The sequence below is a fragment of the Sander lucioperca genome, chromosome 8, assembly GCF_008315115.2.
Source record: "Sander lucioperca isolate FBNREF2018 chromosome 8, SLUC_FBN_1.2, whole genome shotgun sequence".
Taxonomy (NCBI): Eukaryota; Metazoa; Chordata; class Actinopteri; order Perciformes; family Percidae; genus Sander; species Sander lucioperca.
The window spans coordinates 33,183,860-33,236,085 of NC_050180.1; the positions used below are offsets into that span (position 1 = coordinate 33,183,860).

Sequence of the window (52,226 nt, forward strand, 5' to 3'; positions counted from 1 at the left end):
AAAACAAATCACACTTTACCACTATTAACCCTGTTCCTGAATGAACAATAATAACAGCATTAAACACAATATCATCCGACCGTAATAGCTCGATATTTAGCCTACTACTACACAATTATTACAAAAATAAAAAAGGGCCATTTGTGTTTTTACCCACATTATTATTATTATTATTATTATTATTATTATTATTATTATTATTATTATTATTATTATTGCATCCTGCTTTGACTGAAGCAAACGTTTTTTTTCTTCTTCTATATTTCTGCGTTTTCCAGTGTTCCGCTAAATTAAGCGCTCGCGCTGGTTACAATCACCTGTAATTGAAAACGAAAGCAACTAACGCACAACGAACAACAGACGTGTGACACAAAACAGGCTTATTAAACAAAAGCCTGAGCAAAAATAGATACAGATTTATTTATTTATTTTATTTTTTTGCAGAACACCTTTTTCACATTCTCGTGGTTGTCGTGGCTGTTGTGGTTTGCCTGATTGCAGCGGATCATATAGAGAAGTAAAAGCAATACTGTTATGATTATGTATTGTGTATTACCAGTGCATTGAATGTTGTAAGTTACAAATGACCGAAAAAATAATAATAAACTAAAAAACTAAACTAACTAAAAACCAAAAAGTAAAGTTGTATTTCTATCAGTTAATACGCGGATTTAAAGGGCCATTTGAGTGTGTGTGTGTGTGTGTGTGTGTGTGTGTGTGTGTGTGTGTGTGTGTGTGTGTGTGTGTGTGTGTGTGTGTGTGTGTGTGTGTGTGTGTGTGTGTCCCAGCAGTGAATATGGGACTACTCTGCCTCTAATATCCCTCTAAAGAGTAACTGATGGGCCAAAGCGCTCCAAATGGCTTGTTTTTAAAAGCTGTATCTCGTTTCCGTCGAGGATTAATTTGTCTTTACGCCACTTTCAACCCTTTTCTCCAAATTGCTTCCATGCAGAGGTCACCACTCAGAGTCCATTATTGCTCCTTCGCACCATTTTTCACCCCAAGAAACTTCGAGAGGCTCCAGAGACTGCAGTGGTGTAGTCTACGTGATACGCAGGTACACGCAGCATACCCACTAAGAAAGCTCCAGGATTTCCATATACCCACTTAAAAATGCGCAATGACACGTAACGACATACTTTCTATTATAATTTGGATATATTTTGAATTGTCATCTGTGTTCTTTTTCTTTGCATAGGCTAAATAAAGGTATTTCCAACGTAAATTGGTGCATTAAAGTGTATCCGAATGCAGAAAATGAAGTTGTTGACGCTTAAAACTTCCCTGGGGGAGGACACCCAGACGCCCACTATGATATGCCCCCCCTACCCCAAAGGCAGATTCTGGCCATATATATATATATATATATATATATATATATATATATATATATATATATATATATATATATATATATATATTAGACTACACCACTGAGAGACTGCACACTAATGTAGAGCCAATAGATGTCTGTCATTTCTACAGTTCATTACCACATATACATAAAGTAGAGTATAGGCCTAAATAGTAGCTACTATAGTCTAATTTTAATTCCTTTACCATTGTCCCATTCTCTGCTCTATGTTCTTTGTTTATGTGTGGTTTTATGTTAAGTTTGCACCACAGAGTAGCACTTTTCATTCCGTTGTATGTACTTACAATGACAATAAAGTCCATAAAATAGTTAACGAAAGAGTATTTGTCATAAAGCCTATATCTCAAATGAATTACTTTTTTCTTTTTAAATTTACCCACTTTTTATGTTTTATGTTAATATAAAGAGGTTGTATATTTACGTGTGCCTCTATGTGTTTATGTAGGCTATGTGTGTTATGTTGTGTTCATAACAAACAACAGGATTATTACAAACAATAATTATTATGTCAATTGTTTTGTGAATAAGTATTTATGGGGTATCATTTAAATTATTCGAAGTATAGATAGAAAGAATGGATGGACTGCTAATTGAAAAGTGTCAAAAATATGTTATATATTTAGGACTTTGTATCTATCAAGTAGAAAAAAAATAGTTGTGTGTGTGCAAATATTGATTTGACATTTTCAAAATATGACTTTTTTTTTCTCCACCACCAAGTCTTAACTTCTTAAGTTTTGACTAATGGCTTTGAATTTTTTTTTTTTTTTAATGATTCACTACAGGTCAGTTTGAAGCCATTTCTAATAAATGAATAAGAGTGAGGTTGAGGATGAGGCTGTTAATCAACAACTTATAATGCATTTATTGGTGGATTAAGAGCATTTTATACTGAATCTATACCACACAGACAGGTAAAACCCCAAATGTGTTCTTATTGGCTGCTTAATTGATCCATAGGCGTAATTTACATGGGGGATGGGGGTGGTTATAACCCCCCCCCCACACACACACACACCCTACCCCCTCCCCCCATAATCAAAACTGGCCAGTGCAACCCCCCCTAAAAAAAACTATTAGAATTTCCTTTAAATGAATAAAGACATGTGCACCATAACTGGATGCAGAAAAGGCATAATTTGTTGCAGGAAAATTTACCAGAAAGCAGGAAATTAAGTGTTTTATATGCTCAAAATTTTCAATTTTGCTCAAAAGTAGAGATCTCCCCTCCCCCCACATGTTGAACCCAAAATTCCTCCCTTTGAATTGATCTATTAATCATTTATTAATTATTAATAAAGCCACGTTACAACGCATAGACCTTTTATAAAAGGTGCCTTGTTAGAAAGTGGTCAACAACAGAACATTAGGCTACTGAATTGAAAAAAACATTTATTTTCCTTTTAGATGCACAAATGTGAAGAAGGTCAAGCCAGCAGTATAACAGGCTGAGCCCTAAAAGTCTGAAACAATCTGCAGAAGTTTGATTTTTACGAGCAAATGTGCAAATTGTAGGCCTATGTGTCTATCAGAGACAGCATGCAGCTCTAATGTCCTTATGCCTATATATCTCAGCTTCTCAATGTCTGGGGGCCCTTTGAGCTCCGATACGCACCACAGAGGATTGTTTTCCTTTTGGGTAAAAGCCGTGGCCCTCGCTGGCGGGCCCCCGCAGCCTCTTTTTCCCTCCCAATAAGTTCTTACCTGAAATCAAATCCGCCTGCTTAACGAGGACGGGAGCTGGGAGTTTGGAGAGAGAGAGAGGCGGGTTGTGAGCGTCAGCATTCTGCACTATGTCATTGGGCACAAGTATTTGACAGTTGGAATTATCTGTAAATACTTCATTAAACTGTGTATGAGTTCCCCCGCTTTGTGCCTCATGGTCCACTTCTGGTAAGCTTTACAAATGATAACATAAACACGTTGAAAAAAAGAAATTCAATTCTCATTTGAAAAGAATTGTAGAGGGAGACGAAAAAGGGGAGGGGTGGGGGTTGGATTGGGGCCCACGAGCAACAAAGCAGCGGAGGTCTCTGTAATGAGGTTTTGGGAAAGTGTGTTCAGTGTTGAGGGTTTACTTGACCGTGCCAGAGGGATTGTCTTCCACATGGACACCACGCCAGAAGCAGAGCTGTCCAGACTTTCACTTCCAACTAACTCTGTTGTATCAGAATCTGAGTTTCTCAAAGCACCTCAGAGAAATGGTGTCAGCTCATCGAAGAGGTGAGCCTGACTCAAATTGGATTGCAGCTCGGTCCTTTAATATTCAGCCCCAATGAAATAAAATAAAACTCTCTCTCTCTCTTTGCAAGTCAAACTGTTTATACCGTGACATTTCTCCTTGATGGATACTCGTTTCTCTTCTCAAAATACAGCCTCCGAACCAGCGGTGGAAGGTATTCAGATCCTTTACTTAATTAAAAGTACTACCACACTGCAGAAACACTCTGTTACAAGTAAAAGTCCTGCATTGAAAATGTGACTTGAGTAAAAGTATGTAAGTATCATCAGGAAAATGTATTTAAGTATTCAAAGTAAATGTACTCATTGCAGAAAAACATCCTCACATAACAGTTCTGTCAATCAACTAAGTGTTTAATGGTCTAATCATTTCAGCTGGACTTGTAGGTCTGTATATTGTTGGGTAGTTTAATTTATAATAAAACATTTTATAAACTACATGTGTTTTGTGTGCAAAGATCTCAATTTGTAAAGTAACTAAAGCTGTCAGATGAATGTATCGGAGTAAAAAGTATAATATTTCTCTCTGAAATGTAGCGGAGTAGAAGTAGGAAGTGGCATGAAAAGAAATGACTCAAGTACAAGTACCTCAAATTTGTACTTAAGTATTACTTGAGTAAATGTACTGCAGCGGGCTAACAGACAGGATAGTCTTCAGACCGGCGCACACAAAGCGTGCCAGTAAAATAAAACGCTTTCTGGCTCTAACATCATTTATAAACTATACACTCACACACACACACACACACACACACACACACACACACACACACACACACACACACACACACACACACACACACACAGCAGAAAGTCAGTCCAAATTCAACTCCGTTCCACTTCTCGTCGTCACTTTGCTCTGAGGCTGATACAATCGCCCTGGCAAACACATGCACTCCCCGTGTCAAGCTGTCTGTCCTAATAACCCGACAGCCACACTCTCATACCTGAGAGCCTCTTGTCAGGAGCAGGCCGATGTTTAGAGGAAACGGAAACTGATACGGTTTAAATAGTGTCGGCTCTGGCAGAGGAGGGAGGAGGGGTGGAAAAACTGTCAATATTAAAGAGGAGAGAACTTTGAAAAAAGAAAAAAAAGGGAGGAAAGAGATTTTGAATATGTCGGCCGGGAGGTCACAGGAAAAACTGTAGATGCTGAAGCAAGAAAACACAAATGATTCAAGAGCTCACATGATTGGGTCTGAGGACCAGGACAACACACCCCCCGCCCCCCCAAAAACACACAAACACACACACTCAAAAAAACAGATCCTACCATGAAGCATGCTGGTCCCTGAGTCTTAATGGAAACGTGCGGTCTAGAGTCGACGTCGGCGTCACAAATCCCCCAAACAACCCCCGTCTAAGACTCTTAACCGCTGGAACACAAGACGAGCAAACGGCCTTGTGGGTAAACAAGGGTGCTCTCCAGGGTAGGCGGGGTCAAAGCATTTTCAAATGTCAATCATTTACAGTCAGACACCAATGAGGAAGCTTTTGTCTCCCAAAGTAAATCCCTTTGATTTTTCTAAAAGGAGTCAATGATTGAAAACATGCATTGAGGGACACCCATACTGGCCCATGGAGTATTTAGTGTGTCTGATGTGTGTCTCTGTGTGTGTGTGTGTGTGTGTGTGTGTGTGTGTGTGTGTGTGTGTGTGTGTGTAGGCTGGTTCCTGAGTGGCTGTCAGAGTGATAATGATCTGGCCGGCTGTGTGGAGGGTGCGGGGTCAGAGGTGACCTCACCACTGTGATCTTGTGTTTGTTATTGCTATGTTGCCCTTGGACGGGTTAACATAGCACACACTGAATCAGCTGGTCTGTGCACTTCCTCTGACTCACACACACACACACACACACACATGCTCAGTCACTGGGCCTGTGAGAGGCGTCTGAGGGTCACTTCCACATGTGTTGATGGGCCCTGAGTGAACTAATCTAAACTGATGAAATGTTATCCCACTGCAGGGAGGACAGGAGCCCAAATAGCCTCACTACTGCTCTCTTTATCCCCTAATGTTCAGGGGACCAACCACGGAGAAATGTAGATGTGTATGTTACGGACGGCTCAAGGCTTTAGAATTTTAAAAAGTGTTGGTTGCAAGCATTTCATTTGTGATGTTCTTTAATATTTCATGCAAAGTTCCTTTGGAAAGAACATTTTTAAATCAAGTTACCTCAACTTAAGCTCATGTTCCCAGCATGAAATGGTTAATGGGACACGGAATGGTTACCATTGGCTTTCAATTTCATTCGAGTTATTCTGTAAAAACATTTTTTTTTTTTTTTGTTGAATTGTGTCATTTTACTTTCACATTACAGTAATTCCTTTAACTTTAGAAAAATGTCTGATGTCTGATGTCCCTGCACAATTATACCAAATAAAAAAGAAAAAGGTATTATATATTCATTTATTTTTAAAGTGCTCATATTATGCTCATTTTCAGGTTCATAATTGTATCTCATCTCACTTCTGTTCTATCTTTGTTGGGAGTCGCACATGCTCAGTAGCTAGGTAAGGACTACTAGCCAGTCAGAAGCAGAGTATGAGGGCGTGCCCTGACAGTAACTAGGTAAGGACTACTAGCCAGTCAGAAGCAGAGTATGAGGGCGTGCCCTGACAGTAGCTAGGTAAGGACTACTAGCCAGTCAGAAGCAGAGTATGAGGGCGTGCCCTGACAGTAGCTAGGTAAGGACTACTAGCCAGTCAGAAGCAGAGTATGAGGGCGTGCCATGCTAGCAGCTAGGCGAGCATTATAACGTGTGTTCCAAAGTGACCACGTTTGTCTCTGAAGTAAAGGCTGGACTACAATAGAGCTGTTTGGAGCAGTTTGTCAACAGTGTTTTTTGTTGGAGATGGTAAGTCCCTTTGGGGGGGACTTTGGGCTTTTCCACTTTGTAAACCTATAACATGCACAAAAAAGATATATAACACAATAAAGGAAAGGGGAAAAGCCAAAAAGCATAATATGAGCACTTTAAATTTGGAGATCTTCACTGGAATGAAACATAAGTTTTCTGTGGGTTTGAATGCTTGACCGCACAACTGGAATTTGTAACAATGGAGCGACCAGTGGAAGAGCTTTAAAAAGTTAATAAACATTTCCTCCTTACTCATCGTCAAGTTTTTCTTTTGTTTTCCGGATGTCACTGATCTTATGGATCTGTTAAAGGTATGACATTTTTTTATTTGTTACAAGAAACTGGTTTTATTCTGTCATAAACACACCTCTTACATGTTTTATCACATACAGAACACAGTGGCTTTCAGACATTGTGAATGTGAAATGTGCTCAACAGTATTTAACCAGACTTCAGTAAATGTCTTATTTACTGTCAACATACCGAGCTGTATTAGATTCTGTCTTCGATGTGGACGTCCTTAAATCACAGCTACAGATCTCACAGGATTTCATTGATTTAATGGACAGGCCGTTGCCTCCAGATACCTTTGTGGAGCAGCCTCCATACAAATATAATAGCAGCCACATAATAGAGCTGCAGAGGCCATCGTGCTGACTGTAGCTGAGCCAGCAGAGGTATGCTAATGGAGTCAGAGGATAGTTCTGTGTGCGTCACAGGTCTCCTCTGAGTATGGTGGTCGGATGCCCACCCACCTCCTTAATTTTCATACTTCAAACACTCAACAAAGACCCACTAATACAGAACATATTGGGGGATGGACGGCCAGAGCATGTAAGACAGACAAAGTGTGAGTGAGGGAGGGGAAGAAAGAAGAGGAGGGTATCCACTTAAATCAGCCATTATTTATAGTCCAGGGAGGTTTAAAATCAACATGTTCAGCAACCGGGGTCAGGCCTTATGGCTTTATAACCGCTGTTCAAATAATCACCACATAGATACAGATATGTATCACTCCTCCTTAGCTGCTGCCTTTCTCTTCTTCACACCTTCCATCTCAGCCCTGTAAAATCTTAGAGGTTTATGTCCCATTTTAGTAACAGTGCCCGTTCAAAACGTGCCTGTTAGGAGCCGTTTTTTTGGCCTCCTGTATTGCTGCTTGCCACTTTCTCCAGAACCATTGTACCCTGAAATAACTTACAGAAGGACCCCAAAGCACTTAATATGCAACCCCCACTGTATTCTACTGACTTACTGTGCACTTCTAGGTGTTTGGTGTTTTAAGCCCTTAACGTCGTCTTCCAGGCAGCGCTGCATGAAAGGCACTAGGGTTAGGCACATAGACAGTGAAAGAAATGGACACAGCGACGCCATAGAATTCGACGGAGACCACTGAAGTCTATTAGAAGCACTTTTCCGGTGATGGCTGAGAATTACTGCACAGCCTCAAACTGAGCTTGACGACGTAGATGTGACGTGAGAAACCTGTCTGAAGTCTTCTGGTAGCTGTGCCAAGAGAAATCTCAATCATTCCCAATCTTGCAGAAACGGAGAGCGTGAGTAGGAGCTGTCCATGAGTGTAGGAGCAGGAGCAAAACGTTGCTGAAATATGCTTTCATGGACTCTCTATGGGCTTCTCCCTTGACTGTATGCCTCCACGTCCCCCCGATTGCCTGCGCGCTTCTCCTGACTATACGGTAATTCCTCTACTGTGCGACAGAAAGTCACGTGGTTATGGCACAATCGCCTATTTTTACAAAAATGGCTGCTACAGGGCCATAAGGTGAGATACAAGGTAATGGAGCCTTTTATACATTGTCATGTTTCTTTAGAAATAAACAACGGACAAATAGAGTCTTTAAACGCTTCAGATGTTAAGTTATTCGCTGTCAAAGTGACGCCAAAATGAATGGCAGTCAATGGGATGCTAGCTGAAGGTGATGGTTTGTTAGCCTCAGAGTCTCCCCATAGGAGGTATGCTTTCCAGATGCTTGCTTACCTTCTTGGTTAGGCAAGGGTTAGGGTTAGGGTTAGGGTTAGGGTTAGGGTTAAGGTTAGGTGTCTTGAAGTCGACAGTGGGGGCTTAAAACACCATCAAGCCCACTTCTATCAGAGGAAAAAATTGTACTACTACATTTACCTGACAAAGAAATGTTACTGATTACCTTGCTTATTCAGATTTTACTCACAAAATATCACAATTGAAATAAAAAAGGTATTCATTTTGAAATAGGTGTAGGCTATTTATCACCGGTAGCCCTGAAACTCCGCCCCCGCATCTACAGAGAAGTCGCTGTTTTTTAAACTTTTCCTCAATCTTCATTGTGCAGTCGCTTAGTTTAAAGGTGCTGTAGGTAGGATTGTGAAGATCCAGGACTTAGCCAAAAAATTGGAACATCGACAACTTCTCAGTCCCTCCCCCCCCCTTTCTGCTAAAGCCCAAAATGGTATCCTAAGCCCCTCCCCCCACAAGGGTGAATGAATGAGCAGTGATTGACACGCAGTTAGACACCCCGGCCCTGATTGGTGCATCTGAACAGGGAGCTGTGGATTTTTGCAAATCTCACTACAGGCTGTAGGTGGTGCCAGAGGAGCTGGATTTTTTTTTTTAAATTACCTGCTTCATGTAGTTCTACTGGAACATAGGGTCAGTTTCAGCAAATATGACAGAAGGTTAGTTTTACCTACTGCACCTTTAATTAACAGTTCATTACTGTAATATCCAACGCTGTACAAACTGCTCCAGAATTTCTACTGAAAGGTGACAGTAGATGTGTGCACGTGTGAGGTTATAAATAAATAAATTAAATGTCTGCATTTTCTCGTACACACGTGCATATGCAGATACTCGTGTGTGTGTGTGTGTGTGTGTGTGTGTGTGTGTGTGTGTGGTGATTTGGGAAAGCTGTGAAATACAAACTAATGGGAATCCTAAGCAAGGGGGACATGACGGATGGAGCAGCTTGGAGGTAACAGAAGCATTAGTGTGTATGGAGAGTAGTCTGGTTTGGCACATGGGGTGTGGGTGTGTGTATGTGTGTGTGAGGGGGAGTGGGGGGTGTGGGGGGGGGGGGAGGGGTAATAGAGGAACGTGAATGACAACGCAGATGAGGGGAATGGTGGGATGGAATCAGCAAAGGTCTGACATTGCCAGAAACCTGCCATGTGTCATTGATTAACCGGGTAGCGCTGCAATGATTTAGTTGACAAAGCATCACATTAGTGCAGTGGATCCAAGTCTGTGTGTGTGTGTGTGTGTGTGTGTGTGTGTGTCCGTGTGCGTGTAAATTAACGATCCAGGGAAAAGCCAGATACTTGTTGACATTAAACCAAGGTGCCAAAGTTATATCATGACATTGTTTTATTTCTCATGGTGCTATTTTTCTTTTATTACCAACAGATTATTGAGTGCGACTGCAATACTTTCTCGGGCAAAATGATTTATGCAGCAAGAGAATAAATATTAAAACAAAAACAACAATTGTTTGGCCATTGTTACAGGAATGATGGCAACTATAATAGAAGTCTGAACCAATTCATTTGATTTGTGCCACAAATGAAATGCAAAACCTTTTTACCCAGTTTTAGTGTCAGGAAAACAAACACTAAAAAAGCTTCACTTTCTGACCGATCGACACGCCTTTTTGGAATTATACAATGCGGTTGGAACTGGTTTTAATAGACCTTAAGTTCCCGGAGCATACTCCACTCGTAAAGGAGCGTAAAACCATTCACAACCGGGGGGGAAGCACCAACAATGAGGATTTACTGTAAGCTGGCAGCAGAGTAGGGCTGCAACTAACTATTCTTTTCATAGTTGATTAATCTGTCGATTATTTTCTCGATTAATCGATTAGTTGTTGGTCTATAAAATGTCAAAAAATGATCAAGATGTCGTCCTCAAATGTCTTGTTCTGGCCACAACTCAAAGATATTCAGTGTACTGTCACAGAGGAGAGAAGAAACTAGAAAATATTCACATTTAAGAAGCTGACATCAGAGAATATTTCACTTTTTTCATAAAAAATGACTCAAACGGATTAGTCAATTATCAAAATAGTTGGCGATTTATTTAATAGTTCACAACTAATCGATTAATCGATGCATCTCTACAGCAGAGATCGCAATGGCTCTGGATCAAATATTCGGGTTCAGCTGAAAAAAAGGTGCTGTATTAAAACTACATCTACAACTGCAACTTACAGTATGTCTGCATGTGTGTGTGTGTGTGTGTGTGTGTGTGTGTGTGTGTGTGTGTGTGTGTGTGTGTGTGTGTGTGTGTGTGTGTGTTTGAGAGGTGAAAGGGCCAGGTAGACTAGACAAGAGGAGTGGATAAGTGAGGGACAGGAGCAGCCGACACTTTTCTTAAACCGAAGCTGGATCTGTTTTATCTCAGCGTGAGGAGAGAAAGAGGGAGCAAGGTCTTTGCGGGGACAAGGCCAGGCTTCGCAGTGTATGGCTGTTGCTGAGGTTGCTGTAGGTCTGGGGGTCTGTCTGTTTGTCTGTGAGCTGTCTGTGGAAGGCCTGCTCCTGGGGCTAACTGATTAGGCTATAATTTGAGGGGTGTCTTGAGGGAGCAGCCCCCTTTTTTTCGCCCACCGCCACCACCCATGGGAGGCTGGAGTAGGTGCAACAGGACCCCGAGACGTATCAACACACACACACACACACACACACACACACACACACACACACACATGCATGCTTATGAAATGATGGATAAGCAGACGTGGGGATTGAGAACAGGAAGTGATGATTTAAACAGAGCGCCAGAGACGCCAGCAACAGAGCTCTACTTACCTACCCTTCCTCCCTCTCTCACACTGAAAGTATAAATATATATGTATGCACACTGGAAGAAGCAGGTAAGCTTTAAATTATGTTTCACGTTCACGTCACCAAGTCATTTCATTTAGAGCGGCTTTAATCAATATCTCATTGGCTCAACAATGGATCGCATGACTACCTGTATGTGAAAAGTATTTCTAGCAGTGATGGACCTACAGAGAATTATCCCCTAAGCTCTACAGAGCTTTTTTTTGTTTTGGTTTATTCTGGTTTTCAGCCTCAGTAGGAAGCTGTTAAAAAAAGTCGTAGTATGTTATGTCGAAAGTGATTACAAAGGCAATGTATTGTATGTCGAAAGAATTTATAAAAAAGTCAATGTATGGTATGTCAAAAAAAGTGATAAAAAGGTAATGTATAGTATGTTGAAAAAAGTCATAGTATAGTATGTTGAAAAGTCATAGTAAAGTATGTTAAAAAGTCATAGTATAGTATGTTGTAAAAAGTCATAACAAAGTCACAGTATAGTATGTCGGAAAAAAGTGATAAAAAAAAGTCATAGTATAGCATGTTTAAAAAGGGATTGGTATAGTATGGTCGCAGTCAGGACTTCAGATCGAACCAGCGGTCAGAGTCTGCAGAAGTTATTTGCAGCCGTTCTAACCATTGAGCCACCCTGCAACCCACTAAAATAAAGTGGAAAAAAGTCATAAAAAATCATAGTATAGCATGTTGAAAAAAGGCATTGTAAGGTGAAGAAAGGCTTACTATAGTATGGTCCAAGACCGGTATGGGGATCGAGCCAGGGGTCAGAGTCTGCAGTGCTTATTTGCAGCAATTCTAACCATTGAGCCACTCCACTACCAAATAACATAGGTTGAAAACAGTCTTCTTTTAAAAAGTCACATAAAAGTCATAGTATAATATGTTGAAAAAAGTCATAATATAGTATGTCATAAAAAGTCATAAAAAGTCATACTTGTGGCCAATTAGCTCAGTTGGTAGAGCGTGCGCACATGTGCAGAGATTTATTCCTCGACACAGAAGGTCAAGGGTTTGAATCTGACCTGTGGCAGGTTTTCTTGCATGTCTTCCCCCCTTCTCTCCCCTTTCATATCATAGCTTTCCTCTCTAATAAAGGCAGAAATGCCCAAAAGAAAAAGTCATAGTATAATATGTCAAAAAAAAGCAATGAAAAAGACACAGTATAGTATGTTGTAAAAAGTCATAGAATGTTGAAAAATGGCTTTGAATGGCATGGTCCAAGTTTGAAATGGGAATTCAACCAGGGATCAGAGCCTACAGAATTTATTTGCAGCAGTGCTAACCATTGAGCCACCATGCCACCTGCTAAAATTAAGTCAAAAACAGTCATAATATAGTATGTCATAAAAAGTAAAAAAAAATTCATAGTATAGTATGTTGAAAAAAGTCATCAAAAATTCATAGTATCGTATATTGAAAAAAAGTCATCAAAAAGTCATAGTATAGTACGTCAAAAAAAGTAATAGAAAGTCATAGTATAGTATGTTGAAAAAAGTCTTAAAAAGGTCATAGTATAGTATGTTGAAAAAAGTCTTAAAAAAGTCATAGTATAGTATGTTGAAAAATTCATAAAAAAAAGTCATAGTATAGTATGTCATTAAAAGTCATAAAAAAGTCATAGTATAGTATGTTGAAAAATTCATTAAAAAGTCATAGTATAGTACGTTGAAAAAGTCATAGTATAGTATGTTGAAAAATTCATAAAAAAGTCATAGTATAGTATGTCATTAAAAGTCATTAAAAAGTCATAGTATAGTATGTTGAAAAATTCATTAAAAAGTCATAGTTTTGTATGGTCCACGTCTGGAGTGGGGATCAAGCCAGGGGTCAGAGGTTGCAGAAGTTAATTGCAGCAATGCTAACCATCAATCCACCATACCACCCACTAAAATTGAGTCGAACAGTCATAGGATAGTATGTTGTAAAAAGTAATCAAAAAGTCCTAGTATAGTGTGTCGAAAAAAGTAATAAAAAAGTCCTAGTATAGTAAGTTGAAAAAAAATAATAAAAAAGTCATAGTATAGTACGTTGAAAAAAGTCATAGCTTTGTATGGTCTAAGTCTGGAGTGGGGCTTGAACCAGGGGTCAGAGGATGCTGACATTATTTGCAGCAATGCTAACCATTGAGCCAACGCACCACCTGCTAAAATTGAGTACGTTGAAAAAAGTAATAAAAAAGTCATAGTATAGTATGTTAAAAAAAATCATAATATAGTATGTCGTAAAAAGTAATAAAAAAGTCATAGTATAGAATGTTGAAAAAAATGAATAAAAAAGTCATGGTATAGTGACTTTTTTATTAATTTTTCAACATACTACATATAGTATGTTAAAAAAAATCATAATATAGTACGTCGAAAAAAGTAATAAAAAAGTCATAATATAGTATGTCGTAAAATTCATAGTATATCATATATCATAAAAACCTTGTGGCCAGGGTTGCTTCAGTGGTATAGCAGGTGCACATATACTGAGAGGAGGGTTTATGCCTCGACGCAGAGGTCCAGGGTTCCAGTCCGACCTGTGACGATTTTCTGCATGTCTTTCCCCCCCTCTCTCCCCTTTCTCACCTAACTGTCCTATCAATTAAAGGCAGAAAAGCCCAAAAAATAATCTTTAAAAAAAAAAAAAAGTCATAGTATATTGAAAAAAGTTGTAGTTTTGTATGGGTCAAGTGTGGAGTGTGGATCAAACCAGTTGTCAGAGGGTGCAGAAGTTATTAGCAGTAATGCTAACCATTGATCCACCGTAGAACACACTAAATTTGAGTTGAAACAGTCATAGGATAGTGTGTCATTAAAAGTCATGACATCAGATAAAATATTTTTTTCAAATGCAGGACTTTCACTTGTAGTGGATTATTTTCACAGTGTTGTATCAGTACTTTTACGTTATGTAAAGTATCCGAGTTCTTCCACGTCTGGCTGCTGATTTATCTCCTTTCTTTGGCTCCACTCTCACACAATTTATCATGACTTTTCCTGTGACTTTTATTCTTATTCTTTAATGGATGCATTGAAATGTAGCGAAGTACAATATAGTCCTCTGTGATAACACTTAAGTGATAAGTACTTAAGTAAAAGCCAATTTTAGTATACAAAAAGTACAACTTTGATACAGTAACAAGAGTAAACTTCCAACTACAATGTTTTACAGACAGGCATTTCTATTATTTGGTCCACCCTATTTATATAATTGAGGGCTGAATAAATAAGAGAAACACACCTCTGTATCAACAGCAGCACATCGTCTAAAATCATCATCAACCAGGCCAGTTATTTCATGGATCCAGGATACTATGTATCCTGATAAAGTTCCCTTGACCTTTGGAATTAAAATAGCCCCACATCATCACATCCCCTTCACCATACCTAGAGATTGGCATGGTTGTATTTCAGTTAGCCTAATAGCTGGTTCGATTTGCATTGAGAGATGATTTTATGCAAAGTACCCCATGCCAATCTCTAGGTATGGTGAAGGGGATGTGATGATGTGGGGCTATTTTAATTCCAAAGGCCAAGGGAACTTTATCAGGATGCATAGTATCCTGGATCCATGAAACAACTGGCCTTTAAAAATAAAAATCTGCCTGCCTCTATGGGAATTTAACATAGGGGTGTACTCACTTTTGTTGCCAGCGGTTTAGACATTAATGGCTGTGTGTTGAGTTATTTTGAGGGGACAGCACATTTACACTGTTATACGAGCTGTACACTTAATACTTTACATTGTAGCAAAGTGTAATTTCTTCAGTGTTGTCCCATTAAAAGATATAATGAAATATTTACTAAAATGTGAGGGGTGTACTCACTTTTGTGAGATACTGTAATATATAGAGGTTTACTCCTCGACGCAGCGGCAGCAGGTTCGACTCCGACCTGCGACCCTTTGCTGCATTTCATTCCTCTCTCATGTCTTCATCTGTCTTATGGAAATAAAGGCCTAAAATGCCCAAAAAAAAATCTTAAAAGAAAGAATTCTGCGTCAGACTTACTGTGGCCCTGATTGTAATCCGTGAAGGATTTGTCACAAGAATGTTGTATCAGTTAAAGCTAGGTGTACCTAATAAACTGGCATTTAAGTATATTTCTCTACATACGTACATAATTAACAAATGAAGGAAATAAAGACAACAATCCACTTTAGTCCGGTCTCCATGAACCCTTCACATTTTAACCAATACAGAAAACATAATAGCTGTAATTAAGGCAGCATATGATATTTATTGCTGCCGGTTTTAAGCAAAGAAGCTGATATTTATCTGGTAATTACAGGTACTAAAGCTCAGCCCTGCTTTGTTTCTCCATGTTGTTTGGCCATTGCCATGACGCCATGTGGCTCGCCACTGTCAACAAGCAGCCTGCAATCTCCCATTAGATCAGATGCTATTAGGGCAGAGAGGAGTCACTGAGCAAACAGTGTCCGTGCCTTTAAAACCGGGTTATCTAATCTAGTCAACAGGGATGAGCTGGACTTTGGATTTTACAGACAGACAGGGCAGTTTGTCCACAAGTATTGTTTGGCACGGGAATAAAACGCCACTCAAGATCAGTGGAGTCTTCATTGGTCGATCCTCATTGAGCTTTATGAGTGGGGATCAGATAAGAGTTTGTGGAGAGACTTTGTTGAGGGTTAGATAACGTCTGGTGCTGATGATTGGAGATGGTGCTGTGGTCCCTCGCAAGCAACTGCATTAGGTGTGCTTCAGTGGAAGGCTGTTTTAAAGTCTGTGCTTTATAGCATTAACCAACCGGCTGCTTTGTTAGTAGACAACGAGGGATGGTAGATGTTAGGAAAATTAAACAACTCTTCTTGTTTCTGTTCAAATTAAACTGTTTGCGTGATAGAAAGCCCAAATACTGCTGACGTTCTCACGAGAAAAATCCTGGGAGCCACTTCCTGACCTTGTGGGAGACAACATCGCCTTTTGTATTTTGACTGTTTATACTCATAATACAAGCTGCTGTTGAAATTCTAGTCAGTCATTTTTCTGTACTTTGCTGTGAGTGCTGTAAAACTGGCTCTACTTGCAAGTAAGCAAACTTTGAGACAATTTCAGTGATTCTGTCCATTCCTTGATAAATAATTATCTTAACAGTAGAAGTTGAAGGTAGATGATTAAAGGATAGGTTCACATTTTTCAAGTCAGCTTTTTAAATAGTCTGGTGTAGGCTACACCACAGATACATTCTTGGATAGGAGAAGAAAAAAAACACTCTGTGTTGTTTGCATTTCTTTAAGCCAATCACAATGGTCTTGGGCGGTGCAAACGCGGCGACGTTGGCTCTGCAAAATGGTCTCGGAAGGAACTTGTTTTGTGAAACATTTGCAACCCGCAAATAAAGCCTAACATGTCCTAAAATGTACTTGTGTTGATCCAGACAATACTTACATATATATATATATATATATATATATATATATATATATATATATATATATATATATATATATATATATATATATATATATATAGTTCCTATAGTTCCTCCTTTTCCATGCTGGCCCTGAAGAGATCCCTTCCTCAAGCAATTCCAATGTGTATTAAGTCATTTTTTGTGCAAAAATGCATTTAAAAGTTCAGCCAAAGCTACTAAGAGGCTTCATCAGTCAAATCAAGTTAATATTCTATTCTCCAAATCTGGGACCAATTGTTTTGTGATTTCTTACTGAGCTGCAGGGGAGAGATAGAAGCATAAAGAGGGAAGTTTGTACCAAAAACACACTAACTTTGGATGTGGATTTTGTCCCCCATCTCTCACATTGAAATTATGTATGGATGGGGTCTCTTTATGGACAGCTTTATGGAGCTGTTCCAACCTCCAACATACATTTTGGCATGTGAGTAATATATTATGTTCAGACAGAAAGAAAGTGAACTTTTCCTTTGTCCTTGATCCTGGACTGAGCTCTCTTGCTGCGGTAAAGTTGGTACAGAATTCTTAAGGGAAGACACCTGAGTTCAGTCTGAAAAAACATAGCCCTGTCGCAGTTTTTCACCCTCTTCATGCCTATTAGACGTTGCAAAAAAAGGATCCACACACAGTGAATGTTTTCCTGTAATACTCCTGTTTGTTTTGTCTCATTCACAGTCCCATCCTCTCCAACCTCAGTCTCCATCTCTCTCCGTCTCTTCTCCTTCATGGCTGAGTGCTTTGGTCCAGGCTCAGGAGGCAGAGGCGGCTGTGTATGCCGGGCCCAGCCTGCCCAGCGTCAGGCTAAGTGCCTCTGACAGCCCTCCGCACAGTTATTAACTGTGATCCGCCACCACAGGGCCTGGGCAACCCCGAGCCGAGGGGAGGGTCCACCAGAGGGCTCTGCTCTAAACACAATGACCGCTTTCACCTCTCTCGCATGTCTCTGCTCTCCGCCATGTACCCTTCTGACCCCCCCCCATCACCCGCTAATACAAATTTACATCATTTCATATACTGTGCATACAGTTTTTTTCAAATATGGCCTCATTCATGTGTCCCTGGAACTGCTGGGAAGCTGCTCTGCCAACCGTCCAGGCCCCTTAAACACAGATGGGAAGAAAAATGATTTTGGAAAGGACAACTGTGAAGGCGGCTCTTTAATGAAGGATTACTGGAGGACACATTGATATACACTAACATACAGTCAAGGCATGTACAGCGCTGGCTCGTCGGCTTTATGTTGCCTGTGGAATGCCGTCCATACACTTGTGGCTTTCATCCATATAGGTGGTCTGCAGCACTGTTTGTCCTGCACTCGCCCTCCAGTATCCCAGCCACCTCTTTTCTTCCTCAGGATGTGGGAGACCGGAGAGCCATCAGCCGCTTCAAACAACAACACAACACGGGTCATTAGATGACTGAATTGGGAGAGAGATAAATACATGTTAGTGAGTAGGAGGACAGAGAGAGAGAGAGAGAGAGAAAGAGAGACAGACAGGAGAGAGAGTGAGATCCATAATGACAGCTGACTATGTTTAGCCCCCAGAAAGGCATTGGGATAAACAGCAGCTCGTCCTAGCTAACAGGAGGGCTTTAAGTCGCTGAATTGAAAACCCCCAAAGCCACTTTTTCCTGCCCACATTGGCCATAATGAGAGCCCCGGCATTCAATTGTTGAATAGTTGAGGCTTTTGCCTTTGAGGTGACTGGCTTTAATATAGCAACACGACATACACAGTGAAGCAATGGACGTCCCCAGCAGTGTTCAAAGCTGTGGCGGGATAAGGACACGGCTGACATGCATTATTCCTTACAAAAGCTGCCCTTTGTTTGCTTTATGCTCAGATCCCACAAATTGTAGGCTTTGTCCGTCAACATTTCTTATTTCAGGCAGAGTCCTTTTTTTTCCCTCCTCGCCCCCTTCCCCCCTCTCTCTCTCTTGCTGTCCTCCCCGGACTTGGCATGTGTTGGTGCTTCACGGCATTGGTAACTACGCACACATTGACTTGTTAAACTCATCCTTGCTGCCGCAGCTCTGCAAGGGCTCGAAGGGAAGGAGGTAACCTGTCAATCTGTGTCCTCCTCGGCTCAGAGATGTAAGTCAAGTCAAGTCATCTTTATATAGCACATATAGAACAACAGAAAATGACCCAAAGTGCTTTCCAGATGATTTAAGAACTGCCTAAATACAGATAAACAACATTACAGAGATAAAAGGTACATCACAAGCAACAATACATAATGGAATACAAAGCAACTGACATGATAATCTTAGGTTAAGTAAAGAAATAGGAAGTTAGGAGAGAAGGAATCAAAATGTAAAATTCAAGATTCCGATTTTTAAGAACTTTGTGAAGGGGACATTTCCTATTTCTTATCTTCCTATTGAAGGTTTCTATTTAGGTGCTTATTCTCAGTACTTTCTATTGAATGTAAATGTGATAGAATATTGTTGCTTAATACAAATCATCTGCAGCCTTTCACACTTTGATGTGTGAGGCAAAAAACATCTAATTCTTTTTTTTTTTTTTCTTGGAGAAATGGAAAGAGAATTTAGTTTGGTTGGCAAGAAAACTCATGTGATATATACAGTACAATCAAATAAGGAGAAAAAAAAACATTTTTATTGTATTTAATTTCATATACTGCTGAGGCTTCCAAACAATAAGTCCGTTTTGAGTTATTCAGTCCTTAAGGTCTAAAGAAAACAGCAAACAGCAAAGTCTTTAATAGGCCTACTCATTCACAGTTTGAGCTGCTTTTAAATCTCCCTGCGGACGTCTAACAATTCTATTAAGTGTTTGAAAATATTATAATAGGAAGACAAAATGTTGAATCATTTTTGGGAAACGACTGTAGCATTTCTCTGTTGTGCTCCGGTGTTGTTTTGGGGCTGTATACTCTTTACACTCCCTGCATTTGACAGGTCAGGCACCATTAACCTAGCACACTGCCGAGTCAGAGCAGGTCAAAACACCCATTGGCGCCACCACACACACACACACACACACACACACACACACACACACACACACACAGATTGCTCAATTAGCCCTCCTTCAGCCTGTGCCTCTCTTAACCCTGCAGCTACGCTTATAAGTCATTACAGTCAGGGTCAAGTGTGATCCCTGTGCTTATCTGCATCAACAACTGGCAAGTGCAGGCATTTTCTTGCATGCATGTGCACACACACACACACACACACACACTACACACACTCAAACTACACAGACCTCTGGTGAGTGTTGTGGGTAATAAAAAGTGATTTAGTGAGGGATGTGATTGAAGAGGCAATGCTGCCCTCATGTGCTCTGCAATTTGTAATTACAAGTGGTTAAAAGATATTATTTGTGGACGATTGGTAAATCCCCAACATAACTCATGTCTGGCCTGTCCTCTCAGAGCCACATCTCATAGAGAGGGTCACAAACAGTCACCTCATATACTGTTTCAGACCCTTAGAGCCACATGCTAACTTATATGAGATGAACAAACAATGTTAAAGCACGTTTTGTTCAGGTGCTGAATCCTAACATTGGAAATGTGGGCAATAGAATTGCAAAGTAATACAAAGAATTGCAGCAGTCTGACACGAGTCAACTGAGAGATCCAGCTTTGTATGGAAGCAAAACACAGACATAAGTATTTGAATTCCGCCACGTAATACATAATATTGAAATATTTTACTTTGAAAGCAATGTACCTGAATGTATGTGATCTGAATTCACCTCTTTGAAATTAAATATGAAAGGTATTTTTGCAATTTCTAAAGCTGAATTTGAATATAGATTTAAAAAATTCAAGTTTAAGAATTAAAAAAAATAGTCAGGCTGCTTTGAAATTCTGTAACTTGATTTTTTTTAACCCAAATTTGTTACCATTGAAGAAAACATATTCAAATTCAGCTTTTGAAATTGCAAGACAAGACATTTTATGTTTTAATTACAAATAGGTGAATTCAGAACAAATGAATTCAGATGTATGTAAAGTATTTCAATATTACGTATTCAGTGGCTGTTAAAATACAAATATGTATGTCTTTATTTGCTTCCATAGATTTGCGTGTAATTGTGGCCTTTAAAATGTTTGGATCTCCCTGGTCCTATTAGGATGTAATAGCTGTGAGGTGAGACAGTGAGATATTTTATCTGAGCTGGATCACAAAGCGTCTCTTCTTCTCTCTGGAACCTCCTCAGTCTGAAAATGTCTCCGGGATGTGTGGTGGGCCTGGGAGGAAACTCCCTTCACCACAGCCCTGCTATCTCTGTGGGAGTTCATTATACACACAGACTGACCACACACACACACACACACACACACACACACACACACAGATATACAGACATACAGACACATAGACACACACACAGACAGACACACAGACACACACACGCACGCACGCACACACACAAACTCACACAGACACAGACAGACACACACACAGACATACACATACACACACACACACATAGACATACAGACACACACACACACACACACACAGACATACAGACATACAGACACATAGACACACACACAGACAGACACACACACACACACACACACACACACACGCACACACACACACACTCACACAGACACAGACATACACATATACATACAAACACACACACACACACACACACACACACACACAGTCATTCATAAACACATGTTGTATGTACAGTTTGCACACATGCAATATCTATTGTGGGAGATTATTACACACTCACAGTGTGTGACATGAACACTGCTGGGTAGATGTGTACACCATTCACCACACCATAAACTTACCGTCATGAATATGTTTCTGTGGACATCCCCTGCTCCACCCATGCAGACAGACTCCCCGACAGCCTTCCACCCACAGTTCCTTCCACCCACAAGGTGTGGGGTGGGCGTGTGTGTGTGTGTGTGTGTGTGTGCGTCGTGTCTGACGTCTGACACAGAAACCCTTGTGTTCAGATGGCAGCTGTTACTGTAAATAACACAGACAGAGAAGTAAAACCACTGAGGGGTCACAGGGTCAGGACATGTTAGGGGTCCTCCTATATCACATGGACCACACACACACACACACACACACACACACACACACACACACAGAGCTAGTATCTCTATGGAGTATTTTAGCATCTTTCAAATTGCTTTGGTTTTTGCTTTATTGTTTCAGTTCACTCTCACTTCTATCTGCAAAAGGCAGCTGTTTTGCAAAAAGCAAAAAAGCTGATGACCATCAGACAATGTTGTTACCCAGCAGATGAATATAGCGGAGCATTTCATATTTTTTGCCCCATCAGTTGGCAGAGACCATGACAGGTAAAAAAAAAAAAAAGAGTGAACATTGGTCTCATGTTCGTCATGTGGCCAGAAACTCAACTCCAAATGAATGTGTCTCTGCGTCTGCTGAATGTGTAAATAGGCATTTAACTAAAGCTATATAAGGTGATACACTCACCGGCCTATACAATGTAATGCAATCCAATACAACACCTCTGCCATGAATTCAAATTTACAACGTTTTTGTTGGCACTGTCAGAAAGGTAATAATTCTACTTTATGTTTATTATTGAGGACGTAGTGAGCGGTGGTGTTGTACAACTGGAGCGCAATATATATCGACAGGTGTTTCCATTATTCTGCCCCTCTCATGTATGTAAATGTAAATGGAGGTGGCCAAAATATTGGAAACACTTCTCAACATATTGCAGTCCAGTTTAACACTGCTGCAAACTACAATCGATAAACATTTAGTTTAATACCCCTATGATGTTGTCAATCAGAACATTATTATCTTTGTAAAGGCAGAATTTAAGGCAGAGCTGTCACATTAGATTGTGAACCTTATAAAGTGGCCGGTGAGTCAAAGTCAATTGTATACAGATGATTGTACTGCCCCCAGGTGGCCAAAACAAATCAATGAATGCAGGTTGAACCATCATTTCTAATCCCCTAATCCCAATAAAACTATAGTGTGTGGTTTCTGTCTCCCCCATACGGAATTCTAAATAATGACAACACAACTGTCAGCGCGTCCACATGATACAAGCCTTCCGTGATCACGCTTCACCCCCACCCCTCCTCCACACAGTTGCTAGTAGCCGAGGAGGACACGGAGGATTAAAAAAACATGACGGACTCTTCAGAAGAAGTCGTTACTGTATCTTCACTTGAGTTTCTGCGCGGGAAAGTCGCCAGACGACACCAATCTTCTGAACATAGTCATACTGAGAAATACAGAGAGAGCTGTGTGGTGCTGATAGTCTTTTTTCTTTTATATTTTATTTTGAGACAATACAAGAAACCACAAGTGATAAAATACATAAACATAAACAGACAGTCACATAAAGAAAAAAAAAGAAAAAGAAAATAAAGAAAAAAATAAATAAAGAAAAATAAGAAAGTTAGTAAAATAAAACTAGCAGTTGTAGTGCAAAATTAAATATTTCATGTGCTTTTTCAGTCACTTTTCAAATTCCTACCCCTATACATATTACTCTAGGCCATTCTTCTTTCAGGTATAATTCTAATGGGGACCATTCTCTAACAAAAACATTGAGCGTATTTCTTAGTACATGTGATAATCTCTCCAATGGTAAGATGGACATACATTTTTCATATCACATTGTAATATTAGGAGGATCTTCGTCTAACCATTTATGTAGTATTGTGAGGCGTGTAGCATACAAAGCAACTCTAAGAATTGGCATCCAGTCCCAGTGCCACAGCTATTTTTACATTTCACTCATAATGATGAGCACATAGGGTCATATTTACATCGAATAGCAGGGGTAACATGCAGTCTGTGGATAATCTTATATTGAGTCTCATAGGATTTATTAGAACATGTAATTTTCTTTGCATTCAACAAGATCCTTTTCCACATCCCCTCATCTAGTTGGGAACCAAAATCTTCACCCCAGGAAGTTTTACTATTGATCGTAGGGATATTGACAAACATTTGAGAGTAAATATAACTCAATACTTTCTTCTTTAAAGCAGAAGCCTTTAATAGTATATTTTCAAGCGGATTCGTATTCAAGCCACTCATATATGTTGGTATAGAATGGATATAGCTCCTAAGCTGTAAATAACGGAAAAATTGTGTTTGAGGGAGCTCGAATTCAGTTCTGAGTTGCGAGAAAGATTTAAAAATCCCATCTGAAATCAGATCTTGTATTTGAGAGATACCAGCATCGTTCAGTGTTTTAAAACCCACATCTAAACAAGATAATTCAAAGTCAGGATTGCAAACAATAGGCGCCAGAGCAGAGAATTGATTTTTAATCCCAAAGTGTTTACGTACTTGATTCCATGTTTTAAGGGTATTTCTAACCCTGTAGTGAGATTGCATTATTTATAAAAGGCATATCTGACAGAACCGGTTCACATCCGATATTTTCCAAATCCAGAAATGTGGAATTAGCATCATTATTTAACCATTCAGTAATATATCTTATTTGTGAGGCCCAGTGACAATACATTATATTTGGCAATGCTAACCCCCCCTTTGTCCCTTGGTAACTGCAGTTTCTCCAATTTCAATCTTGGGCGCTTGCCCTTCCATACAAATTTACTTATCAAACTATGTAGTGATTTAAATATGGATATAATGGATATAATAGCCTGGGTAAGACATCCATCTTAATAATGGCAACTCTACCAAGTAATGATATTGACAAAGGACTCCATCTTTGAAGATTTTTTCCGAATTTCATTCACCACTGGGTCTAAATTCATTTTTACCATATCATCAACATTAGAACAGACATTAATTCCCAAGTATCTAAACCCATGAGGAGACAACTGAAAAGGAATGTAACCCGATAGGTGATAGTCTTAATCAGCTTTGTAGCAACTCCTTTGGCAATGGCTTAAATGTAACGGACGTTCAATATAAAAAAAGTTACGCGCTAAAGCTTTAAGGAATCTTAACCTTAAAACAGCCCTTGTGCCCCTGTTCTCACTTTCAACGTCTAACTACGGAATTAGTCCTAAGAAACATTAAAATACGTGAGGTCACACTAAGGCAGTTTTTTTTTTACTTGATTATAAGATATAGCCTACTTATTAAGTAATTCCCCTCATAAATCTGCTACAACACTAATCAAACAGTGGAGCTTTAAATGTTGTGTTTCACTGGGTAGAACCTAACTTACATTTAGGAATATTGCAATTCATTAAAAGGTGCAGTAGGAAACTTTTATAGAAATAACTTTTTTTTTAAACTGTCACTATATCCTGACAGTAGTACATCAGACCGATAAGTTTCCCTCTCGCACCCGAAGATAAACAACCAGTGAGAGATGAGAGTCTAGTCTGATCGGAGTTCACAAGCAGTGACACTGCGTTAGACGCTCCTCGGCTCTGATTGGTTGTTTTCCTTACATCATTAGGGAGTACCCGGAGGAAGCAGAGGAGATTTTTCTTAATTTAAAAGAAATTTTGCAAGAAACATCCTGCAGCCTGGAGGTCAGGGTTATGCATTAACGGCCACCAACTACACTCTTCCGCCATCTGCTGGTGAATCTAGGGTATGCCATTCATCAGAATCTGTAGAAATCTTTATTCATAATCGTCAGCCAACAGTACATCATCCCCTTAAGGCCGTGACACTCTCATAACATTGGGAGGCAGCGCTGCAGTCGATAGTAAAAACAGAGAGAAGTGAAATCCTAAAACCACCCCGGGGATGTGGATACTTCATGGCCTGAGGTCCCTTTGAGTTGTTCAGCCCAGGCAGGGAGAGTGTCACAGGTGTGTGAAATAAAACGTCCCTACAGTGGCGCTGCTCCAAATCCTCCAAAATAAAAATTTAAAATGTTCACCGTTTCATTGCAGAGGTCAACTCTTGTCACAGCATACCTGGGAGTTGTGCAATGCGGACATTTCTCCCGTTTCGACGTATAAACAGATAAAAAGAGCCAACATAAATTAGGAAAACTAAAACGCAACAAACAGATGAGCTTTTGTTCTTCCCTATTTACAAAGTATTATTGAACAGGAGTCCGACCAGAACAAAACAATATTTCATCAGTCAACAGGCGAAGTTGTTACATTCATAAAACTAATAAAAAGGCCTTGCACAGGTTGAGAATTGTTCAAAAGTTGGTAAGGTTTTTCTTCTTCTTCTTCTTCTTCTTCTTCCGATGTTGAGTCTGTCAGCAGCTCATCCTTCAGCAGATGAAGTGGGCTGTACCCAGAAAGGTACACTGGTTGACACATTAGTAGACAGTGTTTGTTTCTCTTCACTCAGATAGAAATAAGTGAATTAGCTTTTTAAAATTAACAAAACAAATATAGGCCCTATTACAATATAACGTGGGGACAAGAAAAGTAAAACAAAAAAAGACACCCTTTCCGTTTATACACTTCAAATAAAACAAATTAGGTTCAGCCATCCTGAGAACAATCTGAAAATAATAAATACACCCTGGCCAGAATTATGGAGCACGGTTCGGTTGATTGAAGGTGTGTGTGTGTGTGTGAGTGTGTGTGTGTGTGTGTGTGTGTGTGTGTGTGTATGTGTGTGTGTGTGTGTGTGTGTGTGTGTGTGTGTGTGTGTGTGTGTGTGTGTGTGTGTGTGTGACAGATAACTGAGTCCAGGCTGTGTCTGTTGGTGTGTTAGTATCCTTGTAGTCCATTATAAATCTTCTGTACAGAGCTCTGCTTCAGAAGACTCTGAATACCTGCAACAGCAGAAAGATAACTGTTAACAACAGCGACACACACACATTTTTATTTATATACATTACTTACATACATACATATTTTAGAGAGTTTCAAATATCTGATACAGTAAGATACAAAAATGTGCCTTTATATTATTGGCTACAGGTCTGACTATGTCTCCCAAATATTCTGCACACAACGGATGACTGAAACTCAGGAACAACAAATACATGTTTCCAGTGTTGTGATGGAGTATATATATATATATATATATATATATATATATCCCCTTGTAAATCCCAGCAGAATTTGAGTGAAGCAGTGGACGAGTTATCCTGACTTTTAGTTCCTAGTGTGGGTCAAAAATCACTGGACGTTACTTCTTCATGTTGTATATAGTTATAAATAGTTGTCAATTTAGAAATGCTTGAATACATGTGCTGCTTCTTCTTGTATACAGCTGTAAATATAAAAATCTAATGTATGTTTAAGGGCCCTATCTTGCACCCGGCGCTGCGCAAAGCCCAAATAGTTGTCAATTTCCGGCCCAGCGCCGTCGTTTAAATAGCAAATGCACCTGCGCCCATCTGTGCGCCCATGGGCGTGCTGGTCTTACAGGGAGGTGTGTTCAGGTGCATTCTGGGAGTACTGCTATCTTGAGGCAGCGGGAAGTGATCGCGCCATTGACCAACAAAAACCTGGTCTAAAGTCATTAACGCAGCATTTCATTGTTTTTTAACAGCAAATTTGTAAAATGATCACACACACACACACACACACACACACACACACACACACACACACACACACACACACACACACACACACACACACACACACACACACACACACACACACACACACACACACACACACACACACACACACACACACACACACACACACACACACACACACACACACACACGATTAGAAATAAAAATATTACGGTGCAAATCCTCCATCATAACAGCAATGCTCCAAGGTCCAAACACGCCTGGCTTTTAAAGTGAATGGGAGATGATCTCTGATTGGTTTATTGCATGTTACACCCAAAACACACCTATGATTAATGAAGACACTAAGTACAACCACTTTGAACCTTTCGCCCGGCGCACGGACCCTTTTTTCCGCCGTCAAAATAGTAAGTGGATTTGGACACTTCACGGCGTGCGCTTAGATCGTTAAAATAGGGCCCTAGATGTGCTGCTGTTGTTGTGGATATAGAAATGTTTAACCCTCCTGTCGTGCTCAGGTCAAATTTGACCCATTGTCAAAAGTTTTTATAATCAGAAATATGGGTTTCTTTCAAGCAAACTGCCCAAAAATAACAGCTGGTTCCACACGACGCTCTTTGCAAGTAAAATTAATGATCAGTTCACTGCTTTCATTGAATTTTGGGTGTTTTATTCAATTTTATGGCATTTGAAAAAAGAGATTCTGATCTTAACTATTAGTTAAAATAATTAATAATTTCAGGGATTTTTATAATATAAAAAGAAGTAATAATTATTTTTCATATAAATGGAGGTGTATTGCCCATGAATTCCAAAAATTAAAAAGAAAGTATAAAACTAGTGGTAACAAGTTGGTCGCAGTGGTGGAAGTTAAAAAAATAAAAGTGCAGCAAAAAGCAAACGAAACCTTGAAATAGCGACAACAACTTGGGGGAAATAAGCAACAAAAACTTCAAAAAAAAAGTGTTTAAAAAAAAAAAAGGTTAATTTTCTATTTTACCAGGGAGGACAAGACAAGGGTTAAACAAAGGGTTTGTAACAAAGATACATCATCATGAATGTCTTTTTAGAGCTTGTATACCCAACGACAAAAACATTTTGATTAATGCTGTCAGTTAAAGGCGTTCTCAACGGCGTTAATGCAAACCCATTTTAATGGCGTCAATTTTTTTTAATCGCGAGATTAACGTTCTTTTTGGCCTAGCAAACTTTGTAGTTTTTTTTCACATGCTGTTGCAACAACTAGTAACATTAGAAAAACTACAACACCACACCGGATCTAGCTAGACCGGAAACCAAACAACAGGCTAACACACACACTTGTTTGGGCTTGCGAGCCGGCCAAAGAGTAGTAGGCTAACGTTACGTTTTGAGTGGATGGCGAGTGCGAGATGCCGAAATGGATGCCAATAAGATTAAAAAGTTGCTAAATCACACTGATGGCCAAGCAAACAGCTGATGGCCAAGCACACAGCTGATGGCCAAACACACAGCTGATGACCAAGCACACAGCTGATGGCCAAGCACACAGCTGATGGCCAAGCACACAGCTGATGGCCAAGCACACAGCTGATGACCAAGCACACAGCTGATGGCCAAGCACACAGCTGATGCCTATTCTCCGCCCCCTTGTCAAAGCCAGGCGACAAAAGCACAAAGCAAGCCGATTCACTTTTCCATAGATAAAAATGTGCGATTAATTGCAATTAATTGCGAGTTAACTGTGACATTAATGCGATTAAATATTTTAATCGTTTGACGGCACTCATTTTTAATTAAGGGTGAAGATATTGTTAAATTCATTGTTCTAGGCAACACATGCTGGTAAGTTATTTGTAAAATGATACTGCAGTCTAAAAAGACATTAAGGTTGTAGTGCAGGCCATGTAGTAATACCACTTTAATACTCTTTGTTACAAGTAAAACTCCTACATTGAAAATGTTAACTACAACAGTATTAGCATCAACGATAAAAAAAAAAAAACCTGTAAAAAAGTAAAATCACATCATGCAAAATAGGAATTTTTCCCAACACTGATCCTTCCTTTATTCTCACCCTCTTTCTGCGGTTCGTCAAGCTGCGTCTGAGGAAACTCCACATCGAAGGTGATGATGAGGGAACCTCGGATGTTGATGTTGTCAAAGTTTGGCAGGCCCTCTCCTTTCTTCCACATCCGAGCACCAGGCTTGGTGATCTTATCTCTCACTATATGGACCTGTCAGGCAAAGACGGATTCAATTCAACCAGCACATAACAGCCAAACACAGACCGTAAGGCCTCCTGTACAATGGCTGCGTGGCGTGAGCGTGTCAGCTGCGTGGCGTGAGTGTGTCAGCTGCGTGGCGTGAGCGTGGCGTTTCTGTTGTGTGTTAGTTTCGTGGCGTTTTCTTCGTCTTTGCACACCAGAAACGTGTCTGACGCGGTGCTGCTACGTGATTTGGATCACCCTTGTTCGACATATGGGGAGAGAGTTGTGGAAATGTACTGCACTCAAGCAGTAGTATACTCCATGTTAAACATAAATATATACTGATGCGATTACAGCAAAGACAACGTCGGCAGTATTGACGGCAAAATAGGCTACAGAATATTTCGTTCTGTATTGACAGGTGCAATATTTGAAAATCGATAATTATTTATTATTTTTTTAAATTACATTTATATCTGCATTTATGTCAAAACCTAGAGACTTTCAAACATCAAAATGTCATTTATTAAATGTATTCGTGTCAAAATGACATATAAACATCTTTTCCTATTTTGCCTGGAAACGCTTCCAACACGCTTGCCTGTCCCGTTGGTCCCATTTCTGGCATGCGCGCGTTTTCAGCGCGGCTCGGGCCGTGCCTGAGACGTGCGTGTCACGCACGCAGTGTGCGAGCTCTAACCTGTTAACATGGGAGCCGAAATAAAAACGGACACGCCACGCAGCTGACACGCTCACGCCACGCCTCCAGTGTGCAGGAGCCCTAAGCTTCGCGTATAGCCGCGTAGCGCAGCTATTTTTATTTCGCCGCCCATGTTATCCAATCTGTCCGTTCATACTGAGCGCGTAGTGTCCGCGTCCGCCCGCACGCTGCAGCGACAGTTTCGCCGTCTCCTGTATTTTTTTGCGCAAGACGCGAGCGTATGTGTCAAGCCAGGCAGGTAAGGATACTTAACAATAACGAAACGCAGACAGACGAGAGGAGAAGGACTGTGTCTTGTGTTCTGAATTTTTAAAAAAAAGTTCTAACGGGAAAAATATGAAGGGAAATGTCACAGTTGAAGGGGTTTTGATGTGTTCAACTGTTTCACTATTTTTTAACTTCAATAATTGCGACATCTTTCCAAAAGACACTGAATCGTGTTAAGTTATCCTAATTTCAATATTGAACACAATAATCGTGATTATGATTTTTTCCAAAAATCGAGCAGCCCTACTGGCAAATTCAATCACGTACAGGACACCTCTTTTTTGTTTGCGTCTTTGACCAACGTTAAATTGTCCGGGTTCTAAAACGATCAAAGCGTGGGTGGGTGGGTGGGGGTGGGGGGGATGTACAGAACCTTGTGTCCGTCCAAATGTACGATGTCCATCTCAAAGCCGATCAGAGCCTCCACCAGGGAGATAGTGACGTTGGTATACAGGTCATCTCCTCTGCGTTCAAACAGGGGATGTCTAGAAGGAAAAGCATCCCCACATCACGTTACGGTGCGTCACTAATCTAATCTAAATCAGCAATAAAAACTACATTCTTGCAAGTCACACACAGTAAATACAGCGCATTCATACTTCAACACTTTGATGCGGAACCGTAGATCTCCAGGTTCGCCGTCGATGTGAGGTTCCCCTGTGGTCACACGTGAGACGTTAACAGGTATTATTTGAAAATAACAAAACACAAAATGATTTTTTTTTTTTTATTAAGCTTCATGTAGCTTTACCTTCTCCAATGAAGGGGTACTCCATTTCATCTCTCACTCCTTGTTCAATTTCTACCTCCAGGGTTCTCTCTTCATTTACCAACCTGTGATGAACACATAATAGAAAACGTGTGTTGGTTTGAACTTCTATCCTAAAATGTTATCACACCTCTAATATACACTTAGTTGCCATTTTATTATTATTTTGCCGCCGGAGCAATAGGGGCCACTCGAGACTACGCTTGGGATTCCAACAGCTGCGACGCATCGCGTCCCAAAAGCGGCTCTCGCAAAACATACGCGCTAGGTCTATTTTTTTTTTGAGCCGCGTGGCGTTGCACAGGCCGGGCAGGAAGTGGAACGGCAAGAGCATCCGGTCAATTTTCAAAATAAACACTGTGTGCCGACTCCTGATAGTGTATCATATATAATCACTACACTATTTTAACAAGTACAGCAAAACACAGACAAATCTTTGACCTGTTGTCGTTCATCACTGGATTAAATGGAAGAAACCATTTAACTATGTAGACTACTTACTTCTTTTAATGGTAGAGGCACAAATATCCACGAAAAATGACCAAATCAACTAAATTTGAAAGTTGGTCAGGCAAAACGCGCCGCTTCTAAAAACGCTCCTGTGTGGTATGACGAACAGCAGGACAGTGAAAACCACGCGGCACATCTGTGCCTGGTGGAATCTCGGTGTTAACCAAAAACTAAAGCAGTCTAATACAACAGTCCGGCAATTAGAGCCGGGCAATATGCAGAAAATCAAATATCCCGATATTTTTGACCAAATACCTCGATATCAATATCGTGGCGATATTGTATGGTGGGTTGACAATTGGTGCTTTCACAAAATATGCACACAATGAGATTTTTGATAAATAATCATCAGTTATGTTGATATAATAACAACTATGTGGGTAAAGGCAAATAATAGAATAGCTAGAACAGTCTGGTAAGTTCAGAAAATGACATCACTTGACTGTAATGCAGCCTTTAAAACCAGGAAAAGACAACACTTGTGTCTTATCAGGATATTATGATATCCAAAATGTAAGACGATATTTAGCCTCATATATCGATATCGATATATTGCCCAGCCCTACGTGCAATAACTCCTCCTTCATAACAAGGTTCTTATGTTCAGTTTTGTTGATTCGACTGTATGGTCATTTTGGAGGATGAATTGTATTGAAGTACAACATTTTAAAATGTCCGTTATAAATATATATACATAAAATAAAAAGAAAGGATTAAACTTACTTTACATTGGGACACTCATCGCACACCATCTCCTGAGTCATCTGGAAGCGGCCAGGTCCGAGCTGTGTCGTCCTCATCTCCTGTCTGCAGTTACACTTCCTCTTGCCGGGGGCTTCTTTGGCTACAGGCTTTACGCGTACCACCTGTACCACCACAGCAGTTTTTAGAAAAGATTATAAGCTAAAAGTAAACAAGTACATTTGCCGTTTGTAAATCAGATGATAAATCAGTAGCTTTTGCAGTGGGACGGCTGCAAAGCTTAATTTGACAACTTAAAAAAAAGAAAAGAAAAAATGATATTAATGTCTGTCATTCAAACACGTAGTTGTGACCAATTTCACTTTGGGTTAGAAATCAAAATATGGATAATAAGTGCAGAATCAGATTATTAATTTAGAGAACAGGAGGTACATCCCATGCCCCTTATTTGATAGCTCCTCGGTCCTCGGCTGAACCGGAAGTTGTTCTGTTCCACCTCGGTGAAGGCATCTCAGAGCTCTTATTTCTGCCCTGAGGAGTGAGGAGCGAGGAGCTATGGTCGAGGATACACGAGAGCAGCCTTCCTGGAAGCCGTGCAGCTGAAGGAGTTGCTAGCTCCGCCCATACAGCTGACGAATTCATGTGACGCTTCAGAGGAAAGGACGCCTCATCCCTCTGAAAACACATTGGCTCGTTTCCTCTCTTCTCCCGCGATTTCCTCGCGTCTCTCCCGTGCTTCCTCAGTGGAGGAGGGGCTAAGACGCGAGGAAGGGAGGCAAGTGGAGGAGTCAGGGATGCAATTTATGTGACATGAGACGCAGCTAGGATATCCTCCTCACCTCCACAAAGTTCCCAGAGTACACCTCTTCAAGCGTGACCTCCAGGTCTAGTGTGATGTCATTTCCTCTGGGGATGTTCCTGTCCTGTTGCTGTCGGTTGCCTCCAAACATGAAGCCAAAGTCACCAAAGAAGCTGCAGAAAGAGGACAGCGTAAGAGGAGACTTCTTCTTCTTTTTTTCTTTTTTTTTTGGAAGTATAGACAGCTCGATGGTGTTTTAAGCCCCCCCCTCCTTCCAGGCAGCGCTGTGACACCGATAAACGTATAGACATGTGCAAAGCACAATTTAATCTGTGATTTGATTCAGCATCATTCTATTACTACACATTTTTATAAAAACACTTGGCTTCTAACAATTGAATGCCACTGCCAGTACATTTAATATCCATGATTTTTGTTGCATGTTTGTAGCAAATAGCCCAGAAACACAAGCTAATCTTGTAGACCAATGTCCCTGAAGGGTTGATTCATCCTAACCACAAATGCTAATAGCCTTTTTCTGCATCTAGTGGTTGGTTAAATGTATCTTGCTCAAAAGATTAAACATGTTGTTAAAAAAAACCAACAAATCAAGAGCAAACAGGGTTTAAAATTAGCACCACCCACCAGCCAAATAATGGTAAAATATGCAAGTGGCTGCAAGCTTTGCTTCACTCACCAGCCAAAAACCAATGGCAATCTAATGAGAGGCAGGTAGAATTTAGACATTTACTAGACATTTGGCTGGTGGACAAAAAAAAAGTTAACTTTGCAACCTGAGAGCAAGATTTCTTTTTTAGGATCAGTGTCACACTGACACGAGAGTCAGTGTGACACTACTCTCGATAATCCACAGCACGAGAATGTCAACAGTATTTATTTGGTAAAAAAGTAGCTGCAGTGTAAACTGTTCACGGTGAGGTCTGTGGATTATCCAGATCAACCACGACGTTGTGTCTGGAAAGACGCATTGTGGATGAATTTTTCAAAACTGTGAGCACCACAGACAAAGTTATATTCACATCAACTGTAAGGCCTGTTCGTTTTTAGATACAACAGGCTTAAGAACTCTTTCATACTTCAGTCTAGCCTGTCGCTAAACCAAAATAAGTGTGCTGCCAATTAAGATCTGGACCAGAGGATATCACGAAACAGTTTTCTTTGCCATTGCTGTTGATATGTCTTCATCGTTTTACTATATGTGTAATTGTTGTCTCGCTCTGTGTGTATTTTTCTTTTGATTTCTTCTTTTTGAGCGGAGCTGCTCGGGAACGCAAATGAATTTCAGTGTAAACTGACAATAAAGTTGTTATGATTGTATCTGGAAGAGGAAGAAAATGTGGGCAAATATGATCAAACTAACTGCATGGCTGGACAGTACTAGGATCAAGTGATAGTTTTCTTGGGTGAAATGGCCCTTTAAGTGGCCCTTACTCGCCTTACATTAGCTGCATACAATACAGTATCCCATTGGCTTTTAGTTCTGTATAAAACCAGCTGAGCTAGTGAAACCAACCTGGAGAAGATATCGTTGTGTGAGCCGTGGTGACCCTCTTTGAGTCCGTCTTCTCCGTATGTGTCATACTGTTTCCTTTTCTCCTCATCTGAGAGTACCTACAGATAAACAACATGTCAGCCACAGAACCATTGCTGTTTCAATTCACATTTCATTCAGCATGTGGAACCTTTCCAACGTAATGTAATCTAACACAACAATATTACAGAAACCTCAAACACCATCAACACTTTAACAGAACTTGTACATTAGAATATTCATAAAAGCAGTATTATTTACATAGTATGCTAAAATAAGATAAGTTAAGATAGAGCTGTATTCATCCCAAAATATGCAAATATAAAGAGAGCACTAAAAGGTGCAAGTATAAAAATATCAATAAACCAATATTCAAAATGTAGATCTATCGAGAGAGAGAGATAAAATAAATATAGACAGATATATATGACAAGTACATAGTGAATTGCATCATTTTGGACAGGTGTTTATGTCATAATGTCCACTCCTTGTATATCAAATCACACGACTAATCATTGTTATTTTTAGGAGCATTAATGTGAAAATATGATTGGAAAACACCTGCAGATGTCATCCGACTCCACTCCCACTTATCCACGTCTGGCTTTCCTAAATGCCAGCTGTATTGCGTAACAGCCAATCAGATGCAGCCACACGGTCTAGTCGACCAATCACAGTGACCGTGCTGTTTCCAACAACAACCAAATAGCTAGCGTACAACTGATTTTTTCTGTCTTCCCCACACAATAACATATTTCAATGTCAGAGTTTCCTGACAAGTATGTAAATAAACCCGTCCTCTGAGTCTAAGTTCACTGTGCCTCTCTTCAGCTATCTCTGGCATCAGACACACAACAATAGCTCTGTATGTTCCCACCTCATAAGCTGCTCCCAAGTCTGCAAATTTGTCCTGAGCTTTCGGGTCGTCTGGGTTTCTGTCGGGGTGTAACTGGAGAGCCAGCTTTCTGTAGGCCTTCTTTATGTCCCTGATTGAGGCACTCTTGCTCACTCCCAAGATCTGATAGAAATCTCGCCTACAAGAGAGACAGAGAGGGTGGTAACGTTAGCAACGGTGATAGACGTACGTTAGCAGCGGTTATGGACGACACAAAGGGAGCGACAAATGCACATGATAATAAAGGCTGTCGTTAGATAACACTGTTGAAACGTCTACAGAGCGAAAAACACATCGAAACACTCATTAGCAAGTTAGCTCGGTGTGTGAGCCTGCTCCCAGTTCACTCCACACATGCATAACTGGTCTGGACCAATCACAGAGAAACATGTGTACCACCTGGCGATGCTGTTCCACCGCTTTGCTGTTGTAACGTTCCAACCGACTTACCCCGCGAGCACCGCCGTGATAACATAAAGAAGCAGGCAGCACACATTGCAGAGATTCATTCCTTTGGTAGCCATAGGTCCCCGTATTTCTAAAAAAAAAGGAAGTAGCAAAAGAACAGCCGGCTTTTTAAGGTTGGAACCCGGCTACCAGACACAAGCCTTCTTCCTCCTGTCAGAGAGAGCCCACCCTCTGGATGTCGGCGAATCCGCATCTCAGCCGAAACCCCGCCCACCATTAAAGAAACATCCTTCTTTTGAAAATAGCATCCGATTCCTCAGTGTGTAATAAGTTTGCTCCGAAGTGTTAAATATATAAAGGTAAATATAAATTAAAAAAAAATAGAACGTTTTCCTAAAGGGGCGTTCACACCTTCGCGTTTTGAAGGCGGCAGAGAGGAAGCGGTTTGGACCACGGCGGTAGGGGTATGGATTGAGTATGGTATGGAGCAGTTGCCGCCCACTAGAATGAGCACAGATTCCGCTCTGCCGCCCGCCCAGAGTTCACCCTGCTGAACTGCTGACGGTAACCGCCGGGCGGCAGGAAAAGCTTTTAAAAACGCTTAGATTTTTGGGGGAAACGCTCTTGCAAGTAGGAGGTTGTCAGAGCGGTTGCCGCGCGGCAGTGAAACGATCCTGGGCAGGCAAAAAAAAGAAAAGAAAAAGAAGCGCGCTCCCAAGAGATGCGCGCAACCGATGTCAGCTCAGGTCTCAGAGGAGAGGAGGGCGCCAAATAGGAAGAACGGCAGATGCGTAATAAAATACATCCATTCGGGTATGCCTCTAATCACAACAAACCGCATCACAACTCATTCTCATCTTTACTTTCACCTATGAGTGACCCGTCGAGACGGAGCATCGCGTTGCCTGGACAAAGACAAAGGCTAAAAGTAAGTAAAAGACACAGTTGTCTCCCAGTCTCAATTGCTAACGTTAACGTTACACTGCTAGCTAACAGTTGCTAAGTTGAGTTAGCTAGCTGAGCTCTAGCTAACTAGTTTGGTGAAGTTAACAGTTCGCTCATTCTTCCATCTAACAAGCTGTCCTCCGCCACAACAGGAAGTGAGTTTTGTGCATATTTACTTGCTGTCGGACTTAGTTTTAGCTCAGCTTGGTTAGCTGCCAAAACTGATTAAATGATTCCAGGCAGGTGTTGATGATATGAGCAGCAGGTTCTCCGTTGTCATGGGAGCATCAAAGCGTATGGGGGACATTACAGGAGAAATTTGCCATCATGATAAATAAAAGACATAAGATATATGTTAAACACTTGTTTGTAACACTAACTTTCACTGTAACGTTACCTGTACATTTAACATTTTCACTGTTTAAATACACAGCCTTTTTAACACAAATATCATCACGGTCAAATATAAATCTAAGCACGCTGTATATACTGTAATAACCACCTTGTGTGTATAAAGCAACCTGTTAATTAATCATCCCATATTCTAGCACTTTGCACTATTGTCTGTCTGTCTACAAATGTCGTTTTATATAATATACTTTTTTATATATATATATTTTATATCTGTACATAGTTAAATCAAATGCGTTTATGTTTTACCTTACATAAGCTTTGTTGTTTTGGCTAAATGTCTGTTTCTGTGTAAGTACATTGAGAGCAATGTAAAACCGGAGTCAAATTCCTTTTAATGTGTTCACAAACTTGGCCAATAATACTGATTCTGATTCATGGTTGTGCACTTGTATGGTCAGCCTGTTTACAGGTGGTTATTGAGACAGGCTGCTCCCAAACTCTCCCCTCTAAATCTCTAAATTTAGTTTTTTATATAACGCAATACTTGTAATGTGATTCAAAGTTTGATTTTTAGTAGAAGTGTCTAGGTGTTTACTGTACTTGCTTACATTGCTCTCTTACATAGTGAAATTCTTGCATATCAGTGTATCATGTGTCTGACTTCCACATCTTTTTTTGTATCCTTTCCCTTTAGACATGGAGGCAGACAGTGTGAGCATATGGCCACGTATGGAACCCTTCTTACTGGGTGCCCTGCAGGTGAATATAATGTATTTAATTTAATGATATCGCCCAGCGGATTAAATGTTTTAAAATAACTGGAATTAATGCCATCGTAGGTGGCTCCCTCCTCCAAACTCAGCCTGCACTATCTTCGTAAGATGGCGATCTACGTGCGAACACGGGATGGATGCTTCCCCATTTTGGGCTGGCCCATGTGGAAGCATATTGCCTGTGGAAAGCTACAGCTTCCAGAAGACCTCGCATGGCTCTACTTTGAGACCTTTGACCTTCTTATAGGCCACACACCAGAGGAGAGGCTGGAGTGGGCAGAGTGTCTTTCCCAGTGCTCTTCTAAAAGCGAGCTGGATCAACAAAGGAACAAGGTAAAAAAAAAAAAAAAAAAGTGTGTGGAGTACAATTGTGCAAATGGCTCAGTTTACCTACGAATGTAATACTATCTCATCGTCTCAGGGAACTTTTTTGTATCACATCTGCCTCTTTCATGAGGGTGTGCTGTTCATTGTATTGTTGTGTTGTGCCCCAGGCAGAGGTTATTGTTATTTTATTTTTTTATTAGATAGTGTAGATATGCAGGACAGGGGGGGAAGAAGAAAGGGGATGCCGAGCAGCAAAGGCCCCACCCTGCTCTCCAATTTGAGTCTTATGTTTCTTTTTTCTCCCCTTTCCCTCCAGTTGTCTGTGGACACAGTGCAGTTCCTCCTCTTCCTCTACATCCAGCAGCTGAACCGCATGTCTCTGCGCACCTCTCTCATCGGTGAAGAGTGGCCCAGTCAGCGCACTCGCTCCCCCTCTCCGTCAGACCGAGAGGCCAAGACCAGCTCCCAGAACAAGGTCCTTGTTACTGTGAAAGACAAAAGGAGGACTGATTACATCATAACGTGTTTTGCAGTATTCTGTAATCCAATATAGAGCTCAGCAGTGACCGCCCACTTTTCGTTTAACGGCTCCGGTTCCGGAAGTGTTTTTCCCCTTCAATTGTTCCATTGACGTTTCAAAAATTGCTTATATAAAAAGTTTAACGTCTGGAACCAAGCCAACCAGCTACGAGAGGAAACAAGACCATAAAACATTTGATTTGCACAAAAAATCATTTTGAAAGCGGCAAAAAAAGGCAAAGGTACAAGACCTTGTACAGAAGCTACCATATAACTTCAATAGTATAGGCTCACTGTAGCCGTTCGCGGGTACGGTAAACACTTCCATGGTAACGGCAAGTTGGACCAATCAAAGACGACGCTGTTACGCTTAGGATTGTCGGTAGTGTAGTATTTCTCCATAAGATCGTGAATAAAACATGTTTTTCTTAAAACAAGGTTGATTTCATACGGACTTCTAGCTTTTACAGGAGCAGAAACTTCGTTACACAACCTCGTAGCTCGTGGTCAGTCTACCTGGGATGGTTTAGACATAATGGCTGATAATCAAAATCCTTATGGAGAAAATCAAATGGATTTTTACTTCCGGAACCACACTGTTGAGCTCTGTTGCTCTATCTACATGTTTAAGTTTAAAGCTCGAATGTTATTGTCATCTCCCAGTTCTTTGTGATGTCTCACTCGCAGTCCTTTTTAATTTTGTTTCTGGTTGGTTTCCCCAGAACTGGGACGATCAGGCCCACCTGTCATTCGTGCAAAGCCATCTAGCTGAGATTCTGGAGCTGCTGGTGGAGCCGGGCCAACTGTCACAGTCTGGACAGGCCCTCAGAGATTGCCAGGTCTGTGCACAGTCCGAAAAACATCCTGTGTTATGGCTGTTTTATGCTTCTGCGTCGAATCGACGGCGTACCCCGGCAGATCCCTCCGAGCCCTCTGCCGTAGCTCGACGTGCACCTCCAAAAATGTCTAACTTTGCTTCGAGGCGACGCAGACCGCAAGGACTGTGATTGGTCAACTCATCCTGTGTGTTGGTAGTCTGTGTTCCAAGCAGCCTCCTGTGGGCAGTAGCAACATGCTAGTTCACTGACATAAGCTTTGCAAATAAACTCAGACATATTTTGGTTACAATGACGGGGTTATCCGTTTGTAAAGTGTCTATATGTCAGTAACGTTTTGAAATTAGCACTTCGCCAGCGAGCAGTACTTTGGGCAGTTGTGCTAAAGTTTGCTTGCTAACATCACACAAACTGGCTGGCAGACACCTCGCAAATAACCTCAGACTTATCACCCCCTAGTGTTACGGCGGTGAAATGCACCGCGATGCAAAGCAACCCCGACGCAGGCGTGGAGTTGACGCAGAAGCATAAAACAGCCTTTACTTTACAGCAACCAGCTCAAAGCCGCTATAATCAAATGACAATGTGACAGGTGTCTGTAGTGATAAATACAACAGAGAATCATCACCTGAAGCTGTCCTCAGCTTTACGGATGCTTTTACTTTGAAATCTTTGCTTACAGAATAGTTACTATACCTTTTGCAGATACAATCACCAGTGTTTTTATTTTTATTTTGTCTTGACTCTTATGATGCATTGTAGCTGAGTTTACAGTTGTGTTTTCATTTCCAGATATCTCTGGAGGCTGTGCGGAGCTTGGGCCTGCTCTTGGAGGGCTCAGCCTGCCACGGCCGAGCCGTTCAGCCCATCCACAGGCTGCTGACCAAAGGTCTACTTCAGACGCAGTCCGGCTACTCCACACTCAGCCGCTCCTTCGCCCTGCACAAGCTGCTCTCGTGTCTCCAGCACAGCCTCACACTCAACCCCTTCGGGATGACTGCCTGCCTGCGATCAGGCAAGAAGCTAGCCTGGGCTCAACAAGGTATCCTAAAATCTTCAATCTTCACTTTAAAAAAAATCATTTTCTCAAAAATCTGTACGGTCATTTTGAGTGGAAAGAATTAAAAGTCAGGTACTCAGAGCACCCGTGGGGTCTTAAAAGTATTTAAAAAGCCATACATTTATATATTCTAAAAGTAGGGCATTAATAAAGTATTGAATTATGTTTACAAAGTATGACATTTAATTTACAAAGGTCTTACATTTTGTCTTGTCCTTTCGTAGGATTAAATAAAAACCGCAACGTCATGAATCATTTGTGTGTGTGTGTAACGTTTCAGTTTAGTCCGTTTGGTGTGCCTTGGAGGTAGGACTGGGCGATATGGAGAAAATCAAATATCACGATATTTTTGACCAAATACCTCGATATCGATACCGCAACGATATTGTAGTGTTGACTATTGGTGCTTTCACAAAATATTTACTCAGAGATTTTTGATAAATAATCATCAGTAATGTGGATATAATGACTAAGTGGGTAAAGGCAAATAATAGAACAGTTACAACAGTCTGGTGAGTTCAGAAAATGACATCACTTTACTGTAATGCAGCCTTTAAAACCAGGAAAAGACACCACATATGTCATATTACGATATCCAAAATCTAAGACGATATCTAGTCTCGTATCACGATATCGATATAATATCGATATATTGCCCAGCTCTACTTGGAGGTACTGTTTATGTCAGGGTTTTGCTTTATGCTCTTGGCCATGGCTCTGGTGCGAATCAATCAGTTCAATCAGGTGCAAACTCGCCTCTGTAACATTACTTGATAAATAATAATTTTTTTCGGGCTTCAAATCCATACTGTTGGCCTTAAACTCCATCTTGTTTTTAACCATGTGTTGTCCTCGGGTCAAATTTGACCCGTTTTCAAAGTTTTTTATATCAGAAATATGGGTTTCTTAACAACCAAATTGCCCCAAAATAACAAGGATGTACGTTGTATGGAACCCAGACAACATATACATCCATGCATCCATGTTCTTCACAGGTAAGATTAATGATTACTTCCACTGAATTTTGGTTGTTTTATTTAATTTCATGGCATTTGAAAAAAAAAATAAAAAAAGCCAAACCGGTGACATAAACCAGTCTGTAATTCACTCAACATCCTCTGATCTTAACTATTCTATTAGTCAAAATAATTCATAATATCAGCTTTTTTTCAAACTCAAAAATTAGGTATAATGTAATTTTATTAGGTTTATTGACCATGAATTTAAAAAAAAGCGTTGAAAAGAGGGACAAAAATGCTTTAAAAAGTGCCAAAAGCATAAAAAAGTTGAAAAAAGTAAAAAAAAAGACAACTCATTTTTCAATTTTGACCCGGAATGACAAGTTCATGGACGACAGTGACGACAACACAAGGGTTAAGTCTTAAATTTACCTCGGAGAATCCTGGGGGTACCCTGGTACAGTGTGCAGTAATGAATGGGTGTTAGAATGCTTCTTAACAGTCATCACTCTTTCTCTACCTGTCTGTCCACATTTCTTTGACTTTGTTCTCCGTTGGTGCATTCTAGTGGAGGGGACCATGAAGAGAGCCAAAATAGCCCGAAACACCCACATGGCTCCACCGGGCAGTAAGATGGTGCTGATGTCGCAGGTCTTCAAACAGACCCTGGCTAAAACCTCCGACAAGCTGACCGGTGCCAACATCAAAATCCACAGATGCTCCGACTCCTTCATATACCTCCTCTCCCCTCTCAGGTAAGGTTGGCTTCCATGTACATTGCATGTGTTCCAAATTGTTGGGGATGTAAGACCGAGGACAGCCAATTACTTCATGTCCTATGGTCCTGTGATGAAGTCCAGGGATTTTGGACCGGGATACATGATAACCTGTGTCGGATTGCAGGGACCCAGGTTCCATTCAGCCCAAGATTATTTGTTCTACGAGGTAGATGGATAAGCACATAAGAAGCTGGGTCCAGACTAGTGTAATGATAGCCAGACAGATTCTTTTAAGAGGATGGAGGAATGAAGGGGTGACGTCAATTCAAGAGTGGGCTTGTGATGGGTATAATGCCCAATGACCTCTGTTGGAAATGCCAGACAGAGACATGAACATTTTTACATGCACTCTGGGAATGTAAATTGGGAGGAGGAGGCCTCGGGGAAGACCCAGGACTAGGTGGAGGGATTATATCTCCAACCTGGCCTGGGAACGCCTCGGGATCCCCCAGTCGGAGCTGGTTAATGTGGCTCGGGAAAGGGAAGTTTGGGGTCCTCTGCTGGAGCTGCTACCCCCGCGACCTGACCCCGGATAAGCGGACGAAGATGGATGGATGGACTCTGGGAATGTAAATTGGTAAACCCCTTTTGGGAAGAAGTTGTAGAACGCATAGGGAAAGGGCTAGGTTTTATTATACCTAAAACACAGAGGTTGTGCCTATTAGGGGACCAAGCAGAATTGTTAGAAGTCCCCCCCCCCCCAGAGATTTAAACAATGGCTGGAACTTATGTCAGAAATAGTATCATATGAACACATGCTGACCAGAAATAATAATGAAAATAAAGGATTTAAGAGGTCATGGGATCACTTTTTTTGCCTATGGTATTGCTGGTATATTGTAATGATAGAGATGTACCACTGTGGTTGCTGGATTCATTCTCTTTAATTTTTTTTTTTTTATTATTATTTTTTTACTATTATTACTTATTTGGATTCTGAGTATATGTATGGGACTTTATACTGTACATATTATTGTACCACAACAATGCTGTCAGTTCTGTTCTGATTGACACTCAAATAAAAGTAAAAACTTTACAAAAAAAAGGGCTTGTGAGATGGCTAGGGTGGCGGCGTTTGAAAAGATTTCGTATAAAACGGTGTAAAGAGACGTGTATGATGGGCTTACGGTGTTGTCATTTATACATACGTTCATTTGGTTTATAGTTTGTCTATTTTGTTGTATGGTGTTATGTATTGTATTGTCATCTTAGTTTTTGTCTGTGTGGGTGGTGATGACGGTGGATGGGGGGGGGGGGGGGGGGTGTCGATATGTTCATGTTGCAAATTGTGTGTTTTGTGCGTCGAGTTAAAAAGAAGAAGAAGAAATTGGCTGCGTTATGAACGTCATGTGACACAGTTCACCAGTCATGGGTTTTGTTGCGTGTGCTCCTTCAGATCCGTCAGCATGGACAAATGCCGGGACTGCACGGTGGTTCTGGGTCCCGTCGAGACCAGCGTCCACATCCACAGCTGCCAGAACCTGCGGGTTGTGTGCGTGGCCGGCAGGATCGCCGTCGGAGTCTCCTCCCATTGCACTATCCACGCCTTGACGCCCACCTACCCCTTGCTCCTACCCGGAAACACAGACATTACCCTGGCGCCTTACCACACCTTCTACCCCTCCCTGGAGGATCACATGGCCAGCGTGGGGCTGGCTGTGGTCCCCAATGTCTGGGATCGACCCTTGCTCCTGGGGGCCGAGGGCCTCGCCAACCCCTCGCCCAACACGTCCTCCAACCCGGACCCTGCCTGCTACCGGCTGCTGCCCCCGGCTGAGTTTCACACACTGGTTGTGCCTTTCCAGATGGAGGGCGACACGTGCGAGGTGCCGGGAGGATTGCCTCCTCCGTATCAGGCAGCGATGGACGAAAAGCAGAAGAGGATACAGAACTGGCAGAAGACTGTGATGGAGGCCCGGCTGAACAAGTGAGTGGCAAATCAGGAGCTCTTTAGAGCTGCAAAGATTAACTGATTAATCAATTAGTTGTCAACTATGGGATTGAATGAGGACCAGCAATATGCGGGGTGGGCGGGTAAATGGGGGCGGGGGAAGGGAGGTGGGTTGGTTGGGGTGGGTCGGTATAATCAATAAGTATTGAGGGAAGCATAGTATGTAAAAGTAGTGATGAAAGTCTGATTTTGATGAAATTCTGAATTTTTTTTTTTTTTTCATTGTTGTTTCACCCTTATTTGATGTACTTGAAATTAATAATAATAATAAAAAAAAAAAAAGATTAGTTGTCAACTATAAAAATCAATCCGCAACTACTTTGATAATCGGTTTGAGTCATTTTTTATTAAAAAAAATAAATAAAAAAAATAGGAAAAATTCTTTGATTCCAGCTTGTTAAATGTGAATATTTTCTAGTTTTTTCTCTCCTCTGTGACAGGAAACTGAATATCTTTTGAGTTCTGGACAAAAACAAGACATTTGAGGATGTCATTCTGATCCACATTTTTCACCATTTTCTGACATTTTATAGACCAAACAACTAATCGATTAATAGAGAAAATAATCGTCAAATGATCAAATGAATGATGTTAATTGCAGCCTTAGACCTCTTCGCACCATAATTAATAGGTGGAATAATTTGATAGGCAATCTAATATCACTTAAACACGCATGTGCAATATTCCATTTATCCAGCGTACTATTTTAATCAGTGGAAAGTTACAACCGAACGGCCGTTCCAAAAAATCAATACGAATGTGAGTAAGCCACTCAGCTGGTGAGATGTTAGGGAGTTCAGTGATGGGATGGTGTCGGAAAAACTTGCTCGAGGGACTCTACACTCTACCTAACCCTGACAGCACAGGGGAACTCGTCACACAATAAGGGAAAAATCTGTTTATCGATTTCTATATTACAGTATTATTAACACTAATCTCTCCCACATCCCGGCTCTTTCCTGCTCTGTAGGCAGGGTTTCCGCGGGGTCTCAAAAAGTCTAAAATTTCGAAGTTAGGCCTTAACAAAAAAGTATTAAATTCGCTGAAGTATTGTGTGTCTTAAATCATTTTAAACGGCTTTTCCGTCCATGAAACACTTCCTCTAATGCTCATTGAAATACATTTTAGAATGTTTTTTTATTTTATTTTTTAAATTATTATTCTGTAGTATTGTAGTACTTTTTATCCTGCTAGTCTAAATATAATTAGCTATATCACGACTACAAATGAATGAGCAGAGGTGCTCTGGGTCCTCCACACGGTGACTAGACACCAGTCCTATAATGTGAAAGAGGAAATCAGGGAATGTTTACGGACTCTGACATCTGACGTTTTGATGTTGTAATACAGATCTTAAATTTCATTCATTATGGTCTGAAAGGCGAACTACCGTTTTTTTTCAACCTGGACACTATTTTTCTGTGTTTTTGCCAAAACGGCTTTTCATAGTTTTATTCTGTTTGTCAACTTGAATGAAGTGTATTTTACGATGCTAAAATTACTCTTTACTTACATGGAGTCTGGTGGGTTTAGCGAACGCAATTTCGCATATGTTTTTATGTTTAAAAAAAAACAAAAAATAAACCTCTTTACTCTTTAACAGAAAGGTCGACCTTCTTAGAAATCCTTTCCATAATGTTGTCAGACACTTAGAATATCAATCTGAGCCTGTCATTGGCAAAGCGATCACTTTTGTGAGTGTAAATACAAGCTGCACGTTACATTGCAGCTTGTTTCGCCGCTGCCGAGTCCGACTGCAGCGATCTCGCTAAATACTGGATCAGTGTCAAAGATTGTTGTTCCCATCAGTCACTTAGACACAGAAACACAGGAAAATAGGGTCCAGGTTGGGGGAAAAAAACGGTAGTAACCCTTTTTAAAAAGGTCTCAAAAGGTCATTCATTTGACTTGGTGAAAGCTGCAGGAACCCTGGTAGGTTATTCCTCGTTTGTTTTCCTGCTGTAACTGATTTCTCTTTTCTGGTCTCCAGGGAGCAGAAGCGGCAGTTCCAGGAGTTGGTGGAGGTCAAGTTCCATGAATGGCTTCTGGCAACAGGGCACAGGCAGGAACTCGACAGCCTTATCCCACCCGCGATGGCCTCTTTAAAGGACTCCAACGGGCCGGCAACGGACACGCCCCGAGTTAATGATACCAGACATATTAGGACTGGACAGGCGGTGGGACGGTCACCTATGGCTTGTTGAATTGTCGGGTTAGTCTTGTTCGGAGCTTAATGTAGCTTGAGTGTCTTACTGACACTGACAGTTGGAGCTCCTGTAAGTTCAAAAACAGATGAGTGTGTTTAGTGCCAGTATTATTGTACAGTGTGCTTGTGGTTATTTACACCTCACTCTGGTAAGTCTGGAGCCGTTTGATTCAGCTCTTTCTTTGCAACGCTGAAAGCTGGTATGGGCTGCTTTACAAGTCCTTCTTAACAAAAAGGCAGCTATGTCCAAGCCAAGTAGGGAGTGGATTGGCATGTTGTGAAACAACATTGCAGGCACCACTTACTTTGAGGAGAGCTTTAGACACAGGTACACAGGGTGTAGCATTTGTGAAGTCGCCACGGGCTTCTAAAGGGACATTTTGAAAAAAGGCTTAGATTCGAGTTTACAGCTGAAAATCTAAATCTGGTCGAGATCAAGTTTGGTGCAGCTGAGGAGGGACAAGGCACTGATTGACTTTCTGCTGAGAAACCTGTCTGTTATGCCCTAAAAAACGTGTTCTCTTGAAGCACCAATAGCTCTTTGCTTCACCTTTTGTGTCGGATGCTTTGGAGTCGGCATTTAGTGACCATTAGAGGAGCTTAAACTTAAAGCACTGGCGATCGGTATCGTCAGCACTCTGCTTTAGGGGAAGCTGTGGCTCACGTTCCCAGAGAGCCATGACTGCTGTACACACTCTTCTATACAGCCAGAAGAGATTGTCACCATTTCATCCCAAACTGTGCCCAGCCTACATATGTTAAAGGACAATTCCGGCGCAAAATGAACCTAGGGGTTAATAGGAGTGGGGGGTAAATCGATACAGCATAGTATCGCGATATTTTCCGTGGCAATACTGTATCAATTAAAAAAAATTGAAGTGAGATGAACAAACAGAGAAATATATCTTTTTAGATCAAACTGATGTTGACAAAGTTTCCTTTGGGGACATCATTTGAAATAGGGGAAAATTTGAAGTTGGAAAAAAGGTAATAAATTATCCCATTTACACTTACAAAGTTCTCAATGCTTCGGTTTACATGTAAGGACCCTCATTATGCTACCGTGGAAGTGTGGTGCTATTTTGAGCCTTGTTAGTGGTGTAGAAATAGCGATTTACCCTCTGCCCCGATGACTAGCGTTGTAAGCTAATCAGTGGTTTGCGGTAGCTTGTTTCAAGCTACAGACACATTTGATTAGCATGAAAACATATCCCAGAACGGTCAACTCGGTACACATATGTTATTAACCCCTAAGTTCATTTTGCGCCGGAATTGTCCTTTAACTACATGCTATTTTCTGTATTTAAAAAAAAAAAAAAAAAAAAACGTGCAGTAAAAGATGCTAAATAACTGTAGCACTTTGGGTATTAATTACATGTTAGTGCACCCAGAGTTACTAGCTCAGGTCATAGTATTTTTGTGTTAATAGAATATAAAATAAAAAGAATAGGAATCAAGTGTTTTCCATTATGGGGGAAAAAAATAAGGAATATTAACATAATTTATTGTAGGTACGTGATACCGTCCAAACGGCCAGATTTGATGTGGGTAAAAGAGGGAGTTAACCCTTCTACACTGCTCTGCGTTGGCTAACTCTTTCAAGCAAGATGTTTTTTTTTTGTTTTGTTTTTTTTTTTTGTCAGACCCCAATTATTTCTGTTGTAAAAGCTTTTTGTTTTTGCTGCATTTGGCTTTGATTCCCTTTGTATCATGCACTAAGCGCTTCAACACGGCTTTCTCGCCCTCAACACAGTCTGACTAAATAAGTAAACGTAGCAGTTCAAATTTGGTTTGGGCCAACAAATGCCTGAGAAAAAAAAAAAAGTCACCTTGCCTTTTAGGGCTTCCGTAGATCTTAGCTGTCAGGAGGAAATATTTGCTCTAACATCAGTGACTGCTGTGTGGTACAACATGACACATGGTGCAGTGATTCATTGCGAATTTATCCTTAATTTTCTTCAGTACAACCGAAATAGCTGATTTGCCAAATGAGGCTAAATTGAATAAACTTTTGGTCAGTTTGCAGAACAGATGTCTATATGTTTATTTTTGTATTAATTTGCTTGTATGAATATGTATATTTTAGCATTATAGTAAGATTATTTTTCATAAATCTACCCTGCCTTCTATGTTTAGCATATAATACCTCCAAGTGTACTTCAGTCCGTTAGCTTCCTGTTTCCACTCATGACAACATGCTAACTTCAGAGTTTTCACAGATTGGGACATTACGTACAACACAACTGCTGCATGTGACTTCAGTGCAGCATTTTAATAAGTTATGGGAAGTTAAGGGACGGTGGACTTGATAAAAAAAATAAAATATGAACTGTTAAAATGCTGTTACATTACTGTAAACTGCTAAGTTCAAACTGCTGGAATGTGTCGCTGCATTTTTAAGATGTGATTACACTTTAAAATGCCGTACTGCTGCCCTCTCTTTGATTTGAACACACGCACCTCTATGCAGTTACTATGCGAAGAGCACAATATAGTTTAGACTGTTAAAAAAAAATTAAAATAAAGGTTTTGACTAAAACCGGGCTGCTTGTTTTGATTTTGTCCTTTTTGTGCTCCATATTTGGTAAAAAGTTCACCTGAGTAATAAAGAAATACATTGATTTCATAATCAAACCACAGCACTACATGTATTCGTTGCATCTGTTGTTATGTTACACTGCCAGTGGTCGAATATAACTACGGTACATTTACTCAAGTACTGTTCTTTAGTACAATTCTGAGGTACTGGTACTTAACCCTCATGTTGTCCTCGGGTCAAATTCTACCCGTTTTCAACGTTTTTTTATAACAGAAAATATGGGACGTCGAAATAAGCGCTGAAAATGTAAAAAAGAAATAAAAATAAACGACAAACATTAGGAAAAGCAACAAGAACAATGAAAAAAAACTGTCAAAAACACTGAAAGAAGACCTACAAACTTTAGAAAAAGCGCCAAAGGTTTTTTTTTTCATGGTGGACGGGAAGACAACACGAGGGTTAACAGAGTATTTTCATTTTGTACTACTTTATATTTCTACTACATTACATCTCAGAGACAAATATTGTACTCTTTACAATTATTTGACAACATTAGTTACTTTGCAGATTATTATTAGTATTAACACAAAATATAATCCAACAAATAAATGATAAAGTCTGTCGGGCAGAAACCCCGTATCTCCATTCAACATTTTATCCATAAATCAATGCTATTAGTCACCCTTTACGTCTGTCAGTGGGTTTTACATACAGTGAGGAAAATAAGTATTTGAACACCCTGCTATTTTGCAAGTTCTGCCACTTAGAAATCATGGAGGGGTCTGAAATTGTCATTGTAGGTGCATGTCCACTGTGAGAGACATAATCTAAAAAACAAAATCCAGAAATCACAATATATGATTTTTTAACTATTTATTTGTATGATACAGCTGCAAATAAGTATTTGAACACCTGTCTATCAGCTAGAATTCTGACCCTCAAAGACCTGTTAGTCTGCCTTTAAAATGTCCACCTCCACTCCATTTATTATCCTAAATTAGATGCACCTGTTTGAGGTCGTTAGCTGCATAAAGACACCTGTCCACCCCATACAATCAGTAAGAATCCAACTACTAACATGGCCAAGACCAAAGAGCTGTCCAAAGACACTAGAGACAAAATTGTACACCTCCACAAGGCTGGAAAGGGCTACGGGGAAATTGCCAAGCAGCTTGGTGAAAAAAGGTCCACTGTTGGAGCAATCATTAGAAAATGGAAGAAGCTAAACATGACTGTCAATCTCCCTCGGACTGGGGCTCCATGCAAGATCTCACCTCGTGGGGTCTCAATGATCCTAAGAAAGGTGAGAAATCAGCCCAGAACTACACAGGAGGAGCTGGTCAATGACCTGAAAAGAGCTGGGACCACCGTTTCCAAGGTTACTGTTGGTAATACACTAAGACATCATGGTTTGAAATCATGCATGGCACGGAAGGTTCCCCTGCTTAAACCAGCACATGTCAAGGCCCGTCTTAACCGTGTTTGGAGGAAGAAGAATGATGAGTACCATCCCAAGAACACCATCCCTACTGTGAAGCATGGGGGTGGTAGCATCATGCTTTGGGGGTGTTTTTCTGCACATGGGACAGGGCGACTGCACTGTATTAAGGAGAGGATGACCGGGCCCATGTATTGCGAGATTTTGGGGAACAACCTCCTTCCCTCAGTTAGAGCATTGAAGATGGGTCGAGGCTGGGTCTTCCAACATGACAATGACCCGAAGCACACAGCCAGGATAACCAAGGAGTGGCTCTGTAAGAAGCATATCAAGGTTCTGGCGTGGCCTAGCCAGTCTCCAGACCTGAACCCAATAGAGAATCTTTGGAGGGAGCTCAAACTCCGTGTTTCTCAGTGACAACCCAGAAACCTGACTGATCTAGAGAAGATCTGTGTGGAGGAGTGGGCCAAAATCCCTCCTGCAGTGTGTGCAAACCTGGTGAAAAACTACAGGAAACGTTTGACCTCTGTAATTGCGAACAAAGGCTACTGTACCAAATATTAACATTGATTTTCTCAGGTGTTCAAATACTTATTTGCAGCTGTATCATACAAATAAATAGTTAAAAAATCATATATTGTGATTTCTGGATTTTTTTTTTTAGATTATGTCTCTCACAGTGGACATGCACCTACGATGACAATTTCAGACCCCTCCATGATTTCTAAGTGGGAGAACTTGCAAAATAGCAGGGTGTTCAAATACTTATTTTCCTCACTGTATATCTATATAACCGTTACAAGATAGTTTTGTCTGAGGTCAAATAAATCATTACATTATTACATTACATGTCATTTAGCTGACGCTTTTATCCAAAGCGACTTACAGTTGCTATATATCAGAGGTCGCACACCTCTAGGGGAAGTAGGGGTTAAGTGTCTTGCTCAGGGACACATTGGTTGATGTATCGCAGTGGGAATCGAACCCAGGTCTCCCACACCAAAGGCATGTATCATAGCCACTGCCCCATCACCAAAAATATATAATCAATAAAATATTTCAATACTAATATGTATGAAATTAGCCTTTTTTCATTTCCTGAAAAACATTGGTTTTGGACATACGAGGTTTTTACCCAACAGCGACGTTGGTTCAGATCCCCAGCAGTATATAAAATAGTTAAAATTTGCTCCACCTTTACTAGCTGCATCATTAATGCATCAATAAATACAATCCAGTAATATATATTATTCTGATATGGCCCATTCTGCATAAGGAGTGCTTTAACTTTTTGTTCAGTCAATCAACTAAGTGTTTAATTGGCTAATCAGCTCGGCTGTTCTTGTAGGCCGTTATATTGTTGGGTAGTTTAATTTATAATAAAACATATTTTTATAAACTACGTGTTTTGTGTGCAAAAATCTTAATTTGTAAAGTAACTAAAGCTGTCAGATGAATGTAGTGGAGTAAAAAGTACAATATTTCTCTCTGAGATGTAGCGGAGTAGAAGTAGAAAGTGGCATGAAAAGAAAAGACTCAAGTAAAGTACAAGTACCTCAACATTTGTACTTAAGGACAGTACTTGAGTAAATGTACTT

General features: G+C 40.5%; 2 protein-coding genes across 5 annotated transcripts; one reads left to right on the forward strand and one right to left on the reverse strand.

The window, feature by feature from the left end:
- Positions 1-25,267: 25,267 nt before the first annotated feature.
- Positions 25,268-36,231, reverse strand: dnajb11 (DnaJ heat shock protein family (Hsp40) member B11). 3 transcript variants are annotated; one of them, XM_036004350.1, is made up of 11 exons: positions 35,985-36,231; positions 35,517-35,673; positions 34,622-34,719; positions 33,128-33,260; positions 32,310-32,452; positions 31,059-31,141; positions 30,907-30,964; positions 30,681-30,792; positions 29,187-29,346; positions 26,317-26,410; positions 25,268-26,215 (listed from the first exon to the last, which is right to left on the reverse strand). In XM_036004350.1, exons 1-10 carry the CDS (start codon positions 36,056-36,058, stop codon positions 26,346-26,348), a joined length of 1,083 nt encoding a protein of 360 aa, XP_035860243.1. In that variant the 5' UTR covers positions 36,059-36,231; the 3' UTR covers positions 25,268-26,215; positions 26,317-26,345. The 3 variants fall into 3 exon arrangements, with proteins under 3 accessions (XP_035860243.1, XP_035860242.1, XP_031152919.1); XM_036004349.1 differs by having other exon boundaries at positions 25,268-26,201; positions 26,310-26,410; XM_031297059.2 differs by having other exon boundaries at positions 25,268-26,209; positions 26,304-26,410.
- Positions 36,232-36,301: 70 nt separating this feature from the next.
- tbccd1 (TBCC domain containing 1) lies at positions 36,302-46,930 on the forward strand. 2 transcript variants are annotated; one of them, XR_004898074.1, is made up of 10 exons: positions 36,302-36,870; positions 37,936-38,000; positions 38,081-38,347; positions 38,658-38,816; positions 39,583-39,699; positions 40,489-40,738; positions 42,284-42,470; positions 43,891-44,421; positions 46,436-46,811; positions 46,861-46,930. XR_004898074.1 is itself a non-coding variant. In XM_031296946.2 (9 exons), exons 2-9 carry the CDS (start codon positions 37,938-37,940, stop codon positions 46,647-46,649), a joined length of 1,788 nt encoding a protein of 595 aa, XP_031152806.1. In that variant the 5' UTR covers positions 36,302-36,870; positions 37,936-37,937; the 3' UTR covers positions 46,650-46,930. The 2 variants fall into 2 exon arrangements, 1 of the variants encoding a protein (XP_031152806.1); XM_031296946.2 differs by having other exon boundaries at positions 46,436-46,930.
- Positions 46,931-52,226: the final 5,296 nt, after the last annotated feature.

Excerpts from the sequence above, each read along its gene's own strand:
- dnajb11 (XM_036004350.1), bottom strand. The coding sequence starts at position 36,058 with ATGGCTACCAAAGGAATGAATCTCTGCAATGTGTGCTGCCTGCTTCTT. Across the intron at positions 35,674-35,984 it reads ATCACGGCGGTGCTCGCGGG|GCGAGATTTCTATCAGATCT; the intron begins GTAAGTCGGTTG and ends TCTCTCTTGTAG. Across the intron at positions 32,453-33,127 it reads ACTCTGGGAACTTTGTGGAG|GTGGTACGCGTAAAGCCTGT; the intron begins GTGAGGAGGATA and ends GTGGTGGTACAG.
- tbccd1 (XM_031296946.2), top strand. The coding sequence starts at position 37,938 with ATGGAGGCAGACAGTGTGAGCATATGGCCACGTATGGAACCCTTCTTA. Across the intron at positions 39,700-40,488 it reads AGGCCCTCAGAGATTGCCAG|ATATCTCTGGAGGCTGTGCG; the intron begins GTCTGTGCACAG and ends TTTCATTTCCAG. Across the intron at positions 42,471-43,890 it reads TACCTCCTCTCCCCTCTCAG|ATCCGTCAGCATGGACAAAT; the intron begins GTAAGGTTGGCT and ends GTGCTCCTTCAG.